This window comes from Magnolia sinica, chromosome 5 (genome assembly GCF_029962835.1).
Source record: "Magnolia sinica isolate HGM2019 chromosome 5, MsV1, whole genome shotgun sequence".
Taxonomy (NCBI): domain Eukaryota; kingdom Viridiplantae; phylum Streptophyta; class Magnoliopsida; order Magnoliales; family Magnoliaceae; genus Magnolia; species Magnolia sinica.
The window spans coordinates 113,997,488-114,069,576 of record NC_080577.1 but is presented as its reverse complement, the minus strand read 5'-3'; the positions used below and the strand labels follow the sequence as shown (position 1 = coordinate 114,069,576).

Sequence of the window (72,089 nt, the reverse complement as noted above, 5' to 3'; positions counted from 1 at the left end):
ATTTAGTTTTAGGTTTAGATTATGAAGTTTGAAGTCTATTTTGTGTGGCCATCAATGGTATTGTTAATGGGAGTAATGAACGAGTAAAATTAATAAATACTTTAATTATGAGTTTTGAGAATATTACAACGACTAATATTATATTAAATTATCTAACAACATCTGAATGATGATACTAATAGTGACTCATGATAGTAATAACAACGGTAAAAGGAACTTATAGTGATATCTTAGAGAACAACTTATCAATTTATACGATTAGGATCATAACTTATGGTTTAGGGTTATTTAAACTCAGGGTTTCAATCACTAATCTAACTTTAGACCTTGGCTTAAGAGTTTAGAAATCAAATTCATACATTTCATTCACATTAATTTTAGAATGAAGTAAAAGTAGATAAAAATTGCCTATTAACGCCATCAATGTTAATCTTATTGTTAATAACCTACAATGACAAAAAAGGTATAACATGATAAATGTTAATACCTAATGCTCATAATAACTAACACTAGCAGAATTAACTTACTAATGGTTAGCCGTATTTAATAATCGCAATAATTATAGCCACACTAATGATAATAATAATTACTAAGATTTGACAATTACACCTTTTTGATTTTAATAGCTAGTTATAGTATAAATAACCTACCAATATGCTAATTAAAATTTCAATACAATGTTTTTAGAGAAAACTCACCTACAGATAATTCGACTTGAATCAACACAGCTCGACGTCCGAGTTGGCTCGGCTCAACCCTCACGGCCTCACCTTCTCTTTCTTTCTTCCTATCTTTTCTTCCTTTCCTTTCTTTCTAACTCAGTTAAGGCTCAACTCAACCCATCAGCGAGTTGAGACAGAGTAGCGCAACACCTTCGCAAGTCAGCTGAGTCGACTCGGTTCGACTCGACGTGTGGTGCAACGCCACCACCACTCTCTTCCATCATTCCTTCTCCTTTTCTTTTCTCACTTTCTTCCTCATTTCTTTCCTACCATTTCCGCTGAAGGTGTCCACCAATGGACCCAGCCGAACTGAGCCTGACTCGGAACCCAGCAGTGAGTTGACTCAGCTACCAACTCTCTCTCTCTCTTCCTCTCTCTGATTCTTCCTTCTTCTTCATCTCTTTTTCTTTCTTTTCTTCCTCTTCTTCCTGCAATCCCTATTGCTGAAGCTTCCAGCAATTCCTCAAGCTCAACAACAGCAGCCATGGACCAGCTGGACAGCAACCCGACCCGTCCAGAATGGCCCCTCAACTTGGCCCGAACTCGATCAGCAACGCCCTCTCTCTCTCTCTCTCTGACTTTCTTCTTCCTTTCTTCATGTTCTCTTTCTCTCATTCATTTCCCCTTCTTCTTCCATTTTCCTTCTTTACTTTTCTGCTACACCCAACGCCGCCAGCAGCAGATCCGTGATCATGGATTGCCGAGGAAGATGATCGCCATTAATGGCAGATCTGGACCCGACTGATATTTCTCCAAAACGGAGCTTCTGGAGGGTCATGACCAGTCCTAGGAAGCTTCTAGGATGAAGAAAATGGAGCTTGAAGAAGGTTTGTTTGGTGGTTTTGAAGGAATGAAGAAAACAGCAGATTTTCGGGTGTGGCTACAAGGAACGGATGAGGAGGTGTTTGCTCGGTTCCCTCCCATTCTTATGGTTTACCCAAATGCTTCTGGACCGTTGGATGGTAAGTAAAGGGCTCGGATGAGGTCTGGTAGAAACCATGTGCTGTTATGGCTGGTTTTTGCAAAACCGGGTCTCGTTTTGTTTTGCTGAGGTGGAAATTGGGTTTGGACGGTTGAGATTTTCCCGTTTTGAACGGTGGAGATGCGAGGATAAGGGCGGACGCGGATCGCCGAGCTGGAACGAAAACAGCACTTTCTATTTTCGGAAAGATGGCAGCGCAAACAGCCTTCTCGCGGAGGTATTTGTGAGCACGTGTGCGCACCTCACTGAGTGGAACACCCATCTTTTTGGTCAGACGTAGGTGATCTATCATATGGACGGTTTAGATCTTTGAGATGGGGGCCACATGGTGGACCACGACTCGATCAAAGAAGGGAGGAAAACACACATTTCAAACAGCTGCAGCGGGAAAAATTCCCATTTTTGGACGAGCACGGGTCAGCGCTCGTCTGACTGCATTGGAGGTTAGGTGATTAGCGGGTGCACTCCTTCCACGTGCACACACGCACCAATGTGGGGCCCATCAGGATGGGTTTTCCCAAATCTACTCCGTTCAAACAATTCTACGGGTCACATTAGGACACTTGGCTAAATATGAGGTGGATCCAAAGCTTAGGTGGGCCATGCCAATGCACTATCGTCTATAAACACTGGTTTCTACCGCTCTGACGGTCAGATCACCATACCATCAAAACCAACGGTACCAAAGGGTCTATAGGATTACTTAAGTATAATTTGGTGGCTGGATTATGGATCAAATGGCCTAATACATTAACAACCATGTTACCATACTTCTAATGATAATATTTATTATTGTAATTATTTATTTCATTACTATTATTTTTACTCCATATGTGCACGTTTTCTTTAATCGTGTTGTGGGTCCCGCTATGTAAGATCTCCTAGTTTTATGTCATTAAATACTTAATTATTATTATTATTATTACTATTGTTATCTTTATTATTATTATTATTATTATTATTATTATTATCATTTTTGGTTGTTTATCATGGTATGCACCTTGACCAACGCCATTTATTTACTATAGGGTTCGATAAGAAAGATTAGATCATTTTAGATTTGTAAGTGGGTCATACTTTCTAGATGCGTAGGTTATCTTGTGATTTATGAAGATCCAACAATTAGATCATTACAAAATATGATCGGTGGTGATCCCTAGGGTTCTCGGCCTAGTTTAGGTGAAAATCATCGGAGAGTTTAGTACTCAAGTTGCCTAATCAAAATGATGAAGTGGTGCACATTCGTAGGAGTTCCTAAAGTTAAGTGAATGATGGATTTGTCGATTCAGACCTTAGGGCATAGGATAGATGGCTTGATGTATGGATTGGGACCGTTTCCAACGGTTGGATTTTGACTAGAATGAATGTGAACGCTTGTCTAACCTAGGTTTGTATTTATACCAAGTTAGGTTACACGGTAACACCCGAGTATCGAAAAGTACGGGGTGTTACACATTTAACCAACACTATACTTCCAATGTGGACGTCAAACCACCATTGCTCCCAAGGCATAGCCCGACGTAAACATTATTACATAAATCATGTTGGGATTGCACATTGCAATGGACCTTAGGTATATCCCATTGGGCCTTCAATACATCAAATGAGCCATATCATATGGGCCTCACATTCATCAAATGGGCCACATCAATGGGCCGCACCAATGGGCCTTATGTGCATTGCAATGGGCCGTAACCCGTGGGCTTTAGAATACATTAAATGGGCCTAATCTTATGGGCCTTATATGTATCAAATGGGCCTCGCCAATTGGGCCCCCCCTATGTACATCAAATGGGCCTCAACCCATAGGCCCCAATACATTTTTAATGGCCTTAACCCATAGGCCCCAATACATTTTTAATGGCCTTAACCCATGGGCCCCTAATACATTAAATGGGCCTCGGCCCATGGGCCTTACATATATATCAAACTGGGCCTCAACTATGGGCCACAAGCGAACTAGAAGTGGACTGTGACTTGCAAGCATATGATTCACCGAAATATATATATATATATATATATATATATATATATATATATATATAGTATATAATATATATATACATAATACATACAATATTATATATAATATAATATTATATATATATATAAAAGGATATATACACACACGTACACATCACACACACGCACGCACACCGCACGCCCACCGTCCCTGGACGGTGGGTATATAACACAAACATCACAGATGGCTCCACCGTCCGCCTGGACGGTGGCCATCAAACACATACATCACTGTGGGCTCCAGGTGGGGCCCACCATAATGTTTATATTCCATCCAACCCATTGGAAAGGCCACGTGGGCCTAGATGAAGGGTGAAAATAATTTTCACCCTGATCCAAAACTTCTGTGGACCCCAAAAGGATTTCAAAGGTAGAAATCCAATCCCACTGTTTCCTACGGTGCGGGCCACCTGAGTCTTGGATCAGGCTGATTTTTGGGGTGGGCCCACGTCAGGTACTGGCCTACCCTATGAATGGATTAGATGGTGTGTAAACATCAAGGTGGGGCCCACGGCTACAGCCGTGGCCACTGCTAGTCCGTCCGCCGACCGCCCGGACGTGCGCAGGCAGCGCCTGCTGCAACGCTGACAACAGCAGCAGCTGCTGCATACATGAGTTTTATATATTTTTTTTGATTTCTATAATATTCTGAGGATTTTACAGGTGGGGTCCACCACTTGAAGATCCACTCCGTCCAATGGCCCTCCATGCCTTCAGACAAGCAAAACAAGCCCAATATTGGGCATATTCCAGTGTATAACCAATAAGGGAAGTTTTCAATGGTGAAGACCACCATTTGCTATGGTATGGCCCGCCCGAAGGTCTGATTGATCCCATCTTTCGGGTCAACGCCTAAAAAAGGCTTGAGACAGGAATGGATGGTGTGGATTTAATACATACATCAAGGTGGGGCCTACACAAGTGGACCACCCCCATTGGCAAGCTAATATTTGCAATTTCCCAAAAACGTCCAGCGTCCCTGGACGCTGGACCCTTGTAAATACATTCAAGGTGGGCCCTGCTTAGGTGAGCCACTTCATGGAGGATGGTGTGGATACTACACACAAAGTGGGCCCACGTGTGGGTGATTTGGATGGAATACCTACCCTGTGGTGGGGTCCATTCAAGTGGGCCATACAATCTCATTATCATCACAAAAATCAAATGAAATAAAAGAGGGAGAGATAGAGAGTGAGACCGTGTGATGGAGGGACCCCGGCACTATGGGCCCTCCCTTGCATTAAATCATACATCAAGTGGGTCTCATTACATGTGGGTCCATTAAAATTAAATCCAACGGTGGAGATCCCTTCTCCACTAAATTAGACGGTCTAGATGACCCTAAATATGCAAGAAAATAAACATCATGATGGGGTCCATGGAGAATGGCCCCATCATGGAATGATCATGATGATCCAAGTGGGCCATCGGCCACATCTTAGGGTCCAAAGTGAGATCCAAACCATTGATCGGTTGGCCTCACTTGGCCCATCTTAAAAATATCAAAATCTACCCTATCAAGGCACCCACCGCTTGATCTACTTGTTCCCTTGGCTTTCTTAGCTCCCTGTGCTTCTTTTTGATGAAGGAAGATGAGAAATGGATGGTTGAGATGAGAGATCTAAGGATGGAAAGGTGGGCCACACATGTAGCTTGGGAGGAAATGGGAGAGGCTCATACGTATGAATTTTTGTTGCTTAAGGGAGAGTTGAAAATGAGAGAGACTTGTAAGGGAGAGAGAGAGAGGGAGTGATGGGTGATGGAGTGATGGATGGGAGAGAGGGATGGGAGTGTAAGAGATTTTTGACTTTTGTGGCTAAAGGTGTAAGAAAAGCATGGGTTGTGTAAGAGCTTTTTTTGACTTTGGGGGTTGCTTGGAAAAGGGTGAAAGTTGATGTGTACTTGACATGATGGGAATGATGGGATTGATTGATTGATGTGACACCTTGTAGAGATTCCTTCGGAATTCGCACCCGCGGCGTTTCCTCTCACCGAACGCTGGCCCACAACTCTCGACCAGAGCATCGCATCAGCGCGCGAGTCGCGGCATCGGAACTGCGGCGACGATGCGGTCGCTAAGGTATAAGTCCTGAGTTGAGTCGACTCGGGTTGACGGCATGAGAATCCAGGTCGCGCGCAAATACCGGTTAAGGGTCGAAGGTTGCCGAAATTCGACCGGGAAGACCGCGGAAGCCTATGGAATGGTACAGTCTAGGATACGGGGCTTACACTTATCACAATGATGTGTGATGGGCATCCACACGGTGCATTTGGTAGGTACTTCTAGATTATGCGATGTGTCAAAAATCGGTGGTATTCGGAACTCAGGTGGTGTAACCCCTCATTCAAGTGGGACACACATAATGGATGGGCTAGCTCTCTAAGCCACATCTCACTGCCCTGTAGACACCTGGAGAGATACGAGTGTCTATTTTTTAAAAGAAATCATGTCCATATAAGTTTTATAAATGCTGAACATTATAGTCCAAAAGGCACAAATATATGTTCCCAGATCAAGCCATCCTAACCCTCGACTCTTTTTTTTGCCCTTATCTTCTTGAGATCATTCTTATGTAGCACATTAGTGTTGATCTTTGGAGATCTGCTTACCACTTAAAAGTGCAATTTTTCATGTTAAATTTGTGGATTTAAGAGTGTACTGTATTATAAACACAAATGATGCCACCACGTGCTAGTGAAATTTCAAACCAAACAGTGTCATATTTACTCCATTCACCTATTACACATGATTTTATAACACAAGCTCAAATCAAAGATAATTCAAAGATTGAGTGAACCACTAGATCAGGAATATGTGTGACATAAATACCCACCACTAAGGCCGTCTAAGTGGCCAGGAATATATTGGTATTTGTATTCTACTTTCAACCAAGTTATAATCAGCTTGTGAATTAGGGGTGCACATGGAATAGGTAGAACTGGTAAACCGGACCGAAACCCATCTGAAGTGCACCAGTTCTGATCCCAATTCCGAAAATCAAAGATCCAGTTAGTTCCGTTCGATTCTCAATTTGGGCTTCTCTAGAACTGAACCAGACCATAGAATCCGAACCGGACCCCTTGGTCAATAAATATTTAAAATTTTTAACATAAAAAATTAGATCATTCATTAAATAGATTACAACAAGAATAGACATTGGCGGCAAATGATAAAATCATTTTGAGAACACAGAAAGGTCATAAAAACAAACCATGTGAAAATTTTCAGTAGAGGAGCTTAGGCTGGATTTAAAATAATAAATAAATAAAATAAAATAAAATAAATTAACCACACAATTGGGCTTGATTATAAAAAATTCAAAACCGTAGAACTAAAATAAAATTGACCCGGTTTTTTATGTTCGGATTCCAATTCAATTCTAGGGTGCAAACCGTCCGGTTCAGGCTCTAGTTTTCCTGAAACTGTTAGGGACAGTTGAATTCCAATTTCACCCCAAAATCAAACCGAACTGTACACCCATATTGTGAATGTATTAGATGGCCTGTGAACATCGGGGTGGGCCCTAAAAAAGTTTCCAATGTTGGTGTTTTCACATCACCTTTTCTTGTCACGTAATTCACTTTATGGCGGCCCAATCCATGTTCACAAAGGACGTAGGTTATAGGCTGATGTCAGTAGAGACAATCAAGAACCTAATTAATATGCCAAAAGATCCAACCAATATCCATGATGACCCACTCAATGGCGATCTTTACTCTCTTGCCTTTTTTTCAGATATCCATCTCCGTGTCATGGCAGCTTTCACTTGTGTGTCAGAGTTGAGGAGTTTCAACACCCGTTCAAGGGTTCGAGTATCCATATGTGGTGAAATTCCACTAGCGTGGGTGTGCAGGAGTTGTGTGCGTGTGTGAAAAAAAAAAAAAAAAACTTGTCATTTATATATATATATATATATATATATATATATATATATATATATAGTTTTTTCTTTTTTAATAATTTGAAACTAAGAAAGGTTAGTATCATATTAAAAGATTAATGGGACCCACTTTGATATTCATGCGTTTCCTATACTATTAATCCATTTTGACATATCCTTCTAAGGTATGATTCAAATCTGAGAGAGACCTAAAGTTCAAGTGCAGGTCGACCACAAGGTGGGCATTAAACACCCACCGTTAAAAGCTTATTGAGAGTTGCAGCAGTTTAGATCAGTTGATGTTTGTGTTTTTTCATGTTTAAGTTCTATATGACCTTATCAATAAGTTGGATTGTAAATAAACATCATGGTGGGCCCCAAGAAGATTTCAACCATGTGTCATTATCACCGCTGCTTGGACAGTCTCTTTAATTTTTAAATAATCACATGATTAATAAATTTCAATTTTAAGAGCTTTTTTTCTTGGGTATCCCAATCCACTATGAGATCCATCGTATGAACGGTTTACATTATTTTAAAGAACCTTGATCTGACCACTGATGCCAAGATGTATCTTGTTTCAATGCATCCGAATGTATTCTAAGAGCAAGGAATGACAGCAGAAATGCAATTGATGCTCGCGAGAGTGACCACCTGAATACTAATCTTCACAGACGTGGAGCAGAGCAGATTAGGTGTCAGCCAGAAGCGGATTGTGTACTAACTCAGTACAGAGTAAAATCTGTGAGGTTTACCATGATTTATGTATTTTATCCACTCCGTCCATCTATTTTAATAGATAATTTAAAGGGTTAAAATAAAAAATTAATCATATTTAATTATCAAATGGACCACACCACAGTAAACAGCATGAATTGAATGTATGCCGTTGAAAATTTTTTGAGGGTCACAGAAGTTTTGTATGAAGCTTATATTTTTCTTTTATTTATGATCTTATGAACAGTTTCGATGACAAATAAACATCACTGTGGAGCCTAGAAAGGTTTCAACGGTGGAAATCATTATTCCCACCGTATCCTGTGGTATGATCCACTTAATCTTTGGATATGCTTCTATTTGTAGGTCAACCCCTTAAATTAGCGGGAAAAAACAGATGGACTGCACGGATAAACCACATATATTAAAGGTGGGCCCAGCGGAGTTTACTCAGTACGATTAGAACGTACCGAGTAGGCAATCCGATTTCGTATTACCCGGGTAACGCCACAGTGGGGGTTACTCTCACCGTGAGGCCCACATTGACGATTTGTTGTTTATCCACGCTGTTCATCCGTTTTTACAGGCCGTTTTATGTTTTGAAATCAAAATTATGCAGATCCAAATCTCAGGTGGACCACACCATAGAAAACAGTGGTGATAGAATGTCTACTGTTAAAAACTTTCCAATGCCTTACTGTAAGTAGATCCGTAATGTTTATTTTCCATCCATCCAGTTGACAAGGTCAACCATAGCGGGATGAAGGGAAAATACAAATATAGCTTGATCGGAAACTTTTGTGGCCTAAAATAAGCTTTAAACGGTCATTTTCCTGTAGTGTAGTCCACTGGAGAGTTGGATCTGATTAAAGTTTCGGATGAGCTGAAAAAAGGGAAGCGGATTGGCTGGTGTACCTCACATCAGCCGTCTACATTAAAGCTAGCAAGTTTTGTGAGTCTGATCATGAGCTATGTGTTATATCTAAACTGTCCATCCATTTGGTGAGCTCATCTTAAGTCTTTAGACTAAAAATAAGACAGATCTAACTATCAGGTGGACCACACTGTGAAAAAGCAGTGGGGGAATGAACATCTACCATTGAAATCCTTTCTGGGGTCACGGAAGTTTTGGATCAATATGAAATTTGTTTTTACTCTTAATTCAGGTCTTTGTGATCTTATGAACAGATTGGATGGAAAATAAACGTTAAGGTTGGCACTATGAATTTTTTGACGGTGAAAATCATAATCTCCGCTGCTTTTGTGGTGTGGTCCAAATAATCTTTTGATATGATTCATTTTTTGTATAATGCTCTAAAATGATCTCTAAAAATAGATGAAAGGTGTAGATATAATAAATACATCACTGTGGTCCCATGTAACTTTGATCTCCTTTGAGCCGTTCATACAACTCGGAGCCCGAGGACCGTCAGTGCTCGTCTTTGCACGACACGTACCTACAGCAGCTATATAACTGGTGTGGTACACCAGCCAATCCGCTTCCGAGAAAAAGGATGGGCGTAGTCGATATGCAAAAGGTTCATCGAGGTGGGCCCCACACGGTAGCCGGGTAACACTTCCAAGACGTGGCAATGTAACATGTCTTTAGAGATCCCTGCCGTTCATTCCTGTAGTCCCGTAAGGGCCATCGCTTTGTATGGACAGCTTGAATAATGGTACGACTCAACCCCCCCAAAAAAAGAAAAAGAAAAGATGATTCCTTCATAAGATGAACGTTGGAAATGGACGGTTTATAATGGTTGATTGCCGTTTCACATCAACATACGGGTTACAAGAAACCGTGGCAATGAAAACGCCCGCCATCGAAACCAACGTGCGCCCACCACTCACAAGATGATTTCAGTCCTACGCGTTTGTATGCATCCGAGCGCTGGGGTTCTCACTCTAGTTTCTTAGCTAAATCCAAAGTTCCAGTCCCCTTAAATTTAAAATTTCAATGATATTCTCGCACTTTTCTATGACGTGGTGTGTATGAGCTTAAATGTCTCTCATGTGTAAGCTCGTGTGAAAACAAATGCAAGTGTCATGGTGGGTCCCACATGCCTTGGTTTCTAGGCAAGGATGGGCAAGAGATGCATCTAACTCTGGTTAGCCACTGTGACGTTTGTGCTTGTTTACATTTGATTTAGCGTGTCAAATCTAATAAGTCAAATGATTTTGCATGGTAATAAAATTTTAAATCAAATAATATTATATTTATTTAATTCATTTATTTTTTGAGCTCATTTTCAAACATTAATTCAAATTTCAAAAATCAAGTGAACCATATAGTCAAAAAGATTCGAGATATAAACACCCACCATTGTGGCTTTCATAGGGCTAGGAATATATTGATATTTGTATTTTCCTTTCAATTTAGGTATGGTATTTCATATTCCCTCTTTCTTTTTATGTCACTCACATTCACCTTAAAGTGGCTTAATCTATATTATGCAGAGGACCTGGTTACAGAATTGTGTAGGTATAGGATGTCAAAAACTTGACCCATGCACCAAGTCTCAAGGATTGATAAGAACTGTAGCCTATCATTGTCCTCAGTAACTAACATATATGGTAGTACTCGTATTCTAACATCTTTTTTAGGTAGCCCTCTTCTTCACGTCATGGATACTTTTGCTCTCATTCAGGTTGTCTTTCTCAGAAGTTATTATTTTCATTATTCAAAAAGAGAGTGGGTGTTGAATTTGGTACTATGTTAAAGTTGTTGAATTGATGGAATACGTCAAGCTAAGCTCTTTAAATCATTATAATTGTAATAGTGGTTTTGTACGATCCATTATGTATTTTTTTTTTCCCACATTATCTATTTATTTTTATAACTAATTTTAAGGTATGATTGAAAAAATAAGATAGATCTAAAGTTCAAGTGGGGTTTGACCACATGGTGGGGATTTAATGCCTACCATTAAAATTTACCGAGCTACGGAAGTTTAGACCAGTTGATGGTAAACAAACATCAAGGTGGGCCCAAAGAAGATTTGGGCCTTATGTGTTATTACCTCTGACATGCTTGTGTCTTTGTCGAACTCAGGCTTAAAATGATCAATCGAAAAGAATGTACGGCGGATAAAACATATATCACAATGGGTCTCACCTAGTCCCTCCCTAAGGCCAGTCCATCCACACTAAGGGGGACGCGGATTGCATCCTACCCCTACTTGACTGAGCTTGGAACGGTCAACATCTTTGAGTGGCCACCATGATGTATATGTCATATCTACACTGTCTATCTATTTTTATTTTTTTATCATTTAAAGGTATAAACACAAAAAATGAGGTAGAAACAAAGTTCAAGTGAACTAAATAATGGAAACTATGTTGTTACAGTTGTAGGGGCGGCTCAACTTTTTTGGGAGCCTTAGGCAAGTTATAAAATTGAGGCTTTTTAGTTTAAAAAATAAAATAAATTAAATTAATAAATTTAAAATTAAACCATAAATTTGCTTCTTGTCTTTTTAGATGCAAAATTAATAATTAAACTTTTATATTCAAGTTTACCCAATAAATCAGTATCGATACATAAAATTGCTAAACCATTTAATATACTTTGACACATAATCGTTCGTAAATAATTTTGTATAATCTTTAGTTTTGAAAAACTTCTTTCTTCTAAAAAAAGCAGTTGTGTTGTGCGATTGTTTTGTTGTTTAGTAAAAAGAACAATCCACTACTAATAATTTAATTAGACATTAGTGTGCTACTGTACTGTTAGAAAAATAAAGTTAAAAATTAATTTTAAAAAATGACATTAGAATTTAATTTTTTGAAAACTTAATTGGTAATAAAGTAGGTAGTTGTGGTCCTAGGTTTTAGGAGAATAATCTATTGGGAGTGATGATATTATTTTGAAAAGATGATAGTGCTAGTTTTAGGATTTGTTTTTTATTTTTAATTTCAATTTTTTTTTAGATGTTTCTATTTTATAAGCCTTTCAATAAATTTTATTTCAAAAAATTTAGAATTTTTTTTCTTCTTAATTTTAATTTTGTTATAATATAAAATTTCTATAATTAAGAAATTTTAATTTTGCTATAATATAGCCCCTTCATAATGAGGAAGTCTCGGGTGATTGCCTCACTTGCCTACCCCTTAGGGCCATGCCTGTACGGTTGAAAACTTCCTGCGGGCACATAAATTTTGGATGGAGCTTATATTTATGCTTTCTACCCATCTATGTTTGCATAATTTTATCAATAAAATGAATGACAACTAAATATCATGGTAGGCCATATAAAAGTTTAAGAGAATCATTGTCATTGCTGCTTCCTATGGCGTGGTACATTTGAGTTTTGAATGTGTCTCATTGCGTTTCATTTACCAGGTCTCTTTTAGTTTCATACCCTAAAATAGTACCCAAAAAAATTAATAATAGAAGAAAAAAGAAAGCAAAAAAAGGAAAGAGGATGGACATCGTGATAGTCACATGCATCACAGTCGTCGCTCAAAGCTGTTACACGTTCATAGCCGGAGATAGGCTAGATAGGACGCAATTGAGATCCCTTGGCAGGATGCAAACCGTATGGGAGCGGATTGGTTGTTGTACCACACACCAGCCATATAGCTGGTGTAGTACAAACGGTTCAATGCAGATCAAAGTTATATGGCCTCACATTTATTATATCCACACCGTTTATACATTTTTCGAGATTATTTTAGAGTATCATCCAAAACATAATCATATCCAAAGATCAACTGGACCACACCACAAATAGCAGCCGAGATTATGATTTTCACCGCTAAAAAATTCATACGGCCCACCATAACGTTTATTTTCCATCCAATCTGTTCACGAGGTTACAGAGACATGGATAAAGAGAAAAAACAAGTTTTATATTGATCTAAAACTTCTGTAAACCCCAAAAGGTTTCCAATGGTAGAAGTTCAATCCCCCGCTGCTTTTTTCAGTGTGGTCCACTTGATCGTTAGATACATCTTATTTTAGTCTCAAGCCTTACAACAAGCTTAAAAAATGGATGGACGGTCTGGATATAACACATACCTCACGAGAGACCCACAAAACTTGCTGACGTCAATACACCAGCTATATAGCTGGTTTGTGGTACATCAGCCAATCCGATTCCAATCCGTATCCTTTGTCGTAACAAAAAGGGTAGCGGATTAGGTGTTACGCTGGTAACAGTTTAGTGGGTGTTACCCTTACCATGGGGCCACCTTGATTATATGTTCTATATCCAATCTGTCCATCCGTTTCTTCATCACATTTTAATTTATGGACCCAAAAATTAACTAGATCCAAATATCAGGTGGGTCACACCATGGGAAAAGGTAGTAAATGAGTGACTCACCATTAACAATTCCAAAGAGCCCATCTTGAGGTTTTTCTTAATGTTTATTAGCTATCAAACCTCTTGATAATGTAAAGAAGGCCGGATAAAGAGAAAATACAAAGATCAGCTTTATCCAAAACTTGTGTGGCCCATAGAAAGTTTTTAATGGTCATTCATCACTGTTTCTAGTAGTACGGTCCACCCGAAATTCGTATCTTCTTAGGGTTTGGGATTGCCATCTAAAATGAGATGGAAAAGTTGATCTACGGCGTGGATATACAACAAATACATCAAGGTGGGCCCCACGCGGTTATCGTAAAACCCACTAGGGTGTTACCCGGAAAACTGCTAATCCGCTCACAACAAAAACCTCATGAACGCACACGTGTAATATCTCGCTCGTTTATGAGAGTACCATGGCCCGAGTAGCCGTAGATTAGTACCATGGCCCAAGTAGCCGTAGATCAGTTGATAAATGCAAACACGGAGATACCGGATACAGAGAAAGTGAGAGAGAGAGAGAGAGAGAGAGATGAGCAGTTGCAGAGTTATCTCAGGAAACCACAGCAGCCTCTTCCCAAAACCTCAAATCTCTGCCAGAAAATCCATGGAAACCCTCTCTTTTCCAAATTTCTCAAAAACCCATTTGCCCAAATCGCAATCCAAACAGATTGCAATCTTCTCCACCGAGAAAAACCCAAACAGGGCCGGCCGGCCGGCCTCTCTCAGGACCAGAGCTTTGAGTACAGAGGCTAGCTTCTACGAATTGCTGGGAATTCCAGAGAGTGTCGGCTTCTCAGAAATCAAGCAGGCCTACAAGCAGATGGCCCGGAAATACCACCCGGACGTATCGCCGCCCAATCAGACGGAGGAGTATACGAGGAGATTTATTCAGGTGCAGGAGGCTTACGAGACGCTTTCCGATCCGAGGCTTCGGGCGATGTACGATAGAGATCTGGCCCGGGGGTTCCATCTCGCGTTCTCCGCGAGGAAGCGGTTCGATGAGGTATCGGTTTGGCTGAATTCCGTTGATTTTGGAGTTTTTTTTCTATCGGTTGATTTGGGATTTGATTTGGACGATGATCGAGGTTGCATTGGTTGCACCAGATTGGACTGATTAATCATGAAATTTCATGATATTTAGTGCAACCAAACGCACCCTTAGATATTATCAGATGTTTATTGGTTCGGGTTCTGTTGAATTTGGGAATTTATTGAGTAGTAATCTGGTTTTCTTCTCGATTATCGACCTAATTTAGGTTATCTGAAATTTGGGTACTTCTATTTTTTGGATAATTTTTGGAATTTAATCAGTTTTGAGTTTTCTGGAACCCATCCTTCTTTGTCAACCCGGTGGTGATTTGGGTTTTCCGGATTCTGTGAATTTTCACCATTTTCTAAATCAACTTAAAATTCATTTTTTTCTTGGATGGCGATCGATTCAAAATTGCATTTGTTCATTATCGTGAATCCATGTTTTTCTTCTGCTCTTCTTGCATTGGGCTAGTTTTTCTAATTTTGGAGTTTGGTTTCTGATTTCATGGATTCAGGTTATCTCGAATCCTGTTTTCTTCGCCGCCATCCTATTGATGTTGATTTTCTACATGTTGGGGTGTTTTCCCTTCTAATTTTAGATGGATTTAAAGTTTCAACAGTTCAGATTATTGATTTATTGGTATTGATTGGGTTTTGCAATGTCTGGCTGTTCTTTCTTTTCTATTTTTGGATTGGTTTTGATTTTATAAATGTGTTTTATCTAAAATCCTGTTGTTGCAGCATCATTGCAATGGTATTGATTTTAATTTTTTTCTACAATTTGGGTTTTTTTCTATTTCTGGATTGGCTTGAATGCTATCTATTCTGGGCATCTAGAATCATTTTTACCCAGCCTCGCGGACCTCGTGGCAGTGTCATTGATTTTAAATTTCTAGAAGTTGGATCTTTTCTATTTTTGGATTGGTTTGTATTTTTGTGTGTGTGTGTGTGTGTGTGTGTGTGTGTGTGTGTGAAAATACTCGTTTCTCTTCATCATTGTATATGGATACTGATACCAATTTTCTAGAATTTGGGTTTCTCTATATTTTACTGCTTTGGAATTTTATCAATTTATGCTGTCTAACCCTTTTGTGTTGATTCAGGACCTGTTTGGGTGTTACTTAAAAATGGGTTAATTTCATCTAAGTTAATAGTAGTTGGAGCCATGGATTGGCATGCTTTTTGGAGCCATTGCTAGACATGGGAGGCCATGCATGGTGATCGGAGTGGATGTTATGAACACATCATGGTGGGGACCACACAACTCGTTTGCACTTGATCATTTTCCAACAGTAATTATGTATCAGAGATTATAGTTTATATAATTTGTTGATAATTGGCTTTTTTAATCCCTAAGGGCGCGTTAAGTTGCACCAATCCTATTTGTTAAATATAATGATATCTGGTGCAACCAAACACTCGCGAAAAGGTTTTCTCCTATTTCATTATGGGTAGTCATAATGAAATTTCATGATATCTGGTGCAACCAAACGCTCTGTAAAAGGTTTTCTACTAGTTGTTATTCTTTCCGACTATTCTTTTCTTCTACTATTTGTTAAATATCATGATTACTGGTGCAACCAAAAGCTCCCTAAAAGCTTTTCTACTATTTGCTATTCTTTTCTACTATTTGTTATTCTATTATTTCATTATGACTAGTCATAACAAAATTTCATGATATCTGGTGCAACCATACGCTCCCTAAAAGGTTTTCCACTATTTGTTATTCTCTTCTACTATGCTTTTCTAAAGGGTTTTAAGTGTTAGCCAATAAGTTTTTTTGCTTTTTGTTATTCTTTTCCTGCTTATCTGAAATCCTGTAATTTTGGCTACGTTGGTATTGTTACCGATATGACTGCTCTACAATCACTGTTTGGCCTTTCTTTGAACACATTTTGTATTGCTTCTGTTCAAGTTATATCTAGAATACAGATTTTTCTCCGCCACCGTATTTTTGTTGATTTGAGTTTACTAGAATTGGGGATTTCTTTGTGATTTCATCATCGTGTCATCTCGAATACGCCCATCCCTTGTACCTTGTTTACACAATATCGCAGCTTGGTGAATAGAATGAATGAGTGTATTCATTAGTCATAGCGTGTGCCAATAACTACTCCTATTCTATTAGTTTGGGTTGAGCCAGGTTTTCTTTTTCTTCCCTTTTTTTGGTTTTCGAACTGTATTGTATTGCTTTGGTGATTGGGCGTCATCTCTTTTGGTTTAGGAATTGGAGGTGAAAAGTGAATGGAGGAATAGGTGGCAGGATCAAGTGGCGGGTTTGAAGCGGAGGAGCATGAATAAGGATTCGGGGGATAACATGTCATGGGGAGCTCGGATGCGCAAGCAAAGGAATGGATCGTCTGCACAATAAGTTATTGTTTCTTTGATCTATGTATATGCACCTTCTTCTTCTGTTTTCTTTTTCTTTTTTCCTTTTTCCATTTTCTGCTGCCTGGATTAGCTATACCTATACGATGGAAATGCATAATGTACAAAACAAATGTAATAAATTTTCTTTTTTGACCGTAAATTTCCTGAAATCTGTGTTTCTTGTTGCCTTTTTACACACCTGTGAGATTTTAAGGCATTCTGTTCCTGGTATGTGAGTTGGGTCATGATGGATCTTTTGGATATGCAAATCATCAATTGCACGGATAGAGAGCATTAGCATTGTTCAACTCTTTCGAATTTTGGATTATGTGCATTCATTCATTAATTGTGTCTTGCAAGAAACTTCACAGTATCTCATCATCATCTAAGCCTTATCCCAACTACTTGTCTTCCCCCCTACCCGTACCGAATTATTTTTGGCCAAGTGAGATGGAGTTTGGGACCGATGTTGTTTTTACCGTGCATCTTTTGTTTGCTATCAACTATCTATTCAACTCTTTATCGGCGATGCACTACTGCTGATGTTGAATACTGGGTATTCAATTTCCAACATCCGTCTATCTTTTGTGTTGTTTTGCTTGCATTTCAGAGTTGTTGGCAGTTATCGTGTCAGATTTCTGTATAAATTATGGTCCTGATGCCCTGATCTGCCATTCACTTGGAAGGGGATCTGTGTTTTGTTGGTATGGACCGTTGATCCTGATGACCGATGCTGGATAGGGATGCCCTAGAAATCTCTAGGTTGAAAATTAGATGGTTAAAAGAAAGAAGAAAAAGAAAAAAGAAAAAAAGAGTAGCACTATGGAATGGAGGCCAACTTTTGAATGGCTAGGATCCTCAAATCTGGAAGATTTTTGGGGCCTCACACGAGTCACCCGTCTCGCACGGGCCCCAAATCTATGGGTCGAGTGTGCCCTTACATCCCACAGGCAACTTAACTCGAGCCCGATGTGAAAATGCCCCCGCATTAATCACCCCTAGTGAGGAGTCTCGAACAGGAGACCTCCCGATCTGATATCAATTTGATGCAGGACAACTAACCAGTTGCTCTAAAAGCTCGAACTGATGGAGCATGTCGAATTAATCCCTTTATCTCATAGCCTAAGCCCCAAATCCATGGGTTAGGTCCTCAGCCAAACCCTCCTCGTAAGCTCCAAATCCATGGGTTTCGCCCCCTCGTAGGTCCCAAATCCATAGGCTCCGCCTTACACGAGTCACCCGTCTCACACGAGCCCCAAATCCATGGGTTATGCGGACCACCCACCCCGAGTGTGCCGCTGCATCCCACAGGCCACCCCACTTGAGCCCAGTGTGAAAATGCCCCTACATTAATTAGGCACTATCCGCATCAATCATCCAGACCTTTTAATTCTCAAACTTCTGATATATGCATCAGTTGAAATTTTTTTACCACTTATCCACTCTCTACCTCATCAGTTAGGAAGTTTCAGGCAGGCATTCAAACAGCTTGTTGTTTGCTCCAATGATGTGTGCCAAGTATAACATATCCTCATCCATTCAATTGCTTCCATCTATGTGATTTTACTGTCGTAAAATTTCTCCTTCTGGTTCTTCAGAGTCCGATGCCGTGGAGCTGTGTCATGGGACATGCGACCTTCACAACGGCGGAAATTAGTAAGTGGCCCACCCAACTCTTGTTTGACATGCTAAATTCCACTTCTAGATGGATCCTATTCTATAATTTAATGGGTACCCACTTCCTCTGATGATGAGCTTATCTCTGTTCTTATGCCTATCCAGAACCGTTGAAATTGTGGGTCCTATTGTCGATGGAGCATATCTCTAAAATTGCACTGATCAAATAATCCTAACCATCCATTGGCTATCAAATGGATGGTTAAAAGTAAAATATTGAGTATCCAAATTCAAATGGGAAAAATCAGATGGTTCGTACGATCTTCTCACTGCAATCTTTTGCTCATGCTCCATCCACAGTGGGTTCAGCAGTTTGGAGAGTCTGGATGGACAACATGGTTAAAAGATTTGGTGACTCAACCTGACTCATTTGGCCATCAGTCAAGTCGACTCAGCGTGTGTTGGTGTGCGTGCTGTGCTGTGTTTAGGAAAAAAAAAAGTCACTTCACGAGACTGGGCTGTAAAAAAACAAGATATTAGGCGTATCAATGAACTCCATCCCAGCCCATGTTCTCATTGGTGTATTTTTGCACAATGGCGGCTCTTAGCTGTATCAATGAATGAATGGTTCAGATCTACAATAGGTCACCCCATGTGCCATTTAAAAGCTTGGGGGACGTTGGACATTAGGAGAAGCAAGCAAATGTAGCTTGAGTTGGTAGTTGCTGGTTAGAGATGTCAGTCCCTCCACTGCAGCTCTCAGGTTGAACCCGCTTATAGCTTTTTGTAAAGACTTGCTTTTCAAGTGAGTCAACTCAACAAGTCATGTACAGTCTAGAGCGAGTCATCCTGATGCTCGAGTTTCATAGCGACTCCCCTTGAAATCTTGCCAAGTTTCAAGCTGACTCACCGAGTTTTAGAACTATCGAGTCACCCTACTGACATTATCAAGAGTTGATTCAGGGTCACCTTCAACAGCCACATCTAGAATTTGGCATATTCACGTTTGGAGTTATGATCCAAGAACCAAATGCTTCCCTTCTTGTGTGCAATAAAAACCCCTTGTGGAATCTCAGAGTCATTTCTCTACTTAAACGCCAAGGGCATGAGGCAAGTCAAACTGGTTTTAGCTTGTTGCCTGTTGGGAGGATAGTCTCCTACATTTACTGAGCGGTGCCATTATGTATGGACACATCAGACTGGCTCTATCTTCGAACAGAAACGTAACGATGGATTGGGTCACATCAATGAGCCCAATGTGGCCAAAAGTACTAGTGTACCAACCTGGCACATGTCAATGACTCGTGTGTATCATCTCCTTGGCCGCCAAATTGGCTTTTACATGGCCCTTCATTCATGTATCATGTTAGTACTAACTGCCCAAGATGATGTATTTTTGTGATTGAAGGACTAGATCTCTTGCATCGATGATGATCAATGTATAGTTTAAATGTAAAGAGCATTAAATGATAAATTTTCAGATTTTATTGTTTGTGCTTATAGATTTTGGTATTGCGATTGCATCTTATTGTTATTAGTGGGATCTGCATTCTGTGGTGATGCCATGTGACCTACTTTATTTTGCATTTCATCAGTAGACGTTTGTGTGTATAATTCTCTTTATCACATTAATAATTGATGGGGGTGATAGGACCCCTGATCAATGCTTATGATTGATAGTGATGATCGGATCCTTGATCAACATTGATGATCGATGGCCATGGCTAGATCCCCGATAAATGATGATAATCTGACAGTGATGGTTGGATCCTTAATCAATGTTGATGATCGACAATGATGATTTGCGGTGATGTTCACACATGCTCTCTATTGTGAAGAATAGAGGATGAGGATTGAGGATACACAATGCGAGATATCATATTTACCTTTAGTATTAAATTTTCACAAATGAGACACAACAAAGATGATGACATAATTATATTCCATTGCACTCCTACATGATGAACGCTGTGGCTCAATATTAAAGCCGGGTCATTAGGGAATGAGATGAGTTATACATTACACGGATGACCTACGTATTGTAGACTCAACATATGTGTAGCATTGTCTATTTTTGTCATGGATTGTAACAATATGTGGGGATCTATTATCTATAAATTACTTTGATTTGATCTAATCATTGCATTGTGTGAGTGATTAGTCCCATAGGTAACACTTTGTGTCCTTAGCTATCCTCATGTTGTGTATATGAGGATGTGACTGAGTGTCACTATTTAACGACTGTCTTGATATTGACCACACTTGGTTATTGTTAGGAATTCGGCTTCGTCGATTCTAAATTACACATTTGCGTGAGGAATATTCAGTGGCAATAACATCCAGTTTTTAGAATTATTAATCTACACTTGAAAACTTTTCTACATGATAGTATCAAGTTTTGATAGTTATTTATAAATAATATTCTTTTGAAAAAGTATATGTATTATTTTATTTTATTTTTATTTTTTTTAAAAGGTTTAGATTGATGTTTGTGAGAAGCTGAGTTTTTAAAATGAACTTGATGAGTTGGATAAACATGCATAAGTTGGTAGAATACTTTACACCAGGAAGGTGTGGTTATGTAGACTAAGATAGGCATTAATAAAGTTTAGGTTGTTGTATATTAGTTAGGTAGTCACTTAATACCCAAACACTTATGAAAAGATGATAGAGTTGGTTGCACACGTCTTGTGCTTTTAGCCATGATTTATTTATTTATTATTATTATGAGTCAAATTGACGATCTGCATTGTGCCCATCACACAATGTAATTATGTGGGGGATATTGGATATGGGCCCACTTATGGCAATTACTAGTAGATATCTCTCACAAGGTTTCTTGGGGCGTCTTTTTTTTTTTTTTTTTTGGTTCTTCCACCTTATTTTAAAGTTTTAATTCAAATTCAAATTCAATTCAAGCAAGAGAGGATTGGGATAATCTCTTGGTTCCTTTATGAAAGGAGATGCATCTCTTTGGTAATATCTTCTCATCAGTCGTTGCTTTCAACATGCATAGTATTTGTCTTTGTTTAGCAATGAGATTGCTTGATATACTTACATACCGGTACATTGATATGTTTTACTTCATGAGTTGGTACGCTGGTATGCTTTACTTTATGAGCTGGTGCCAGCATACCATGTCCGTCTTTTTCCCCTCATGGATAAGTCCTAAAGTGTACTCCTGGTGAGTAACTGTGACCTACGGTATTAATTAGCCCCTTCTACTTTTTGTAAAATGTCAATATCACATTTTGGGTGGTGATTGGATCTTATACTCCCAGTTGCAATGTATCATGTCTCCACCAAGAAACCACCAGGCGGGCTTGAAATGTCTCATGTTGGTACGCTAAGAAAATATCAGGTGGATTAGGAATTTATCACGTCGGTCGCAAGAAACTACCCCTATAGCTCTCCAGATATTTGATAGGCAATGTAGATTTTATATGTTGTGGAAAAAAAAAATGATACTCTCGCAGTGTGGCAGATGATACACAGGCACTTTAAAACTTACAAATTGCATACCTGGCATACAAATAAATGAAATCATCCTAATTCTCGGCGCCAATTTATGAAGCTGATTATCAGATTGGTGGAAATTTATTGGACGGGTAAAAATGAAAATTTTCCAATGGCCTTATTTCAATGAAAAAGTGACTATGAATCAAAAGGTTAGGATTGTTCAACGTATATGATTATGGAAGGTAACCAAGCCACAGTGGGTTCTATAGTTCAGTGTGTTTAATTGTAGTTAATAAGTGCCACCTGTACCATTTGAAAGTGCCTGTTTATCAAGCATTAGAAGTGGCCAGAGTATCAAATAGCTTCTCCTTGTCTGTTGCCAAAGAGAGGTCCGAGTAGCAGAATATGGTAGACTTACTCTTTGCATGAGAGGGGTCGGCAGTCGGGGGCTTTGGTGGGCCCTGCTATGGATGTGCTATGTTTCAAAAATCAGATATTAGCCTGTCGTCTGGTGGGTCCTGCCAATTATGTGCTTTGAAAATCGAGACCCTACCATTGATGGGCTGTGTCTCGAAAAGAAGAGGGAGGGAGACTTGATACTCCGTCAGACTGTGATGGTTGATACACAGGCGTTTACAAATTGCATGTGCAGCGTACAGATACATCCAAATACACAGTCCAAATTAAGAATCCCTGTTTAGATGTATCATGAGCAGAAAAACATGCTTATTTGATTATCTAGCTATCAGATTTTTGGATATATATTGGACGGTTAAAAAGGAAAAATGTATCCACGAGTTAGAATTTTGGACCGTTAAAAAAGTTTGATTTTGGAATTTTAATTCTACGACAGGAGGTTGCCCAGTAATGTGAGTTAATGAATGAAATATATACAATTTCTGAGTGCCTGCATATCAAGCGTTGTACACTGCCCGAGTATCATATAACTCCCTAAAATCAGACCATAGCCATCCGTCACCCTATCTAGGGGCGGCTTACATGGATGGGTTGTGTTTCAAAAACGAAAGGTCCGACCTTAGCTGTCCATCACTCCATCAAGTGGGCCCTACGATGGATGGATTGTCTTTTAAGAAAAAATAATAATCAAACATTGGCTGTCCATCACTCCACCTAGTCGACCCGATTGATTGGTTGTGAAAAAATCAGGCATTAGCTGTCCATCACTCCACCTAGTGGGCCCCCCTTCCATGGATGGACCGAGTTTGAAAAGTCTAGGCCGTTAAACAGAAAAATCTGTGAGTGTTTTATTGCTCCTGTTGAATGTTTGGCTGTAAGCCGCTTTCGTTTTCCACGTTGCGTTGAAAGCGTTTTATCCGATGGCTGCTATTGTCCGATTTGTGTGACCATTAAGAGGTCGAATCCAGACATCACTACAAAAAAGTATGGGCAGAACCGTACCTTCGCTTGAAGATATTTTTTGATGGGATGCTTTCATCATTAATGCACTGGCATACAGTTGTATGCATGCCTTCCAAGGAATGGAGGCATTAAGGTGCAATCAGGCAACGTGCATGTAAAAGATACCATTATAGATCCGAATGATATACAGTAAGGTATCTCTAACAATCCTTCTAAAATAATAAAATTTTCTAAAAAGGTTGAAGATATTTTTGTGACCATTAAGAGGTTGTATCCAGACATCACTACAAAAAACGTATGGGCAGAACCATACCTTCGCTTGAAGATATTTTTTGATGGGATGCTTACATCATTAATGCACTGGCATACAGTTGTATGCATGCCTTCCAAGGAATGGAGGCATTAAGGTGCAGTCAGGCAACGTGCATGTAAAAGATACCATTATAGATCCAAATGATATACAATAAGGTATTTCTAACAATTCTTCTAAAATAATAAAATTTTCTAAAAAGGTTAGGAGCTCATAAAGTAATTATGAAAATTCCAAACATTCAAAGATTAGACAAATATTTACGTGAATTGGTACTTACTAAACCAGGGCAATATCGAAGTAGAATAGAAAGATCAAAATTTAGCCGATATGATCAAATCAAATTCATAAATATCCAAGGGCATGATAGGTGAAAAGGGTGGAGATGGCCCTGATCAGGTCATGTATATATATATATATATATATATATTTGATATGATACTTAAGGTCTCTAATAGGGGAGTAGAGCTGGGCACAAACCAAGCTAGCTCGGTTACCTCACTTGGCTCAGCTTGAAAGGTAGGTTCAAGCCAAGCTAAGTTGTTTAATTGAGCTCGAAAAAATTTCAAATTGAGTTCAACTCGACTCAGCTCAAAGATCAGCCCTTCATCCCTCTCTTCCCTAAATGCCCCTGCAAGAGCATGATGTATGTATGCATGGTGGGCTTACACCCTCTCTCAGGCATTTCTCTAAACACTCTTGATCAGCCCATGGTAGACACCCACATCAGGCTCTCTTATCCCCTCCATAGTCTTATAATCCTCCTTTTACACAAAAGGCCATAAAGCAAAATAATTAATGTTGCATTATCAGCACTTATCCCTCTCTTAAGCATTTCATCGAATACCATGTATGCTTCATCTAACTTTCCCTTTCCATACAACCAAATTATAAAAAACCTATATGAAGAGACCCACATCATGAAATCTCTCCATATTTATATATATGAACATCTGCATCGCATCAAACATCCCATCACATTTGAATATCGTGTTTATGATCTTCTCACGGGAAGCAACATAAGGCTCAAGTCCCTCCTCCATCTGATTCCAAACCTTGTAGGCCTCCACCAAATCACCAATCTCACAAAATCCATCAATAAAAATCCCATAAGTAATCTCATCCGGCTGGATTCGATCTCTCAGCTTCGGAACCAGATATCTCGCTTCCGAAACAAGCTTCCAACTATAGAGGCTCTCCACCACGAAATTCAATATCTCTGTACAAACTTCCGAAGCTCGAGCTCAAACTCGTCCTGAGCTATTGACCAAACCGAGCCGAGCTGGTCTATACAGCTCAAGGATCGAGCTGAGTCGAATTTGAGCCGAGGTAAGCTGTTGGCCAAACCGAGTTGAGCTTGACACAGCTTGGCTCAAATTGGTTTGGTGTCTAACTCTATACGAGAGCATCTTACTTAAAAGTGGAGATTTAATCAATGATTTCAAATTTACAGGGACTCCTTACGGAAAGATTAAAAGACGTAACTGCAAAGGATCTTAAACCATGAAGAAAACCTAAAGAGGGTTTTAGCATAAATTACTCCTATTAAATGACACCGCTACAATATCACAGGATTAGATTAAATATCCGCAAATTTATGTTGCTGGATCCTAATCAACTAAATTCTTACTTGGAAGTTCAAATATTTAGGTCAAATCTTACCTTCAATTCACCTAAATCATCTGTTTTTATGGGTTTACCAGGTATTTATCCTTCGTTTTTTTTTTTCCTTCTTTAAATTATTTGACATTCTATCCATTATAATAAACATCATTCATAAAGTAATAAAATCAATATTGTCTTAACTTCTTTCTATTTTATTTGAACATAAGGTAAAACGAATTCATTAGAAATGGTTAGCTCCTACATTTCTAGGAATTATTTTATTGCTATTACAACCGATGGTTATGGTTGAGGCTTGAGAGGGTTAATTTTTTTCCATATATAGTCTTAATGGGTCCATCTCATCTCATGCTCACACTTACTTAATTGCATACAAAAATCAAATATAGGCCCTTGATTACACGTGTGGCCAAGTGTGTTCGATTGAATTGTGCACACAAAGTGTGATGTGCGGAGAGTATATCTTACATCTCTATGAGCCAACGGTTGAAATAAAATGGAAGCGTATAAAGCACGGACCAGATGTAATTTAGACTCCGGCGTGCAAAATTTACTATAGGAACTGATGAGTCCGCAGGCAATGGGGGCATACAGCTGGGCCCACCTGATGGACGGCCTCGATCTTGCACGTGTGAATGGAATAGGACGGGAAGGCTTGTTAGCGAGCACCATATACATTTATCCACGCAGCCACGGCTTGCATCGCATGGGGTCCACCGTATTGAACGCGTGGAGGGTGGACCACGTGGACACATGTCGAAAACATGAGACGCAAGGAGACTAGCAGTTTTGGCTGGATGATTTGGTCCATCCATGGTGGGAGTGCACAAAAATACCAATGGTCTAGATTAGAGAGCAATTTCGGCTCCTTACATGCAAGATGTACACGTGGCATCCATCAAAGGGCGTGGGCCCCGCCTTGGATCGTTCATTTACCCAAAACTGATAACGAATCCGAATTGATGAACCTAATGGGTAGATGGACGGATATCTAATGGATGGTCAGGATGAAGAGTAAAGGGCTGTCAATCAATAGGACTTTGAGCATGACTTGAATACAGTGGGACCCACAGCACCAATGGTCTCGTTTACATTTAAAAGAAAAAGTTAAGCGTTGTACAATTAATACGGCTTGGGCTTGACTTGAATACAGTGGGACCCACGGGATCAATAAAGGAGGCAGATTGCGTACTGAGTTACACTAAGCTTACTCAGTAAATTCTGTAGGGTCCACTGTGATTTATGTATCTCATCCACTCCGTCCATCAATTTTAACAGATGATTTTAGAACTTGAGCCCAAAAATAAAACAAATATAAAGCTCAAGTGGTCCACACTACGGGAAACATTGTAAATTGAACATATTACCATTGAAAAATTTTTGGAGGCCATAGGAGTTTTGGATCAAGATGATATTTGTGTTTTCCCTTCATCCATGTCTGTGTGATCTATTGATTGGATCTCATCCGACTGGGCTCATGGAGTGGGGCCCACCCACATCTGGATATCCGTCCATCTGCTTATTAGGATCATCAATTGGATCTCAAGATCATAACAGTTTGGATGATAAATAAACATCACTGTGGGCCCAGAAAGGTTTCAACTGTAAACAGCAGTATTCCCACTGTTTCCTACGGTGTGGTCCATTCGAGCTTTTGAAATACGTCAGTTTTGATCTCCACCTCTAAAATGAACTGGAAAAACAGATGAACGGCGTGGATAAACCACATACATTAAAGATGGGCACAAATGAGTAAACTATAAAAGCTTACTGATTAGCCCATTACGCAATCCGATTCCTACCTCCTCCGGATCTCTAGCCAGGAAGGGACGGATCTGTGTGGGATGTATTTGTTTATCCACACCCTTCATTCTTTTTCTTTGATTATTTTAAGGTATGAGTTTAAAAATGAGGCAGATCCAACCCTCAAATAGACCACTTGAGCGTTGGATCTGCGATGAACCGCGTGGATAAACAGATACATCACGGTGGCCCCTCATCTAGCCCGTTCCTAGCTTGAGACCGACGGAGTAGCATGTGATCCGCTATGTCAATTACAGTTAATTGATGAGTAAGGTGAGGTTTGATTGGTTTATGCCCTCACAATGCTGGTCAAATACCAAACAACTTTCATATATGCTTTCCTCGGAGATTTGTAGTCACTTAACTTTGTTGATAACTTTATGTGACATGTGATTGATCTAGCCCTATGTGATACATGTCCTACTCGTCTGTAGCTATTTTAAAACATACTTTATTATTTATTTAGAATAGCAGCACGTGGATCAATCAAATCAAGTATTATTGCAGTAGAGTCGAGACCTTGTGGAGTCATAAAGCACGTGGATCAATCAAATCAAGTATTGTTGCAGTAGAATCAGGACCTTGTGGAGTTTATGACTGACATAATTAAACCTTTTTTACGTCACCTAATCTACTCCTTGCTTTATATGCTCCATCTCTAACAGTGGCACATAGTTAAATCTCAACAAATATTGCTTAGGACTTAACTAGCATGGGGCTACTGTGGTGTTTGTGAAAAATCTACCGTGTCAATCCATTTTTCGAGCTCATGTTAGGGCATCACACTCAAAATCAGGTAAATTGAAAACTCAAGTGGGACACACAATAGGAAATAGTAGGGATTGAATGCCCACTATTGATATATTCATAATATTTACACTTAATTTGACGCGTCAGATCAAGTGACTCAAATGATGCCATGTGATGGCGATATATCAATTTTTTTAAAAAAAAATGGAGGATTTTTTTTTACTATTGGATTTGAATAGAATCTGAAAAGTCATGGATAGTCCACAAATGGTAAGTTCAACTAGCTATTGTTATGAGATGTGCGTCATGTATCTCACTCATGTGGCAAAATCAACTATTCACCATATTGACCTCATGATTGATAATGGATATCAATCGAAATACAATCATGGTTAGTAATAAATTTGTCTGATGCGCCATGGCATCACACAGATAAAACATTTATGCCCGAATCATTTAAGGAGTTATGAAGTGATGTAACAACAACACCAAATTGGTCGATTTTAACACACATTTGAACAGAGAAATGGATAACAATATGTCATAAGTGGCATTGTGAGAAGAACTCTCATCTGCGTAGTATGTGCAAGACGTGCACACAACCAATGATCAGTCTACGATAAACGATTAGCACACATGACATTATATAATAAACCACAACTATCTACAAGTCCAAACGGTTATTTAAATATTAGCAAATTTGAGGAGAGTCTACAAAGATCTCTCTCCAGTTACCATTTAAGATTTCTATAAATAGGAGAAAGATAAAAGAAGAAGAAGAAGCTTCACGCCCTTGCCAATATAATACAACATAACAGTACAACACAACGCTACTTGTCTTATTTTGGCTTAGCTTAGTCTAATTTAGTCTTTCTACACTTCTACATCGAACTATTTTAATTTAGGAGTAGTGTAATCCAATATGCCTACACTGTTATGTTGGACCAGCTTAGATTATGAGTACTGTAATTCCCTTTGTCTATTCCCATGTCGCTGGATAAGGAAGACCTTTTTTTTTTCTTCTTCTTTTTTAGTGCAATTCCTTTTGTCGATGCCTAAGTTGCTAGACTAAGGAAATTCTTAACTCTAAGACCTTGCCATCTATGTCATAGTCATTGTATCACCGAAGACTTTCCTTTTGTCTATGCCTAAGTTGCTAGACTAAGCAAATTCTTAACTCTAAGACCTCGCCATCTATGTCCATCTATGTCGTAGTCGCTGTATCACGGAAGACTTTCTCTTATTTATAGGTTTTTATCTTTTTTAAATGTAATTCCATTTCTTTTATCTAATGTTATTCTTATTGATTAATCTCTACCACCACAGTGAGAAAGAGTACGTTCGACTGAAAGGCAAAAAGAAGTCATTAGAAAGACGAATCATCTCCTTCACAAATGGTCATTCTAATCAATTAATTTTTACTATCATAATGAGAACGAGTACTTTCGAAGTAAAGACAAAAAGAACTCATTGGAAAGATGAACCCTTCCCTTCAAAAATGGCCTAATCTCTTTTACATGTGGCTAAATAACCAACTGAACTACTAAGTTCTCAATCCTAAACGACTACATACCATCTTTTTATCTATTTCAGCACTAGGGTAAAAGGTTTTCGGTTCGGATTGAGCCACATTAAGCTTTGGCACACTGGACATCACATACGCATACCAAAGACTGAATTTCAAGCCAAACACATGGGGTCACATAAATTTTATATCATGCTAATATTTTTATGTTTTTGGTTCATCTAATGGGAATGGCCCTATGAATGGTTTGGATGGTATATGAACATTAAGGTGGACCTCGGAAGGTTTCAACGGTAGTCATTTCCCTCCCCACTTTTTTTATATCATGTGGCCCACTTGAGTTTTGGATCTACCTCATTTTTTACCTATATTTTAACATGAGCTGGCAAAATTTATGCACAAGGTGGATTTCTCATAAATAACATGAGCAGGCAAAATTTATGCACAAGGTGGATTTCTCATAAATAACATGAGCTGGCAAAACGTATGGACAAGGTGCAGTTGAAGCTGGCAATCAATCGGCATCCAAAACCAAGGACAAGTTCTAATTGATGGTCCCAATGCGCGAGTAATAGATATTTAATGGATGATCAAGATAAAGAGTAAATGGCTCTACAATCAATAGGACCTTGAGCATGACTTAAATACAATGGGCCCCACAACACCAATGGTCTAGTTTACAATTGATGGATGTTCAATGTGAAAAGGGTTGTTCAATCAATACGGCTTTGGGCATGACTTGAATTCAGTGGGACCCAACCAATAAAGTCAGTTACAGTTAAGGGTTGTTGGATTTACAGAACTTGACGAGACAATTTGGTGACGATGGGCATCACCAAACTCAATAAATCCCTCACATTACAACATTGATTGGTATACATTCCACGATGACCGAACCACTTTCAAACACGCTTTGCGGGGAGCAGATTCAGGCTCACTCAACTCTCGTGAGGCCCTAACCTGACATTTGATTCATTCAACCCTATATAACGAACCCACTTACTCCAATCACCCAGGCCTTGCCGAACTCAGTGAGGCCTTGACATTACATCATCGGTTGGTACATATCCCACATGTATCAAATCACATGTATCAAACCACTTTCAAACATGCTTTGCAGGGAGCAAATTCAGGCTCACTCAGCTCTGGTAAGGCCCTAACCTCACCGACCCACTTCACTGCAACCACTTCCATATCTTTCACAGCAGCATATGTCCCAATTAAACATCATCACATTAGGGTTCCACAGATACACTTTCACTGTAGAAAATATTTGACAACCATTAAAAAATCTCAAAATTCACGTAATAACCCACATGATGGTTATGTCAACCATGTTAGATAGGTTAAATGCCACAGCCACACACTAAGGTGTTCTCCTACAAGGACTTGTAAATGAGCTGGGCTCTTGCCAATCAGATGATTAAGACCTTTCATTTTCTTTTCTTTTTTTATAATCATGTGGGAGTGCTCATGGCCCAAAATCTGCTATATGATCTTAAAACTCCTACCATCTGATTAATATATGTCCAATGAATTCAGCGTTTCCTTAATGAGAAAAGCATAATCTACCTGGTGCCATGCTATTATAGCATGTCCACACCACAGTATTAAAGTGTGCTTGTAGTTGGATCAGGTGGGCCCCACAATGATGGATCGAACGGCTGGTAAGATGAGGCAAGAGGGGACTTGGGTTCCCCATGCAAGAGGTATTCCTATTTGAAAAAACCGCTTGACTTTGTTTTAGCCTACTTGTTTCTGAGGCGTGTTTGGATGCACCGATCGAATTGAATTGCAATCACTGATCCACGGCTAGCGTTGATGCCTAGCCATTGTGGGCCCCACATGGTGTGCAACCCCACATGTTGTAGACCCAGCACAAAATCAGGCCTACCAACAAATAGGTGGGCCACAACAAAGAAAACAAGTACAACCCGAAAGCCCGCTAATTCAAGTGGTGGGGCCCGCATCTACATGACATCTACCCATCCAAAAGATGGGTGCCACCATTGATGGGACGTCCAAAAAATCAAGCCAATCCAATCATCAGGTGGGCCTGAAACCTGAATTTTGAAGGTTTTTTCAGTGAATTTACATTATTATCTGATGGTGTGGCCCACTTCAAGGTTAGATTGGCATGATATCTGGGGAGTCTGGCCATCATGAACGGAGGCCACTTATTCTACAGGTTGGATGTCATATGCATACCACAGGGCCGAAAATAGGTGGGTACCAGTACCATGTTTCCGAACCCCAGGGGGAAACATCATCAGAAATTATTCTACCATTGGGTCCACCACCAATCGAACAATCCTAACCATAGGATCCATGGCCTTCAATATGAGATGTATAATCAGCTTTCTTACATTAAATACTCAAAAAACCCACACCCAGAAAAGATTTTAAAAAATAATAATGATAAGAACCGCTAAAACCATCCTTGAAAATCTCTCAACCATGAAGCAGTAGGTATTGAAATCCATTCCTTTGGAGAGAGAGAGAGAGAGAGAGAGGCAGTTCCACTTCATTTGTTGCCCTTCTGCTTCCTTTTCTGCTTCTCTGAGCATTCAATGGAGTTAGTTAGCAATCAGTACCAGATCAAAAATCAAAACTCATGTACACTGAGAAACTACGACAACAACCACCACCACCACCACCACCCCCAACAACAACAACAACAACAGCGTGGCAAGTGCACCCAGGGGATGCAGTCGGTTGGGTTCGGGTAAGGTCGTGGTAAGCCTAAGCCCGACCCATTTAATAAAAGGGTCATGAATTCTGGCCCAAAGTGAAATGCCACCTATCACCTTGTGGCCCGACCCAACCCACTTAAAATTCATCAAGCCCGAGCCTGAACCAAACCAACCTACTTAAATGTAATCCGCAGGTCAGTCCAATCTAGTATGACCCAACTCAAGTTTAAGAATGAAATATGCGGCTAAAGGCCTAACCTGGTCTAATCACGGTTTTTAGACTCAGGGATTCGGCCTTGGTTTTGGCTGACTAGCCCGAGTTGGGGGTGACTCGGTGGGGCTAACTCATTGTATCAAAAACTGGGTCAAGTAGTAGCAAATCCGAGAATGGCACCTACTATGCACATGGAGAGAGAGGAAGAGGGAGAGATTAGGATGGTATAGGTGAGGGCTACATACAAAGAAAATGAGAAGGGACGGGCTTCATGGAGAGAATGCATGGAGAGGAAGAGATGGGGTCAAGGTGTTCTACAATGGTAATGGTGGCCATAACGGCCACCACTGTTACCGTTATGATACGGGCCATAACGGCTCCTGTATGGGCCATTACAGCGCTTTTTATTTTTTGAAAAAACTGTAACAGGACTGTTATGGTCCGTTATGGGCCGCTACGGGACCATTACGGCCATTACGTAACCGATTCTGAAGACCTTAGATGGGGTGGGCTGTGTAGAGAGAGGGAGGCGTCGGCGCAGACCAGGTTTGAGTGGGTAAAATCTAAGCTATTGCGGAACAGTACATTACCAACCAACTACACACCTCCAAACGGACCTAATTATCCTCAACTATATTTTAAATCCCTTCCCATGTCCTTCTAGAATCCAAATTAAAGTCTCCTCATAAACTAATTACAGGGGTAAAATCGTCCACGGCTGCTAATGTTATATACAGTTGCATTATCTATATTTCTGTAGTCACGCTATTTTTGGGCTTTGGATCTGGTGGGGTCATCCAGTGCAGCACATTGATAATCATGTGGTGGGGTTTGGTTGGATAAATTCCAACCTGATCCCAACCCATTTACTTAAATGGGCACATTTTCTAGAGCAAGCCCAACCAGCTATCCATTTAGCTTGGCCCAAACCTGTGAGCCAACTCACCCATTGACACTAATAGGTCCACCTCAAGAGCACTTGCAATTAGGGTCGCAACTAGGCTGGGCTGTACTGGGGTGGACTGCAGCATGCTCGAGTCTCGCACATGAGCTAACGACCTAAGTCCAGTACCAAACCTGAAAAAGTAATTGGGCTCAGCCCACTAGTGACGCAGGGATGAACGTGATGAGGGTAACTACTCCGAATCCGCGGAGCTTTTGTGGACTCCTCACAGAGACTTCTCGAATCCACGAGGAAAGAAAGTAGAAAAATAGAAACAAATTCTAAGAAATTCAAAATTGATTAGTTGATTACTAAAAACGAGTTCACAACCCTTTAAATAGGGGTACCAAGCAATGGGTAAGAAATCAGAATCAAACTACAACTAAAACTCTAGAATCCGTGACTTACTATAAATAGTAAACTTACTATTTATAGACGGTCGTGATGTCTACTAGTGCGCAAGGTTTTCAGCCAAAAATAGTAAGTGTCCTATCTGGCTTCACCAAACCGTGCCCCTAATTATTCTAAGCTCTTTTCACGTTGGACGCAGCTCCTAAAGCCCGACGGATGAAGAGTTATAATCAAACTAAAACTTACTATTTATAGTAAAAACGAAATTAAAGCACGAAAATGACCGTCGATCCAGGGGTTTTTCGCAATTCCGGGCTGCACAACCTAGCGTAGCTGGGTTGGTTGGCTAAAGTAGCTCGTTCTACCCCAAAATCATATATTTTACGTCAGGTAACTCATTCCGGATTGCGAGATATGCCCGATCTAAGGTCCAACGGTCCGGATCACTTCTGTCGTCGACCGGGCCTTTTCTGATCCATCTTGGCCATGAAATTGTCTGTGACCCGCTCTACATCAACTAGCAACATACAAAGCTCACCAATGTCCTGCAAAGATAGAACAAAGGTTCAACCGATTCAGCTATCGAGCCTAGAACCGAGGCACAGGCCAGACCCACAGCCATTAAGGTGAAGCCCAAACACAGAATGGAATGGACTCGGAAAAGGCCAGTCAGCACAGTTTCCACCCAATTCGCAATTGTGTTAAATGGGATCTCAGCCATAAATAAACACCATTCAAATGATCATAGCCATCAATCCACAGAATCTTGCTCACGAACTGTGAATTGTTGGTTATTTTTCGTTTTCAACTCTTCGTTCTTCAGATGGTTAGGCTAGTCTGATGGGGTATTTTTAATGCTTGGGCCATCACTTGTGGGGATTACTGGTGATAATCTTAATCAAGATATATTTTGTGGAGAAAAACTTCAAGTACCCCACAGTATCTCAGATGATCATAACCATTCAATCAATAGAATCTTGCTTCTTAGCTGTGGTGAAACTGTTTTTTTTTTAAAAAAAAAAATCAACGGAATCTTGCTTCTTAACTGTGCTGAACTGTTGTTGACTCTTTTTTTTTTTGTTTTGTTTTCAACAGTCAGTTTCTTCGGATGGTTAGGATTGTCTAATGGCATATTTTCAATGAATGGGCCATCCATTGTGGGGATTACCCTTGATCAGCTTGATCAAGATATATTCCGGAAGCAAAACTTGGAGTGCTTCACGGGTGTATCTCGGATGATCATAACCATTCAATCAATGGAATCTTGCTTCCTAACTGTGGTGAGTTGTTGGATATTTTTGCTTTTAACTCCCAGTTCTTTGCATGGTTAGGATCGTTTAGTGGGGTATTTTATATGAAAGGGTCAGCCATTGTTAGGATTACTCTTGATCGGCTAGATCAAGATATATCCCATGGAGCAAAATTTTGAAAGGCTTAGCCCTTTTTCATTGTGTGGAAGCTCGAGGCCGTCCCCTCTCACTTTCAAAATCTCCGCGTAATCACCGATCCAGATCATGCAATAGCAATGATTTCCAGAGAATGGTGTTGCTCCCTGATCGTCCGGCCAGGGGAAAGGGAATTCGGGGAAGCCCTGTTCCCCAATGACCATTATATCATGGAATGTGAGAGGCATGGTGTCCAAGCAAAAGACACGCCTCATAAAGGACTCCTGTGACCGTCATCACCCTCAAATCATCTGCCTCCAGGAAACCAAGGTGGCTCAGTTCGATGGCAAGCTAATGGGTACTCTCTGGGGGGCTTCGGATAATGGATCGCTCTCAACGCTCAAGGTAGTGCTGGTGGCATCCTTCTCGCCTGGCGGTCATCACAATGGACGCTGCAGAATAGTTGGGTGAGATCTTTTTCCGTCTTTGCCTCTCTGATTCAGATTTCTTCCGGAGTTCGGGTTCTTATTTCTTCTATCTACGGGCCCACTGAGGATGCCAAAAAACAAGATTTTTGGGACAAGCTCAGCACCATTAGACGCAGCTTTGATGGCCCCGCCTGCTTTGCTGGGGATTTCAATGTCATCAAATCTCCCTTTGATTGGATGGATCTCTTCTCTTTCTCTTCCCAAATAGCTCTTCCGAGAACCACCTCAGATCATAGACCGATAAAGCTTTCTTTCGAAGGCTCTAACTTGGGGCCCAAACCATTCAAATTCAACCTTTCTTGGCTCAAGATTGTTAGATTCCGTCAGAAAGTGACTGCCTGGTGGGAAGAATTGCAACCTAATGGTTTCGCTGGCTTCAGATTTTATGAAAAGTTAAAGCATCTCAAAAGCAGGTTGAGAGTTTGGTATCAGCAGGAATTTCAGCTCAGAGAACAGGAATTGGAAAGGCTCCTAGAAGAATTGCAGAGAATCGACGCTGAAGCTGAAATCCAGCCGATGGGCATGGACGTAATGGCCCGAAGAATTTCCCTTATCCAAGCTCTTTCTTCCAGGGCCCTAGAAAAAGAAATCTCTTAGAAGCAGAAGTCTCGGGTCAGATGGATCAAGGAAGGGGATAAAAACACAGCCTACTTTCACAGTATTGCCAATCTGAGGGCCAGATGCAATCAGATCAGCAGCATTATTGTCAATGGCAAGAGAACGGAAGACAAAGACACTATTGTGATGGAAGCAGTGTCCCATTTAAGAGATTGGCTGCAAGGTGAAAATTGGATCAGGCCTCATTTGGATGGGCTATCCATGAGCAATCTTTCTAGTGATGAGGCTGCGTCGCCCGAACTTCCTTTTTGCGTGGAAGAAGTGAAGCTCGCCATCGACTCCATGGATGGTGACAAAGCGCCGGGCCCTGATGGCTTCCCGATTAAATTCTACCAGGCTTTTTGGAATCTCCTCCAGAAGGATCTCATGGATTTTTTCTCTGAATTTTACAGCCGTGGCAGATTATCTAAGAGTCTTGGGGCCACCTTCATAGCCCTAATTCCGAAGTTTTCAGGGGCTGTTGCGATCCAAGATTTCAGGCCTATCAGTCTGGTGGGGAGCCTCTATAAAATTCTCGCAAAGGTCCTTTCTTCCAGACTTAGAAAGATCATGGGTAGCATCATCTCTGCTAACCAACACGCCTTCATAGTTGGAAGACAAATTATCGACTGCTCGTTGATAGCTAACGAATGCCTCCACTCGATCCATAGATCGAGCCAGAAGTCTGTGATGTGTAAGTTGGACATCGAGAAAGCCTACGACCATGTCGATTGGAATTTCTTACAATACATGATGAGGAGACTAGGTTTTGGAAGCAAATGGTGTGCATGGATTTCCAATTGTCTGAATTAGGCTCATTATTCGATCCTGCTGAATAGATCCCCTAAAGTTTTCTTCAAAGGATCCCGCGGTTTGTGGCAGGGAGACCCCCTCTCGCCTTTCCTCTTTCTCATCATTGGGGAGGCCCTATCTCAAATGCTCTTTAAAGGTCAGCAGGAAGGTACTCTAAGTGGCATTTCTATGAAGGGTATCCATCTGCCCCTCACACACCTCCAGTTCGCCGATGATACCCACATCTTCTCTAACGCCAATGTAGAAAAAATCTTCAACCTTCGCACCACTCTCCGATGTTTCAAGGCCGTTTCAGGTATGCGGGTTAATCTGTCTAAATCTAAGTTTTTTGGTATCAATCTGGATATCGATGATTCGTCTGCTCTGGCTAAGATCCTGGATTGTTCAGTGGGCTCTCTCCCTTCTACTTTTGTGGGCCTTTCGTTATGCATTGGCCCCCCTCCTCAGTCCCAGTGGAATAAGATTGTGTCCAGGTTTCAGTCTTATTTAGATAGATGGAGGTGCAGGTACTTGTCTTTCGCTGGCCATCTCACCCTCATCAAGGCAGCCCTCTCCAACCTGCCTATATATTTCATGTCTATTTTTAGATGCCCGGCGGCTGTTTTATCCTCGTTAGACAAGATCAGAAGGGACTTCCTATGGCATGACAAGGAGGACAAGAAAAAATTCCATCTTGTAAACTGGAAGGAGGTTTGCTGCCAGAATCGTATGGGAGGGGCCGGAGTAAAAGATCTTAAAATCATGAACCAAGCTCTGTTAGGTAAATGGATTTGGAGGCTAGGAACGGAAAGTGGGACCCTTTGGAATCTTATCATTAAAGGTAAATATGGCAGTTCTTAGAATGGGTGGTGGACCAAAGATGGGGCTGTTAGAAACGTTTCCAACATTTGGAAAGGTATATCCAATTTGAAAAAGGATGTTATCAGCAATATCGGTTTTGCTGTGGGCAATGGGGAGAGAATCCGCCTCTGGTTGGACCCATGGAGAGGCAATCAGCCATTGAAAGAGCTCTTCCCCAACATTTTCAGGCTTGCGCCAGTAAAAGACATCTCGGTGGCCAACTGCCTGCCACTGAAGGAAATGCTGCGTGGAGCATCACTTGCAGATGCAATCTAAATGATTGGGAAGTCAGCGAGTTCTCGGAGCTGCTTCTTTTCATCGACGGCTTCAGCCCTTCCCGTTCTCAAGCCGACTCCATTTTTTGGAATTTGGAAAAATCCAGCTATTTCTCAGTCCGCTCCTTGTACAATTACCTCCTCATCAGCAAGACTGAATCAGCCAACCGTATCCCCCATTTTGGCTGGAAGTATTCTGTGCCCCCTAAGTTATCGGCCTTTGGATGGCTCGTTAGCAAAAGAAAAATCCTAACCGTTGACAACCTCAGGAAAAGAGGCATGGTTATTCCAAACATATGCTGGTGCTGCATGCGGGATGAGGAAACTGTCAACCACCTACTGCTTCACTGCCCTTTCATTTCAGATATTTGGTCAGATTTCCTCTCCCGATTCAACATTAGCTGGTGTTTTCCTAATTCGGTCGACCTCCTGCTTCTCGCTTGGCGCGGGGTTGCTTTTGGCAAGTCCACTACTAGACTTTGGAGGATGGTTGTCCTAACAATCTAGTGGTCCGTTAGGGAAGAAAGGAATGGAAGATGCTTTAGAGATTCTTCCAACTCTGCTCGGGTGGTTTCGTCCAGGGCCAAGCGCAGTTTGAATAAATGGGCCTCCTATGATGACAAGCTTAAAGATTGCGACATGATGTTCTTGGGGCTCTAACCTTTCTCCTTTCTCTCCTTGTTTTCCTTTTCTTATTCTTTCCCTTTTTCTGTTTTGCTGCTGTCTGCTCTCTCGGCAGGCTTGTTAGTTTTCTCTCTGTTTTCTCTTTTAGCTTTTAATGAAATCGCGTTATCTTTCAAAAAAAAAAAAAATTTGAATACTACATGAGGTATATGTTGGGTGATCATAACCATTCAATTAATGGAATATTGAAAATTGCATGTAATGTGAACAGTTGGTCATTTTTGTTCTATAACTATCAGTTCTTCTGATGGTTAGGATTGCATAATGGGGTACTTTCAATGCATGGGCCATCCATTGTGGAGATTAATTTACTCTTGATCAGCTTGATCAAGATACATTGCATGAGAGCATAACTTCGGGTGTTCCAGTGTATGTAGAAAAATGGAGAGAGAGAAAAGAAAGCTACCTAATCTTCTTTTAGCTTCTGATTTAGCAAAAAACTCCATCCATTCATCTGTCATAACAAAAACTGGTTCTTCTTCTTCGACTACTGCTCCATGGAGTTCTACTGTCAGATCCTCCTGCAACCTATATCCAACAAAACCAGTCTGCCAATCAAGAAAAGATTGAAATTTTGATCACAACTGATTTGGATTGCAAGCTTTCAATGAACAATCATGGAATTGCAAAGAAAATTCACCAAATCCTCTTCGAATCTGCATTACAATCTTTTCAGATCCAGCTTGAAACTTGAAAGTAATGTAATTGCAAGGTAATTGGATAATATTATGCTTAAAAATGTATTTCTTTTTTTGTTTCCAAATAGTAATGGTACTTGTGAGCCCACCTTTGGGTGACCTAAGCCATTCATCTAGTTGTGAGTTTCATTGATTGTTTGGATCATGAAAAGGTTGTTGGAGTATTTCAAATAACAATGATACAAAAAATAGCTAAAGTGTGTGTGTGTTTTCAAGTGCAAAAGTTTATCCCACATTGGAAAGGGAGTGGAGAGTGCTTGTCATGATGTGCCATAACGGCCATTACGAGGTCATAAGCGTTGTTACGTAAAGGTAATGCTACAACTGTTACACGTTGTAGGATTGTAATGGCTGTTATGGAAAAAATAATCCGTAACATTGTTACAGCCCCCGAAACGGCCATAATGGTCTGTTACAAGGCAGATACAGGTTTTTTAGTCTCTCTTTTTTCTTTTTTCTTTTCAATTTAAAAAAAAAAAAAAAACACACACACACACTATAATGGCCATTGCGGCCCGTATCATAAAGGTAACAGTGATGAGTTATGACTGTTACGGCCACCGTTACCGATATAGGATATGTTGGTGTTTATAAAGCATTCCACTCCATAATCTTTTGAAAAATGCTCACATTACACTCTCGCTTGTTCGCACTCACAAGGGCAGTCCGAGAGGCAAGCTGGCCAGAAGACCAGTTAAACAGGCGCATCTCAATGAATGTGATAGTCTACTAACGAGCATATTAGTTAGAACTCTCTCTCTCTCTCTCTCTCTCTCTCTCTCTCTCTCTCTCTCTCTCTCTCTATATATATATATATATATATATATATATATATATATAATGTAGTTAATTGCATCCTAGGGATAGCGTGCTGGGAGCCTACTACACCAATTGATCTCACCAAGGAGTGCGAACTATCTCAAAGAGAGTGACATAGTCCATGCCTCAACTCAGCAAAAAATCTGAATCACCATCATTTGCATTACTGCCTTCGCCGATCTTCAAATCAGGCATGCCGTTCCATTTCATCACCAATTTATTTTATCCGTGTTCTTCCCCATGGCATTAATTTCAACAACAACAAAGGTGACCTCTGAACCGAACAATCTCTCGATCAAGCATTGTTATTCATTCAATCACAATTTGGTTGTCCACACTATCCAACTAATTATTGCAATTCAATTCAATAGTGCATCCTGTTGGAGCACAAAAAGTGTGAAAAGGAGTAAAAGTAAAGAAGATGAAAATTTTTATTTGTTTCTTGCGCAGTGCACAACAGGAGTTTAGAAAGGTCATTGCGCAGCGCACAATGGAAGGCTACTCGCAATGAGATTATGAGAGTATCCACACAATGGTTCTGATATTTGTTGCTTGCTGCGCGGATGGGGGAGTTCGCACGTGCGGGGGGGGGGGGGGGGGTCTATAAATACCCCACCATCTCCTTCATTTGGACATTAGAAGATTCACGAAGTAAAGTGGAAGAGAAAAGATTCTCCAATATTTGCTAAGGTACATGGAGTACCTGTTGCGCGCTCGCGCAACAGGTGGTTCGCGTAACCAGATGCCCATGCAACCAGATGAGGGTGCTCACCTGCTGTCTGCACAACAAGCCCATTGCGCGGACAGTAAATTTCTAATGATATATTGTCATCTTGAAGATATCAGAGAAGGCTCGAGTCATGCCACGGGGCTAAAGTTCTTCAAGTCTACGAAATCAATTGGGATAATATCATTTCCGCACAACGACTTATGCGATCAGAAAATGATATTACGATCTGAGATGTTGCTGAAATTGATATTCGAATTTACTTGATTCTTGTATTTTTGTTATGCATACTTTATTTTAGAATCAAGGGATAAAGAGGATGTAAACGAATTCAGGATAAATAAAATACATTGTGATGATTATTCTCCTTATTCCTTCATTGCTATTATTGAATAAGATAATCCCCAAACCAAATACTTTTCGTTTTTTGTCGAAACACATCCAAAGGTAGCCTAACTTGGGCAAGCTGGCAAGAAATTAAGAGAGGGAAAAAAAAAAACCATAAGAGAAAAGATTGAAACTTGGGAGTACCCGAAACGGCGGTAGTTCTCGGGGCATCCACCCTACGCGATGCCGAACCTCTGCAATCGGAACCATTCACTCAATGGGTCTGAATGCAGATAGCCTGCATTGCAAAAAAAAATCCCACTGACTGAGGATCCACTAACCCTCATTAGCCTACGAACAGATAGCTAAAACAAAGATGCCAGTGATTACTGTCCAGCAAGCCAAAGCTGATTAATCGGAAAGTTAAAATCAGTGGTAGTTTTGAACAATGTCCATCCACAGTAGACCCATCAGATGATCGGATGGATGACTACAGTTTGTTAACGCAAATTACAGAATTTACAATTTCTGTAAAAATAATTAAACCGAAAATATAAGGACAAGCTGAAGCACGTGTGATCACGCTGTTCATAAAGTGTTATTCACCCCTTCTCAAAAAGATTGAGAATGTTGATAGGTTTCAGGCAAGCAGCTTCTAGGATATGACGAGCCTAGGTGTGGATCTGCGTACAGCAAATACGAAGAAACATGAATGGAACTCTGTACACAATTTTTTTGGTAGATAAATAAAAGAAAAAATCCCAAATTAAGAAAGAGAAATAGAAAATTTTAGACCACTGCATTGGTCTGTTTCTTGTGGTCTTCTAGCTAAGGTTTGTATGAACCTTGCTGACTGATCAAAGTACACAGTTGCACTTTTTGCTAGTTCGTAAGTGAGTATGGTTCGAGTGTTGGTGATGGTCTGTTGAACCATCCAGGCACTGTTTATATAGGCTAGGGTGGCTGCCCGTTTTGGTCCAGGGTCATAAACCAATATGACTATTTTATGGCTGTTGGTAAGAAACTAGCCGTTATTGGCAGTTTCTGACCATTGTGCATGTAGGATAATTGCTGCTGCTTGCTAGCCGTTTAGACTCGCTGGCTAGCCGTTTTATGGCTGTTAGGCTAGCCACATGCAGCCGTTTCTGCATGGTCCACATGCAAAGTGCAAAGTACGCCTCCACAACCTCACATGCATCACATGCCCATGCCCTCACACCGAGCCTGAGCGAGGGTGTTCCAGTGCGGAACACGACAACTCCTGATACTCCACGGATCAACCAAAGAAATATAAAGGTACTTCACACCTCATATGGGACTATTCCAAAAACACCAAAACTTGAGTTGTTTCAAACTATATATATATATATATATATATATATATATATATATATATATATATATATATAAACAATATTTTTTCACAACACAGTTTTGGGTTCTCCCGCGGACTACCAAACCAGTAAACCATGGACGACCTAAAACCAAAGGAAAGAAGAAAGAAGAAGAGGAGAACAGGAATAGACCGGCTTACTCGCATCCCGAACCGGCAGACCTGCCATGAAAAGAAACCGCCTGTTCGCCATCACCTACGGTTGGAGGAAGAGAACCGGGTTCAGGGCCGTTGGAAATCGGAGGCGGGAAAGCAAACGGTGGAGGGCGTAAATGGTGTTGAAAGGGGCAAAAGGAGGGAGGAGGGAAGTGGTGGTGGTGGTGGTGGTGATGGTGATGGTGGAAGAAGCAAGGTGGGCCATGGAGGGATCTTCTGAAGAGAGGACAGGAGATTGAATGGTGGTGATGATGGTGGGCCAGCTGTGGTGGGGCCAAGGAGTGTTTGCACCCACTCTCCATCTCGAGTTGGGAAAGTCCTGCTTCTCTCTGGGCTTGCTTTGAAAGGGTTTTAGCTCCGGTGAGATGGACAGATGTGGGGCCCAGTGCCGTGTGCACTGAATCCAACCCGTCTATAAGATGGGCCACCTTAGAAAAGCTCTAGAGCCCAAAATTCAGATGGGCCCACATCACAGGGAACATATGAAATTGAATGCTTGTCGTTTATTGGATTGGGGGTCCACCGTGTTGTGTATATTGATGGAGGACGTTTGGACCCTTCATCCAGTTCAGATGAAGGGACTGGACAAAATTCAGGCGGTCTTGATACTCATGCGGACCTTTTTGAAATTCAAGGGTGGGCGTCTCAAGTCATTTTAGTCTACCTGATCTTATATGTATGTATTTCTCTTGTATGTGTGTATTAAATCCTAAAATATGCCATTCTCATCCTTAGGTATGCAAAGCATGCATTTGAACATAGGCCATTGGTTTTGGTCCATCCAAACCTATACTTAGCCATGCAAATGTGGCTTACTTTACTGAGCTTGATATATTCGCCCAGTGTGGTCCGGTTCAGGCCAGGCCAGAGCCATTGATGAATGCCCCAGCCAACCTGTGTTCAATATCCAAACTATCATGCAAATGGAAATGATGATTTAGATACACTGGCAAGTAGAGCTGTACACGAATCAAATCGCTTTGAGGTTGGCACGGATCGACTTGGCTCGGCCACTAGGTGGCCCCAGCCTCGAACTCGGTTTGGCTCGGTCTTCAAGCCTGGCTAGTCAGCTCGGCTCAGTTTGGTTTATAGCTTAGCCAGTTTGAGCTGAGTTCAAGCTAGTGCGGCATTTTCTCGAACACTTGGAGCACACCTTCAATTTCTTACTGTATGCAAAATAGCAACAACAATTTACCAGTATTCCATCAAACACTCAGCAAACAACATCAAAATCAATATTTTATCATGTAATATTTTTCTTTTGGTAGCGATTTGTTTAATATCCATACCTTCCTCACCACTAACCAATTCCACAGTGAATGTATGCACCTGAAAACAGCACTTCATTGAGTCATTTTATCAAACACTTGATGAGTAACATCAATATCAAAATAATCGAGTCACCGAATTGGTTTGATCCGAGTTCGATTCGAGTTAAGGTTCTATCCGACTCTATTCAAGCTCAACCAAGTTTGAACTCAGATTGAAATTTTTTCAAGCTCCAAAAATCGGCTTGAACTCAATTTCGATCCAAGTCGAATCGGGCCTCTTCGTGCCGAGTTGAGCGAGTTAAACGAGCTAACTTGGTTTGTGTACCGCTCTACCGACAAGTAACCTTATCACCTAACATATGTGTAGTTTAAAAGCACTTTTGAATATTGAATGTATTTATGCAACAAAAGACATTTATATGCTACTTCTTTTGCATGTACCCGGCCTATAAGACCAGGGCCATGATTAGACCCAAGCCTCTCTTAGCATATGGCTAGGGCTAGGGACAAGCAAGGGTTTGATGGGCAAGGTTAGCACGGTCCATTGCTACCCCAGAGAAGTGAGTGGATGTACATTGCACAGTAGTCGTACTTTGGACTGAGATTTGGAACATAACATCAACACTACTTGCGCTAGGGCTTGTTTGTTTTATCAGTTAGTATAGCAATACAATGAAAATATATAATGATTATAAATTATCTTATTTATCTTATTTTCATATTGATGACATTTGCATTTGATTGTCCATTCTAAGGACGCGGATTAGCTATTGACTGGTTGAGTGGCAAGACTCCACTAAAGTGATGTCACCAAGTTTGATGGGCCTCACTATGATGTATGTGTTGTATCCACGCCATCCATCCATTTGCATAGATCATATTAAGGTATGATCCAAAAAATGAGTCAATCCAAAATTCGAGTGGACCCCATCACATAAAACAATGGGGAGAGACCCGCCATTAAAAACTTCCAAGGGCCACAAAAGGTTTCAATCAAGCTGATATATATGTTTTCCCTTCCTTCATGTTTGCATTAACAAGTGAACAAGTTGGATCTCAAATAAACATCATGATTGACCTTAGTAGGGTTTTAATGGTGGGTGTCACTCTACTATTAGTTTTTTGTGGTGGGATCTACTCCAGGTTTGGAACCATCTCATTCTTTGAATCATGCCCTAAAATAATCTCTCCAAATGGATGGATGGTGTGGATACAACACGTAAATCATAGCAGGGCTCACGAACCTGGTGACATCACTTCAGCAATGACTCTAGCTGCTCAACCTATCAGTAGCTATTCCATGTCCCAATCATAGTGTTTGGTTCATTAGTAATAAAATTATAATAATGATATTTTCATATTAAATTTTTATTAAAACATATTAATGTTATTGTTTGGATTGAAATTTTTCATAACAATATTGTAAAAAAGTATAATAAAAGTAAATTCATTTTCTTTGCATTTTTAATGTAATTAGTGAAACAAATAAACTCTAAGAAATTAGGCAAGGTTAAAGGCCAATCCAAGCCTAATATTTCTTGAGAGGACCATACGTGTAACCCAGTCTATATAGAATTTTAACCTAAGCCAGCCAACCCAATCTTAACCTAAACTCCTCCATGCCTGATCCTAGGTAACTTAACCCAATTCAAAATATACATGACTATTCCTGCTACTATGAAATCACATATCCTCTACAAATAGGAGATGCATAATGACGAAAGGTACACACATATCCTCACCCCTAAACCTCTATCGAACTATTAGACCCAGATTTCAGGCCATCTGAGGATCCCCTATATTAGCCAGGGTTTTTATTGTCCTCCTTCCATACAGGTGTCGAAGCAGCGAAGGAGGTGAGCCAGAAACCACATCAACACCACTCAACCTGAAAATGGCTCAAACCGAACCCAACTGGATTGACTATTCACAACTCAACCTGAAATAGCTCAACCCAAACCCAACTTCCACCAAACTGAGGACATGGACAACCTGACCCCACCCGACCCTGGCAGGGTCATTGCAGCCTAGCCCACGAGGAAAGTTCAGATCCCGTACAGGCGTTTCACGCGCGCACGTTTCCCACACGCGTGCAAAATCATTAAACCCCGCCATGAACCCGGGCGCCCACTGTACTCTGGCAGAGTGTGATGGATTATACGCAGGCACGTATAGAAATTACCAAAAATTCTATACATGGGATACATGCAATAGAAATTAAACTGTCCAAATCATAGGTCCCAGTCTATATATATCATGAAAAAAAAAAAAGGAACCAGTTATCTGATGGTCTGACCATCGGATTGGTAGACATTTATCGGACCGTTCAAAAAGCAAAATATCCAACGGTCCTGTTTCAACAAACAAGTGTCCATGAATCATGGATTATAAATCTTCAAACAATATGATTTTCGAAATATGGCCTATCGACCGTAGTTTCCACAATCCAGTCAGTTTAATTTGAGTTAAGATTCGTCACGTATACGATATCAGAGTTCCTGCGTATCAAGCGTAGTACTCTGTCAGAGTATCACATTGCTCCCCATAAATTCTCACTCCCTTTGCAGCTTCTATCCGAGACATATTCCAGAAAGAAGATGTCGGGAACGTTTCTCTTCTTCCCCTCCACCACTCCATCTTCTTCTCCTCTCTTTTCTAAGAAGAAGCCAATCTCAGCCGTCCATTCTACCACTACCTTCCTTCCCTTTCATCACCACCATCATCATCAGCTGAAGCAGCATCGACTTGTAGCGAAGAAGGAGAAGGAGGAGGAGCAGAGGTCCGTTGCATTCTGCAGTTCGAGCTATGAAGTCGGTGGAGGTTTCACGGACGGTGAGGATTTCGCCACGGCAGCATCAGCTCTAGGTCGTTTCTATGAAGAAGAAGAAGGAGAGGAGAAATGGGAATCTTCCAGATACGAAGCGCTTCTCAAAGGCGGCGAGCAGGTTGCTTCTCTCCTCCAGGAGATGGTCGATTTGGTAAATAAAATCTCCCTCTTATACCCATACATACATACATACATACGGTGGCATGTTCGTATATTCAATTGTCATTATCCTTAAGAACTTGAGAAGTTCCTCATGAATCCAGCTGGTTGGGTCACAAGTTACAGTCCGCCTATTAGATAACTTCCAAAATTTCATGTGTGTGACATCCAACCCGTCCAATAGGTTGGCCCCACCATGAGAATTACCATATGCAAAAATCAGCCACGTCCACTCATTGAGTGGGCCACATGTTATTTTGGGAGATGGCTAAGAACAGAAAATGAATTCAGAGTAGGCTAACTGTCTCCTTGGAGATGAGTGTACTTCACTAGAAAACATGTGGCTTGTAGAGATGTAGACAGACCATTGGAAAACTGTAGAGCTGAGCACGACCATGTCACTATCTATAGGACTAGTTCTGCCCCACACAAGTGCAGCAAGACAACAGAGTCCCTAGGATCAATCGGCCCATCTCAAAACTTTAACTCCAATTCTGGCTGCACTAACAGATTGGAGCTAGAAATCTACGGTGGAGACTTGTTGCATAAGAACTAAGGTTTTGTAGAGAAAGGGAGAGAGCAGAGAAAGGGGGGAGAGAGAGAGATGCAGCGATTTTTCTATATCTTTAGTTATTCTCTGCTTAGGATTTTGTAGGGAGCAAGGACTCTCTGTCTCTGTAAAGGCTAGAAGCATCTAAAACTGTTATGAATTAAAATGTTTTCTTGTTAAGAAACTTATTAAAACATTTTTCTGTATCTTAGGGGCTGTTTGGATGCCTGTAACTTCTGTAAAATGTAAGAAAGTGTAGTTACATGTAACTTTCATACAGTTGGTGTTTGGGGGAGAAATCTTACAAGGGGGAGAAATCCCTTTGGATTTGGACAATTTGGACCAGTCACTGTTTTGCTTTTAACCATCCAGTTGATGGGCATTAATTGGAATAGTTAGGATTGTTTGGTCAGTGTGATTTTAGAGATATGCTCATCTGCAACGGAGCCCACAGTTTGGATGGCCTAGATGGCTAGACATCATTGCCACATGTGAGGATGAGTCACCACCATTTTTTAAATGGTACAAAACTGAGATTGGAGTCTAGCCCCGGACCTACAGACATACATAAATAGGTACATATATAAAAACATACATACATACAATGACACATTTTTTTTTGAAAGACAACAAGGACTTTATTGAAGCAAAAGAAAAACAGAAACAAAGGGGAGAGCTCGACTGCTGAGATAGCCGACCAACTACTCTCCTAAAAAGAGTACATTACAACCGTTAAGCTTTTCGACAGAAGAGGCCCACTCAACTATTAAGTGAATCACCCTATGAACAGAAAACTCCACCGAGTTAGTAATACCATCAAAACATCTCCCATTCCTTTCTTCCCACACGGCCCACCAAACAGCCAAGAGAGACATTCTCCATAGCTTAGTCTTTTGCTTACCACACCTCATACCATGCCAGGCCTGAAGAAGGCCTTGAGCCGAATCTAGGAAGGTCCAGGGAACCTCAAAACGAGATAGAATTTCTGTCCAAATCTGATATATGAACGCGCAGTGAACAAAGAGGTGGTCCACTGATTCTTCATCTGCCATTTGTATTTTCAATTGTCATTATCTTCAAGAAATTGGCCTTCTTTTTTTCTTTTTTCGAAGTTCTGTCAATGTTTCTCTAGTGACCAACATGTCCATTTTAATATTGAATTCTTGAGCATGACCTCAGCATGCACCGCATGGCAGAGATATCAGAATTGTTCCAAATCGTCTGAATTTTCGAATGCCTATTCTGCAATACATGTTGAGATTCCTGCCCACTGTTATTGGATGGTGGGAGAAACGTGCTGGTGTGAACTGTGGCCACACAATCGTTTCCCTGAATTAGTACTTGCCATTTTCATAGTCACCCTGTTTGCTCATTTTTCCAATTGATGTGTGATCCATGTATTGAATCGTGTATGCTGCAAAAAAAATTGCATTTCTCCCAGTTCTTTTGAATTGCCCAATGCCCCACCCAATGTTCCTTCTTTGTTCTTTATTGTGTAATCCCATATGTATGCATTAGGCAATGCATGAACTTACAGCCATATGTGCTGAATTCGCAAGTGTTTCTAACACCCAAGATGCCCTCATCTGGGCCCAACCATGCAGTTATCTCACTCAAAATTTACGTGTGTCCTCACATTGGGTGGGATACTGTTTGAAACCAAATGCGTGGATAAGAAAAGGCTTGTCCAAGGTTTTGTAGGCTGTCCATTTCTTTCAGACATTGTGGCCCAACTGATGAGTGGACCAATGGAATTTTTTTTTTTTTTTGGGGGTGGACTCACCAGCTGGACAGCTTCTATCTCACACATACATGATGGAGGTTGTGGAATACACATGGGGATTACAAACCTCCATGTAGATGCACGTATGAAAAAAATATCATCATGAATATGAGGAAACTCAAGAGCTTTGCATATTTTTTCCCAGTCTCCTTGACATGGCCTTCTGAGGATTCATCATGCCCATTTTCATTCTTTTCATCAGCATCTAAGCCTTGTCCCAACTAAGTAGGGTCATCTGCATCAAATCTTGTTATGCCGTTCTACTCTATCAAGGACCATATGCTCAGTTTCATTCTTTTCATATGTTGACATATATGGACAAGTACATACTTAGGCAGGGGTGCGCGTGTGTGCACCTGTGTGCAGTTGGAGGATATGAACATGGATGAAACATCAGAGGCAGCGGCAGTGGAGTTAGTTGCCCAAGGAGTGATTGGGAAGAGAGTTGATCAGATGGAGTCTGGATTTATGATGGCTCTTGATTACATGATCCAGCTTGCCGAAAAGGACAATGATGACCAGGTATGTCCTTGCCATGCCAAAGATTTTGTTTTCCACAATTCCAATTTTGTTAAACACGATTGTGCAATTTTTGAGAAATTGTAATGGAGATTAAAAAGAAAAGAAAATGGCTGAGAGAAACAACCACCAGTCATGTTTTGGGTTCTCAATTATATAGGGCCTTTTAAAGAGATTTGGTATTGACTAGAATACCTCTGTCAACAAATGTTGCTACAAAAATTGTAGAATATGTTGAATGCCAAATACAGTGTTAGTCTTGACTAATTGCTTTAGATGCTTTGAAGCATGGTTTTAAGACTCGTCCGAGTTGGGTGTGACTCAGACAAGTCCACTTTGCATTTGGCGCTTCCTGATTTAGTTTGATGCCACAAATTGGCCTGACTCGGACAAGTCCACTCTGCATTCAGCACTTCATGATTCAGTTCGATACCACGAATTCCCCCCACTCCCAATTTTAGCGAGTTGTGATTCGGGCGAGCCAATACTCCTCCCCAATTTGAGCGAGTTGTGACTTGACTCAACACCGAACAACTCAATTTGAGTCTCCAAGTCTAAAAACCATGCTTCATAGTTGTCACTTGGAACTGGTAAAGCTTTTTTTTTTGGACATCTGAAATCCAATCTGAAATTTGAGCCACTGCCATCTTGACATACATTGCTTGAAACTATTCCTTCGCGTTGCCACAGACTGAGGGAGAAACTATTTAATACATTTGGTGAATTAGCATATGTCGGATGCCTTCTGTATAAGTGAAGAGTGAGAATAGGCCAGGTGTTCTACCGTGGGAGATCCTCATATGTTAACATCCAACCATGTATGGGATGGGAGTTAACCTGAAGCAGAAGCAGTTAAGGATTCAAAATTCAGCCAAGACTCCGTTTCGGTGGTCACTGTTCTGTGTCAGCCCCACCAAATATATATTTTCAGACTGAGTTGGAGTGAGTCTTTCTAGTTTCTGTTCCTGGTTGCAGTCCTAGACTGAGTTTTGATTCCTTCAATAAGCTGAGACAATACATAGATGAACAAGCTCCATGTGAAAGGCCAGATGAGTAAGTGCCCACACATGTGGGTCATATTCATTTAACTCTCATCCTTGGAGATGCGGAATTCAGATGGAGGGAACAATATTGCCGCATGCTTTAATTGGATTTGTGAGCGATTCAAGACCCGAAATAAAAATGAGAACACATAAGAAAGGGAAATTAGACATTTTATGGTCTATTCAACTCTGTAGATGAGATTTTTTTCCCCTGGCAGTAGAGATGGTGGAATAGTATAATATGAAGAGACAAGGTGAAAATCTTTACCAAACGGTTCTGTTCAAACTTCAAACAGAACAGGTATTTCCGTTCTACCCTACACAAAACAGCCTCTTTCAGAAAACTTTAGGGCCTGTTTGGTAGACTCCTGAAAATGGGTTCTTCTCATTTTAGTTAATCATAATTATTTATTAGAGATCATGATATCTAATACATAGTTATGATTAACTAAATGAAATTATGTACTAAAGATCATGATCTCAAGTACACAAGTATGATTAACTAAAATGAGATGAACCCATTTTCAGGCATCTTCCACAGAGGCCCTTAGCCAATATATGGTGTGCAAGGTGCAACACTCTACTAGCAAGTGACTTGTTGAGGTAGCCTACACAATAATGCCAGTGAGATATATGACATTTTCCTCTTTTGGTAATTCTGTCAGGTAACCTACATTTTCCTCTTTACGTATGTGCAGTAGGTCTTCTACCTTATTATTGACTGGGGAAATCTAATAGCCCATGTGAAGCATATATAGTCCCTTGTTGGGCATGTGGCTCTCAAGTCATCCATGCAGAAATTCATTGGGCGAGTCCCAGTATGGATGAACCTTGTTAAACAAACCATATGAATTGGACAACACTGCACAAGTGGACATCTGTTTAATGGCCCTTTCTCATTCAAAGCGGATGGTTTCCAAATATTTACCTCACGTCCATTTTCATCCGTCAATTGGACTGATGAGATTGTCCAATTGATGAGATGTTCCTGTCATTTCCTGTCCACAGCGCGACTCACCCTAAGGAACTGTTGTGCTACATGTTAGCGAAGAGCACCAGAAGGAAATTGATGCTCTCCGTTTGGATCGGCTTCACCAAATGAGCATTTAAGTTAGGGCGGAGCTATTGTCTGATTTAAGTTTCTGTGCTTGTACGGTGTCCTGTTATTTGGTTTACATTGACAATTTGACGTCTTGCTTTTGGGTGTCCAGCGCAAGTCACTGTTGGAGGTGATCAAGGAGACTGTATTGTCCCATCTTACCAAAAAGTGCCCCCCACATGTGAGCCTGTCCTTTTGGCATATGTTGTGATATTTCTTCACTCTAAGAAGTTCCAAATTCAACCATGTCCAAACATTATCCTTAAAAGGTTCTGTTCTGGTTTGGCAACAGGTTCAAGTGATTGGTCTGCTTTGTCGAACTCCTGAAAAAGAAAGCAGACATGAATTGTTGCGCCGAGTAGCTGCAGGTGGTGGTGTATTTACTGGTGAGAAGGGTGCAAAGGTTCAACTTCCAGGGGCAAATCTGAATGATATTGCTAACCAGGCAGATGATCTACTGGAGGCATGTAGCCAATATTTTGCATGAAAATGTTTGCATGCATTCTGTTTCATAATTTGGATTTGGCATCAAAGCATGCAAGATTTTCTTTTCCCTACTTTTATAATGTATGGTTTGATTTGGAAGTTCATGCATATCATGATGAATGAAGCTGTCACTTTTTCCATAGAGGAATTACATGATAGTTGACAGGATATGAACATCATACTTGGCTTTCAGTTTGTTTAGGTGGGGCCCATGTTTGGGGTTTTCAGTTTGGGCCTGTCATGGATAGACCATGCCCTAAATATCTTCTTTATTGGACATGGTGGCCACCAATCTTGGGTCTTTGTTCAACTGAATAGGGACTTTGCAGTCTTCTCAATATCTATTTGCAGGTCACAAATTGAAAGGTTGGGATGGTCCAATCTGGCAGAGTTTTGGGTCTTAGTTCATCAATGATGTGCTGCTTCAGGCCAATCGTCTGAAATCTGAATCAAGGAAAACATGAAATCCACTTGTACAAACTGAAAGTATACTGTGCCAATCCTCTGCTTGAAGATCATATGATTCCTCTTTTCTATAATTCTGCTCTCTACCTCTCTCATTTTGGTATACCTTCTGTCTTTGGACTTCTGATCCGAAACCCTTGGCTCTATTTTTGATCCTGAACATTTCAAAAATCGGATGGTATTGTTGGTCTGTATATGAATAGGAGTCCTGCTCAACATCTTATTCAAAGTTTTCTTAAAACCCTCTCATGGGCAAAAGATAGGGTATGTATGGAGTTAGGAAAATGCCTTTTCTATTCTATTCTTTTTCTTTTTTTCCTACTGAGAGAAATTGTTTTGGGATCCATGATCTATGTTTCTTGTTCCTAAGCAGTTATGGATTCTCATCATCTTCATAAACTTTAGAATTTTTAATCTTACAGTTAAGTGAGTTCTTCAAAATCCTGCAAACTAATATGAAATGCATACCTTTACTTGTTTTCAGTAAAATGTGAGAAACCATAATGGTAAGTTGGGGAATGCGAACAAGACATGTGAGTGGGGTCCTCACTGCACACATGTGAGAAATTCAGGCATCAATCAAGTGGGTCCTACTTTGAACATAGCAACGTCATCATCTAAGCCTTAATCCCAACTAATTGGGGTCGGCTACATGAATATGTTTCTGCCATTCCACTCTGCAAAGGGCCACAACTTCAGTTAGCCCATTGGTCATCGTCTTTTCTTACTACCTCCACCTTCATTCTTTTGGGCTTTCCCTTTGCCCTTTTAGAGCTCCTAAATAGCATGATTCTTAGTCTCCATTGCATATGACCAAACCATCCAGTCTACTTTCCCTCATTTTATTTCCTATTGGTGTTACTCTTAAGTTCTCTCATCTTTCTACTTTGAACATATCCTGACCGAAAAATTAGGGTGGTATGCTTCTCAAGCAAGTGTATATTCAACCTGAACCACTGGTTATTTTTATCTCTTTCCATATTTCTTGTACAAATGTTGCCACTTGAGGAGCGGACAAATCTGATTTTTCGACTAGGTTATACTTCCGGTGGTCTCTCACAATGAATGGCCCGGATCTCGCACGAATGTGCCATGTTGCCAGTATCTATTTATCGCTTGTGCAGAAGTGGTAGAGTACTTTTGACGGTAAACGGAAACATATGTTGAAATACAGCAGCAAAATTTAACATGATTTACCAGATGTGGTTGCAGAAAAGCTCAGTCATTATTGCGATTGAATTTATCAGATAGAGAAGGATGCATTTCTGCATTTGCACTTCCATGACATGAACCTGAAGCTGAACATGCAAATTCATAAAATGGCATATCATAACTTTCATCACCTGTATATGGCTCGTGATTTTTTCAAGATTCTTCTAAAATGCAGTTAATTGCTAATTATTTGCACAGACAATGGAAGCTAGGCCATCAATTCCAGATCGGAAGCTGCTCGCGAGGCTTGTTTTAATCAGGGAGGAAGCCCGGAACATGATGGGTGGTGGAATATTGGACGAAAGAAATGACCGGGGTCTGAGTACGCTCCCAGAAGCAGAGGTCTGAATTCATCTGAGGTTCCGGTTTTTGCTGATCAAATATAACATTTCTGATGAATTTCATTAGCTTTTATTATGTTATCTAATGTAGGTAAAATTGTTAAAATAGTTAGTGACGCAGCATAGTTCTAATCATGAGCTTTGATAAGCTCTTCATGTACACAGAACCCGTGCCAGCATGGCACATTAGTGTGAGATCCAATCCATCCATGAAGGTTCTCTGACCTTCAACATGTTTTCCCAAAAATAAATCTGGTACATAGCATGTGGGCCCCAATATTGGAAACAGGTGGATGGGTTGGAAAACTTCTGCATGTTTTTCAGAGGTGTGCATTTGTTTTGCCAACTGTGATCTTACCTGACCTGTGGATCGACCTGATTCTTGGGTTTGGGCATCAATATAGTGGCTCTTTTGTGATGGATGGATTGGATCTCAGACCTATCATGCCATGCTGGCAGCCTGACACATGTTTGGTGTGTACGTGAGTTTTATTGTGCATGTATGTTCGCGTAGTAAAGCTCATTAATCATTTTTTAATATGGTTGGTAGAAATGGTGGTCTCAATTCTCAACTTGTAAGAGCTGTTGAAAAAAAAAAAAAACCTCAGCTTGCAGAGCTATGATGAACTGAAATGGTACACATTTACATCTGCTGTTTGAAGGGGAGTTCGTACTTTAAAAATCCATTCTTTTCAAATTGCATACACATTTTGAACTGGAATAGTACAAAAGTGTACTATTTCAATTCCTGAAAGACATAATGGCTGCATGCAACACAATCTGGATTGGTCTAGATATCATTTCATTTTTGGCACACTCCACCCAAATTAGGTGGTACTGGGAAGATGCTGGCCTACGTAATGCATGGATAAAATCAACCCATCCATCATATGCGTCAGCCATGTTACCTCCAGGTCCCTAAAATCATGATGATCTGTGAATTAGGTGCGGCACATCACAGTGAAAAAGTTGGGAAGGAACATCCCCCGTTGATTAACTTGGAGGGACCATCATGTTGTATATATGGAATCCATGTCATTCAGACCCTTCATCTTGTCTGGATGAAGGGTCTGGCTGAAAATCATGCTGTTTCAAAATTCAGTTGGGCCCTTGTGTAAATCAAGTCTGGCTGTCCATTCTCACATTGTTCCCCGTGTTGTGGCCCCCTTGAGTGTTGGATCAAGCTGATTTTTGGCACCAGGGAGTTATACGAGGTGACACATCTGATGGGCGGGTTGGACTACTGTCATACATCACATGGGCACAGTACCACAGTAAGCTTATAATGCAAGGGCATTTTCACACTGGGCTCGAGTGAGGTCGCTTGTGGGCACACTCGGGGTGAGTGCGGCCCATGGAGGAGGTCTCATGTTCGAGACTCCTCACCGGGGGTGATTAATGCGCATTTCACACCAGACTCAAGTGGGGTAGCCTGTGGGATGCGGGGACACACTCGGGGTGGGCGGCCCATGTGATTTGGGGACCACGAAAGGGGTTCAGTCGAGGTCCTAACCCATGTGATGTGGAGCCTGGGCTATGAGATAAAGGGATTAATTCGCCATACTCTAACAATTCGAGCTTCTAGAGCAAATGGTTAATTGTCCTGTATCAAATTGGTATCAGAGTAGGAAGTCTCGTGTTCGAGACTCCTCACTGGAAGTGATTAATGTAAGGGCATTTTCACACCAGGCTCAAGTGGGGTCGCTTATAGGATGCAGGGGCACACTCGGGGTGGATGCGGCCCACAGAGGAGGTCTCGTGTTCGAGACTCCTCACCGGGGGTAATTAATGCGCATTTCACATCAGGGTCAAGTAGGGTAGCCCGTGGGATGCGGGGACACACTCGAGGTGGGCGGCACATGTGATTTGGGGCCCACGAAGGGGGTTCAGTCGAGGTCCTAACCCATGCGATGTGGGGCCTGGGCTATGAGATAAAGGGATTAATTCGCCATACTCTAACAGTTCGAGCTTTTAGAGCAAGTGGTTAATTGTCCTGCATCAGCTTACAGTGGTACTGATACCACTCGAGCGTGCCCCACATAATTTTATTGTAGTTCTTTTTCGTAGTCTTCATCACGCACTTCTCTGCATATTAGATCTGTGTCAGGCCCGCTTTCAAAAATATTTGAGGATATCCTATCGTGCTTAGTTACTGCAAATGAATATAAAATCTGGAAAGAATTGGACATGCTCTTGGAGATCATTTCGGAGAAATGCTATCATTTCTATGCAGTTCCATCCTCACCATAACCTGGAGGCAAACATGTATATTTCTCAGTAGTGACAATGTGATGGGCCACCATTTGGATGGGCTATAGGTGAAAAATGCAGTGATCGGACAACTCCTAACCATCCAGTTCTTGTGGTGATTTTGCCTGTTAAAATGTAGAGCAAAGTTATGTTTTGAGTTACCTGCCCCATTCTCAGACTACCGATGATTTTAGGATATGGTCCATATGGCTCTTCCATCCGGTGGCCCACCAAAACAGGATTACCGATCACCAAAAATTTTCTGTAGGCTAACTTTCCCTACAACCCACACATTTTTACAAGTGTCTTCCCGTGAAAATGTATGATAGTTTCAAGGGCAAAAATGGAAACAATTTTTCAAAGGCACAAAAAATGGGTCGTCCCATACTTGTAGCTGTACGTGAATTCTCTCAAGACAATGGTCCCTACGGATCTAGCCAAGTGCCACTTGTACAATATGGAACATACAATTTATTTATTTATTTATTTGAAGGATATGGAACTACAATTTCATGAGTTGGCAGTGGCATTCCTCTTTATTTGAGTAGACTGCGACAAAAGATGAGCTAGGTTGTATTCGCTTGCATTTCTTCTCTTTATGGTAGGGCATGAACACATCTACTCTTAAGTGCAGGTGAACTTTCTAACCAAGCTGGTTGCTTTGAAACCTGGAAGAACTGTCCAAGAGATGATAAGCAATGTAATGCAAGGAAAAGATGAAGGTGCGGACAGCTCTGGCAAGGATGAGGAAGATATTGCTGCCAGGCGACGGACATCAAGTGGAATTGCAGGCAGGGTTAGTTCCATTTCACTTGGTACTAGAAGCAAGCAGTACTGCTAGAGAAATTCTCAAGTTATTCATCCATGGATAGACTTAAGAAGTGATTTGTGGAACTTGTGCCAGCCTGGCAGACATGTTCGAGATATGGATCATTGATCAGCCATGGCCCACTGTTAACATTCCCTGGATCCTAAATCAGGCTAGCCAACTCACAGGTGGCAGACACATGTTAGGCCTTTGGGCCAACTCTCCTTTTCCCCCCATTTTCTAACCAACATTTTTTGGTAAACACGTCACTCTGATATCTGTTTCAGAGTTGTTCAAGAGTGAATGGCTCTGATCTCTCACATGTGCTGGGTTGGCATTTTTGCCAGCACTGCCTCTTCAATCTATCCTTGCACTAAACACATTAGCATTCCTTGTTCTATATTTTCAATTTGGTGGATTGGATGACACACTTGCTCTTGCCTTATTGATTATTATTATTATTGGGTTTTCCAGGCCAGTGTCACGGACCGTAAACCACGTCCTGTACGCCCCGGGATGTTCCTTGAGACAGTTTCCAAGGTAGAAATTTCATTTCCTTATTTCTTGTGGAATTTTATTCTTCAGTTGTATGGACCGATGCAAAACAAAAATGATAGAATGAAACATCCAACAGTATCAGCCGATTGGGTTATGGCTCCTTATTTAGAGACATTATACAATTGTCAACCCAAGAATGCCTGCAGTTGGGTTTTCAGTTTGTGCAAGAGGGAACCATGATTCATTTGTCCATACGATTGATATTATGGCCTGCACTTTGGATGGCCATGCACCAAAAATCTCCCAAGGCGGTAAAATCCTAACCCTTCAATAAATTGTGGGTGGCAGATAGATTTATGAAATAAAATGCAGGAAGGGTACATAAACTGAAAAGGGCCAAAGATTCAATGGAATCTTTTGGTTTTTGGGTTGGGAACATATCTATGGTTTGGATCACTGAAGCATGTTTGTTTCAATACAATAGATATTCTCACATTGAGTAATACTACCTCTATCACTTAACAAGCACCTAGCTCTAAAACTCTCTCACTTGACTCAAAACTAGGTCAGGTCAACCTGACTCAGCAAGATTTTGAGCCGAGTCATTAGGGAACTCGGCCCAGAGAGTGGCTCGGCCCTGACTCGGAACGACTTGTTGAGCTGACTCACTAACTCAGTTGCCTCTACTCATCTCGCAATGACTTGGCACAATTCGCTCGCTCTGTCAAAGAGATTTTTAATAAAAGCAGGATGGAGTAGAGAGGTAAATCGAATCCTCTACCTCTGAGGGGATGCCTAATGCACTCAACGAACAGGCCAAGCAACAACAGTTCCTTTTCTGTCTCATTTTATATTCCTTATATGGAAATAATTATATCAAATACTCTTTATTATTACTTACAATTTTTTTATAATTATTACTATCAGTTGGGGTAAGGCTCAGATTATGATGATGATAATTATTAACTATCAATTCGAGTTGGTTCGAGTCTAATTGACCTATGTGAACACGAGTCTAGTCGAATTTTCGAGTTTTTTGAACTATGAATGAGCATGTATATAAGGACCTGTTTTTATATAATATTTCCTCTCCTTTTATGCATGTTAGGTATTGGGTGGCATCTATGCTGGAAATGTATCTGGCATTACAGCACAGCATCTAGAATGGGTAACTGAAAATCTTCTACTTTAGAATTCTTATCTACTTTAATACTTCAGTGAATGTGGACGGGACCATGCAAATGGAGAAGGGACTTCACCTCATGTGTGAAAGATCCAAGCCACTGATCAGGTGGGGACTGTTCAACCAAGAAATGCTTATGCCAGACCTTACCCGTTGATTAGTATGGATCTGACACTGGCAGGGCTTGTTTTGTGGGTTATATGACCTTAAGAGGGGTTTATCTAACGGGAAGATATCTTGTCTGTTTGGCCACAATCCAGCCAACGGATCACATGTTGAGATCCTATCTTGGGTGGCCATCTGGCTGGGATGGATCATGGATCATCACAAGACCTATTGAAAACACCTCTATAAAGAGAGATTTTAACCAGGATTATCTCCTTAACCACGGTTATGACTTTTAATGCCATGTGTCTAACAGTTAGCACTTGTGCGGTAAAGCCTCTTCTCCATCTCGCTCATGTGGACCTTATTGGCAGCTGGCAGCTCTCATCCTTCTCTTGATGAATTGACTTGTGTATTGTTCTTGCTTACAGGTTCATCAGAAGACTCTCCAAGTTCTGCAAGAAATAGCTTTTTAACCATGCTTGAAGACATTCTCTTGCCGTGTCCCATTAAGACTGTCTTCTTGCCAACTCCTCCACACATGAACAAACCAAAAACAGGCGTCGTTTTTTCTCACCGTATGAAGAGGTTAGTGGTTGGCCACAAGATTTGTAAATTTGTGTATTACAACTGTTCAAAATCTCAACTTTCAAACATTTAGAACGGTCTTATATAATTAAATCTATATATGCACATGAAAGAAAAAGAGAGAAAAGAGGAGTATTTCCATTGGAGTCGAGTTTTTTTTTTTGTTTTTTTCCCCTTCATATTCATTGCTAGAGAACTAGTCATGTGCCAAAGGTTTTATTTATTTATTTTTTACACCCACCCACTTGCACACACTCCACATGGGCACTCAAACCCATGACAACAGTGTTGAAATGCAGTGCATCTACCACTGGGCCATGCATCAAGACCTGTGTGCCAAAGGTTAGGATCATCTTTCATCTCTTGCTGTCCAGACCTATAAGAAAATATTCGGATCATTCTGTGTGTGTGGGTGTGGGGTTTGCTAGCCCCCCTCTCGCTTTCTCCAGTCACACATTTACATGCGGCTCACATCCGATCTTTCAGGTTTTTGGGTCGTCTGAAGCACTGCATGATGCGGCCTCCACCATGAATGAAGATGGGGAAAATGAGGCCAGTCCACTCATCAGGTCTCTCTCTCTCTCTCTCTCTCTCTCTCTCTCTCTCACACACACACACACACACAAGCACACTAGTGTTTGAATGTCTTGAACTTGTGATGTGGGCGAGATTGATCATCATCATGAGGGAAGGCAAAGTTCTGTACCGGACAGTCTGTTCAGGGTGGACAGCCTATCCCTGATTTGTCTCCCCATTTTATGCAGGGGAACGAAGACAAATGAGGATTCCTTATCCCCAATACTATACTTCTTTAAGGATAGCATGTTGGAGGGAAGAAGTTTAAAAGTTTTTTAAGTGTTCCCATTTTGGTATTTGTTGGAACATGATATTCTGTACACATCGCTACATTTTCTTCTAAGTTAATAGTTTCAATGCCCCACATGTGCCACCATCAATTTTCAAGTACTCACATGTGTCATTATTCAAAATAGTAATTTTCACGACTTCTTTATAGAAGTTCTTAGATCAGGTGGTGTTAGAAGTTCTTAGATCAGGTGGTGTTAGTTGTGCAAGACTAATATGGAAAAGAGAAAAGGGATTGCCCATCTTTGGAACTATGAGCAACTGGGGCTATGGCACATGAGCTGCACATGAAATGAGGGGATGGGCGACTGTTATCACTGTTTCTCTTGCTGTGGCCCACTTAAATTCCTAATTTGCCTACTTTTTATGCTGGTATGCTAATGCGAATAAATGTAACAGATGTAAAGAGTGAATGTTACACAATTATCAAGTTGGTTCATAGCCTCTCCTTAATTAGATGCTTGGTGCAGGCTACACATAGAGAAAAGAGGTTGGTGTAGAGTACATTCATTTTCATTAAAAGAAGTTGATAAGATTAACTGCAGGGTGAAAGAGATTTGTGGCAGTCTACAGATGTTTTAAGACGAGGATTGGATATTTCATCTCTCCCTTGATCTTGACTGTTCACTTTTCACGTTATTGATCAGATGGGTAGGATCACCTTACAAATAAGAGTTGATGAGGCCAACATGGGGTCCACCAATAATGGACATGCCCCAAAGTTCTAATCCTAGCTATCCATATTTTGACCTCATCAGCTTGAATGTGGATGGCGGTTTATTGGTTGCCAATCCAAAGGTTGTAGACCATTCAATTTGGGAGATTTGTGGATTATCATCCCTCCATATTCACGGATTGGATCGTGGAACCATGAGCTCACATCCATCAACTCCAGCCTCTAAACATGATCCACATCGGTGGGGTTGGACGGATCCTGTAATTCAAGAATCAAGAGTTGGGTCTAAATGGGCTGGGCTGGGTTGATGAAATCAAATATGAATGAGGCCAGTCGGGTCCAAAACCTACCTAGGCCCGGCACGTTTAGATCCGACCCGTCCAAATTGAGGGTTGCATTGCCGATGTGGGACGACCATGTGAAATTTGGCCCGTTCAGGTGGGTCCCACTGAGAACATGGCCTAGCCCAATAAAACAGGCCGGTCCATCATCATGTGTGTATGTATCTGTCGCCTACCTGGCGACTGCATGGACCTGATCTTTGTGACAGGCCCCACCTAGTGAATGGTGAAGATCTGACATAGGTATCTTGTTGGCTGTTGGCACGAGTGGAATTGCTAAGCGCGCCCAAGTGAGTCTAACACGCGTGCGAGGTCAGACTCAGAACCGGTCAAGCCGTTGTATGGATACGCCTCGTCTTGTAAATTACGCTGGTCTGGTCATCACGTTGGCCACACGTCTACATGGAATTGGACGGTAGCAATTCACCCCGTGCACTTCTCGCACTCAGATTCGGTCGTGACCCCTCCAGTGCCCATTTCTGTCCTGCAAAAGCTCTGTGGGCCTCGCCTTGATGTATTCGTTTTATCCACGCCGTCCATCCAGATCGCGAGCTCATTTGAAGGCATAAGCCCGAAAACGAGGCAGATCGAAATCTCAGGTGGACCACACCACAGGAAATAGTGGCGATTGAACGCCCACTACTAAAAACTTCATTGGACCACTGTAATGTTTATTTGCCATCGAACCTATTGATTATGTCAGACAGACCTAGATGAAGGAACAACACTGTAAGCTTGATCCAAAACTTTTGTGCCCCTGATAAAATTTTAATGGTCGGCGTTCAATCAGATCCATTGCAGCATAAACAAATGGACGGCTTTTTTGTATGCACTGTGGCCCACCTCAGGAGAAGAACTTCCCAATTTTTGAGATATGAGATCTAAGGATTATTTCCAACCTGATGGAAAGATCTGATCACTCACACGTGTTTATATTGGCAAAAGAGAAATTTACCACTGTACGACCCATTTATGGCCCATTTACCCGCTTAGGCCCACTCCTTTTTACCTGACCAGAATATGCCCCACTTGTACGGACGGCTTGCTAAAGGTCGAAAATGCCCCTGTTTTTTTTAAAAGCGGATCGTTTGGTTCTGGCACGTTGTTTCCTATAGCTACGGATTATAACCGTAGCCATATCCGCAGCCATTGACAAGTTTTATCTGAGCGGTAATACCGCCGATCCGGTGGTAATGCCACCGACCTCTGGGCGTCTCTGTGGTAGTGCAGCTCGAGTGCAGTAGTGCTGCCCCATTTTTTTTTTTTAATTGGGTGGGTCCCATCGTGGGCTCCACATAAATTTGAATGGGCCCCACACTCAATGTTCATGATTTTGGTGGGCCCCACATCCACTTGTGCACTTTTTTTTTTTTTTTTTTTTTTTACATGGATAACTTTATTCTACCTACATTTTTCTCTAATACATATTTATACAAATATGTATATATAGGCATATAAATTTTTTTCGCTATTTTTTTCAGTTATTTCTTTATTCATTTAACAAGAATATCTTCTAAACCACAATTAGTTACTTGATGTACCCTATATGATTTTGGGGTAAGAGAAGCAACTTTAGCCAACCAACCTGTTTTTTTCCAAGATTCCATTAGGTCGATGGTCGAAAATCCATTTCATTCACTTCACAGTCAATTTCAATTAGTTCGCGGTCAATTTCATTCATTTCATTTACTTCACGATCAATTTCATGCATTTCATGGTCAATCCCGGCGATTCCGCTTCACTCCACGGTCAATTCCCTTCATTTCATAGTCAATTCCCATCACTTCACGGTCAATTCCCTAAACTTCACAGTCATTTTCGTGCATTTCACAGTCAATTCCAGCGATTCCGTTTCACTTCACGGTCATTTTCATGCATTTCACGGTCAATTCCCTTCACTTCACGGTCATTTCCATGCATTTCACGGTCAATTCACTTCACTTCACGGTCATTTCCATGCATTTCACAGTTATTTCCGGCGATTCCATTTCATTTCACAGTCATTTCCATGCATTTTACGGTCAATTCCCTTCACTTCATGGTCATTTCCATGCATTTCACTATCAATTTGCTTCACTTCAAGGTCATTTCCATGCATTTCACGGATATTTTCGGCGATTCCGTTTCATTTCACGGTCATTTCCATGCATTTCATGGTCAATTCCCTTAACTTCACGGTCATTTTCATGCATTTTACGGTCATTTCTGGCGATTCCGTTTCATTTCATGGTCATTTCCATGCATTTCATGGTCAATTCCCTTCACTTCAAGGTCATTTCCATGCATTTTACGATCATTTCTGGCGATTCCGTTTCATTTCATGGTCATTTCCATGCATTTCATGGTCAATTCCCTTCACTTCACGGTCATTTTCATGCATTTCATGGTCAATTCGCTTCCCTTCATGGTCATTTCCATGCATTTCAAAGTCATTTTCGGCAATTCCGTTTCATTTCACAGTCATTTCCATACATTTCACGGTCAATTCCCTTCACTTCACGGTCATTTCCATGCATTTCACGGTCAATTGTTTCGCTTCACGATCATTTCCATGTATTTCACAGTCATTTCCGATGATTCCATTTCATTTCACAATCATTTCCATGCATTTTACGGTCAATTCCCTTCACTTCACGGTCATTTCTGGCTATTCTGTTTCATTTCATGGTCATTTCCATGCATTTTGCGGTCAATTCCCTTCACTTCACGGTCATTTCTATGCATTTCACGGTCAATTCGCTTCCCTTCATGGCCATTTCCATGCATTTTACGGTCATTTCCGGCAATTCCGTTTCATTTCATGGTCATTTCCATGCATTTCACGGTCAATTCCGACGATTCCATTTCATTTCATGGTCATTTCCATGCATTTCACGGTCAATTCCCTTCACTTTACGGTCATTTCCATGCATTTCACAGTCAATTACCTTCACTTTACGGTCATTTCCATGAATTTCACGGTCAATTCACTTCACTTCACGGTCATTTCCATGCATTTCATGGTCATTTTCGGCGATTCCGTTTCATTTCACGATCATTTCCATGCATTTCACGGTCAATTCGCTTCACTTCACAGTCATTTCTATGCATTTCATGATCATTTCCGACGATTCTGTTTCATTTCACGGTCATTCCATGCATTTCACCGTCAATTCCCTTCACTTCACGGTCATTTCCATGCATTTCACAGTCAATTCACTTCACTTCACGGTCATTTCCATGCATTTCACGGTCATTTCCGACAATTCCATTTCATTTTACGGTCAATTCAATGCATTTCACGGTCAATTCCCTTCACTTCATGGTCAATTCAATGCATTTCACAGTCAATTCGCTTCACTTCATGGTTAATTCCCTTTACTTTACGGTCAATTCAATGCATTACATGGTCGATTCCCTTTACTTCACGGTCAATTCAATGCATTTCATGGTCAATTCCCTTTACTTCATGGTCATTTGCATGCATTCTACGGTTAATTCCGGCGATTCCCCTTCACTTCACGGTCAATTCCCTTTACTTTACGGTTAATTCAATGCATTTCACGGTTAATTCCCTTCATTTCACAGTCAATTCCCTTTACTTCATGATCAATTTAATGTATTCCATGGTCAATTCCCTTTACTTCACGTGAAATTGAGCGAGCCTAACATGAAATTTATCGAGCCGAACATGAAATTGAGCGAGCCTAATGTGAATTGACCGTGAAATGCATTGAAATGACCGTGAAGTAAAGGGAATTGACTGTGAAGTGCATTGAATTGACCATGAAGTAAAAGGAATTGACTGTGAAATGCATGGAAATGACCGTGGAGTGAAGGGAATTGACTGTGAAATGCATTGAATTGACTGTGAAGTAAAGGGAATTGACTGTGAAATGCATGAAATTGACCGTGAAATGAAGGGAATTGTCTAGGAAATGCATGGAATTGACCGTGAAGTGAAAGGAATTGACCGTGGAATGCATGGAATTGATGGGGAAGTGAAGTAGAATTGCCGGAATTGATCGTGAAATGCATGGAAATGACCATGAAATGCATTGAAATGACCGTGAAGTAAAGAGAATTGACCGTGAAATGCATTAAATTGACCGTGAAGTAAAGGAAATTGAACATGAAATGCATGGAATTGACCGTTAAGTGAAGGGAAATCGTGGGAATTGATTGTGAAATGCATGGATTTGATCGTGAAATGAAGGGAATTGACCGTAAAATGCATGGAATTGACTGTGAAGTGAAGTAAATTGACCATGAAGTGAAGGGAATTGACCGTGAAATGCATTGAATTGACTGTGAAGTAAATGGAATTGACTGTGAAATGCATGGAATTAACCGTGAAATGAAGGGAATTGACCGGAAAATGCATGAAATTGACCGTGAAGTGAAGGGAATTGACCGGGAAATGCATGGAATTAACCGTGAAGTGAAGGGAATTGACCATGAAATGCATGGAATTGACCGTGAAGTGAAGTGGAATTGCCGGAATTGACCGTGAAATGCATGGAAATGACCGTGAAATGAAGGGAATTGACTGTGAAATACATTGAAATGACCGTGAAGTAAAGGGAATTGACCGTAAAATGCATTGAATTGATCGTGAAGTAAAAGGAATTGACCGTGAAGTGAAAGGGAATCGCCAGAATTGACCGTGAAATGCATGGAATTGATGATGAAATGAAGGGAATTGACCGTGAAATGCATTGAATTGACCATGAAGTGAATGGAATTGACCATGAAGTGAAGGGCAATTGCTAGAATTGACTGCGAAATGCATGGAATTGACCGTGAAGAAGGAAATTGACCGTGAAATGCATTAAATTGACCGTGAGTAAAGGGAATTAATGGTGAAATGCATGGAATTGACTGTGAAGTGAAGGGAATTGCCGGAATTGACCATGAAATGCATAGAAATGACCGTGAAGTGAAGGGAATTGATAGTGAAATGCACTGAATTGACCGTAAAGCAAATGGAATTGACTGTGAAGTGAAGGAGAATTGCCAAAATTGATCATGAAGTGCATGGAACTGGCTGTGAAATGAAGGGAATTGACCGTGAAATGCACGGAATTGACCGTTAAGTGAAGGGAATTGACTGTGAAATGCATGGAATTGACCGTGAAGTGAAGGGGGATCGTCGGGATTGACCGTGAAATGCATGGAATTGATCGCGAAGTAAATGAAATGAATAAAATTGACTACGAAGTGATTGAAATGGATTTTCGACCATTGACCAGATGGAATCTTGGAAAATAACCAAGTTGGTTGGCTAAAATAGCTTCACCTATGTCACGCCCCGAAATTCGAGTACCCGAATAAGGTCTTCGGGACCCGAATCTCAAGGTGTGAGTTAAATATAATACATTAATTACAATCCAATTGATTTAATTAAATTCAATCAACACTCAACATCATCTAAAAGGAAATACAACTGAAATGTTTATTTAATTCAACCCTTTCTATATCGAAATTTGAACATAAACTAAACCTAATAACAAAATGCTTTGAATTAAAACTAAACCTGATAAAAAAAATAAAATAAAATAAAAATAAAGCTAATAGTAGAGACCCGCCTGCTCGTAATATTCCAGCTCTGCACCTGTGCATTTGTTTTAGTAGGATGAGCATAACAGCCCAGTAGGGTCGTTTCTTACCCAAAATTTAACATGTTCAGATAATATCAATTTTTAAAAGAAGGAATCGAAAACAGATAATGGAATTTAACAACAGAATTATGAAATGCAATACATGTAATATTTTCATGAATACGCCTAACATTTGTATTATTTCTTACAACACCGTATCCAAGTGGATGGTCACGTTGCATTAACGCCCATGCACTGGTACCTCATGGTGAAGGACCCTTTTATACGTTAGCTGGTCAAACTACTGCTCCAGTTGTACTCCTGACGTATGTCCACGCACACAATTGTACTCATACGCCGTACACAAAGGAGACTCCAAAGGATCCAATGGGTTCTAGGGTCTTTCACCCAAGGGACACGATTGCCCTACTTGCTGACTTTAGGGTCTCTCACCCAAGGGACACGATCGCCCTACTTGCTAATACAACCATATATACATTTTTTTTTTTTTACAATTTAACTAATCAATAGATAAGCATGAATAACATGAACAATTCTAATATCAACAAAAATAATGATTAATAATTTAATAAATTCAATTTCTACACTATAATGCAAGTTCTATATGAGGTACATAAATTTGTTAAAATATCAAGTTCTATACGAGTTCCACCCTTGAGTAATAAATCTCACATTGAGTGGCTGGGCCTACTAAAATTCATGGTTACTTTCGCATTCTCAGCTCAAATATTTTTATTTATTTATTTTATTTTTTGTGGCCCACCATCAAAAGTTGGTTCGGCAATTTGGACGGTCTGATTACCATACCAACATTTCATGGTGGACGGTTGAGGAGTCACCACCATATTAAAAATGGCAGTAAACTATCATGATATTGTTATTTAATAAAGAGGTAGATTGTGGAAATAAATCCATACAACAAACCGAGTAACTGGTGTATCCCAAAGTAATAATTAATAATGCAGGTATATGATGAATGTATACACTACAGAGCCGGAGGGGTCATGACCACTTGCACAAATCCAAAGCCGTTGGTTGATTTCTAGAATACATGCAGCAACTCCAATGCCCCACCATTCAATTTTTCATGGAAAATGGGAAAGCTACTCGCGCGAGTAGGATTTGAATCCTACTCGTGGGTCATGTGCCACACAAGACACGTGTGTGATATCTATTCCATTCATTTGAGAGGTCATGTTTTCTATGTTCCCATTACTTGAAAATTTAGCAGTTAAACTAAATAGGTGGACCATACTTGCAAGTTGAATAAGGAACGTTGTTAGCTTTCATTCATTCATGGTGCCTAAGAAAATGGACAGACCTTGCTCTTTTATTTATTTATTTATTTATTATATTTATCTGGGCACGTTGAAGATGTGGATTGCATGGTACATTTCTCAGACTTACAGTTGTGTGCTATGTTCCGCATATGGAGAAGAGTAAGATTGTAGTCATACTCGCCTATCCCGCACTAGCAAAGTCCCATTATAATAAGAAGATCTCCAGTTCAACTGGTTGGAAACATTACGGTCCATCAAGTAAATAACTTCTAACCTTTAATTTACAAGTAAAATCTAACACATTCAATAGGTTTATTATACTATTAGGATCACTTACAAGAAAACACTTACATTCACTCATTAAATGGATAATACTATTTATCAACAGTTATAACTTATTTTCTATTTTTGGTGGATATCCTGACTAGTATATAGGATTGATTTTTCATATAAATGTTCTTCATGTTGTTTTAAACGAATTGAAAGGGTTGGATTTTTAATGAACTTAATATGTCATAAATCTATTGCTAGGTGGACCGAACTTGTGGTCTAGCTTGATGGACTTGAAACATTCTCCATTAAAGTAGTTTCTCATGGTACATCTCCTGACTTTTCATGAGGAGTTATTTGATACTCTGGTGGAGTACGACGATTGACATGCACACACTCTGAAATTGCAAATGAGGCATATGATAACACAAATATAAATCAAAATATAAATTTATTTTGCAAATTTATTTTTATATAGAATTTATAAATCAAAATATAAACTTAGATAATTGGTTTATTTTATTCGGTAAATTTATTTTATTATATATATATAATTATTATTTCAACATTAAATATCAGGAATATATATATAATAAAAATAAAAATAAAATATAAATTCATGAATAAGTAGGATTTCCTACATAAAAATCAACTGATAATAATATTCCAAAAAAATAAACATAATAATTAACTGAAAATATTAAATCTCAAGAGAGATCACCTACCTTAAAGTTTGACGATCCGCCTCCGCTCTAATCTCCCTCTCTCTTGATCTACAGAGCTTTCTCTTTCCCCCTCTCTCTTGATCTACCCGGTTTACTCTCCCTTTATGATACGATTGAAACTTTGTTTATATCTTTCCTTTCTTTTTAATGGATATGAGGAAAGAGGCGGAAGAGTGGGAGATGTGGGCAGTTTCATTTCGTGGGAGGGTTCGGCGGCCATTACCGTACAAAACGGAAGGAAAGTGGAGAAAGTGGTTTAGCCGTGCGGAAGATATAACTTTCATTTTTATTTTCTTTTAAATTTTTTTAAGATATAGTGGGTCCCACTAACAATAATTTAAATCCACTCCGTCCATTATCCCGGCTTGGCCAAGAGAATATATAAGGTAAAAAAAATGAGGTTAATCTGAAACTCAGGTGGGCCACACGCAAATGGACGGCGGGGTTAGTTCCCATAAAAAAAATTGGGTTGTTACATTCTACCCCCCTTAACAAAAATTTCGTCCCCGAAATTTAACATACCTATCATATGAAGAGATGAGGGTACTTCTCTCGGATTTCATCCTCTCGCTCCCACGAAGCTTCGTCCACGCCATGATGCCCCCATTGAACCTTCACGAGTGGTATCGATCTTGTTCGAAGTACTTGCTCCTTCCTGTCGAGGATGCGAATCGGTTGCTCTATGTATGAAACATCCTCACGGATTTTCAGCGGCTCCCAGTCAATGATATGCGATGTATCTCTTTCGTACTTCCGAAGCATAGATATATGAAATACGTCGTGGACGCCAAAAAGTTGAGGAGGTAAGGCTAGTCTGTAGGCTACGAGGCCTACTCTCTGCAAGATCTCGAATGGTCCAATGTAACGTGGTGCCAATTTTCCTTTCTTCCCAAATCGCATAACTCCTTTCATCGGGGATACCTTAAGGAACACATGGTCTCCAATAACGAACTCCAAGTTCTTTCGGCGATTGTCGGCGTAGCTCTTCTGGCGACTCTGAGCAGTACGTATACGTTCTTTGATGATGGAAATCTTCTCGGATGTCTCTTGCACTAGTTCCGGTCCCAACAATGTTCTTTCACCTACTTCGGTCCAACAACTTGGTGATCTGCAGGGTCTTCCGTATAAAGCTTCAAATGGTGCCATGCCAATACTGGATTGGAAACTATTGTTGTAGGCGAATTCTACTAAATAGAGGTGGTCATCCCAATTTCCCTTGAAGTCGAGAATGCAGCTGCGAAGCATGTCTTCGAGGATTTGATTTACCCGCTCCGTTTGTCCGTCAGTCTGCGGATGAAAAGCCGTGTTGTAATCTAGCGTCGTTCCCAAGGCCTTCTGAAGACTCTTCCAAAAGCGTGATGTAAACCTGGGGTCTCGATCAGATACAATGGACACAGGGATGCCGTGAAGCCTAACAATCTCCTTGATATACTGCTTAAGTCATCTAGGGACGAAGAAATACGTATAGGAAAAAAGTGTGCTGACTTTGTTAGTCGATCTATGATCACCCATATCGCATCATGATGACGGCTTGTTTTCGGTAGTCCGACAATAAAGTCCATCGATATGTGCTCCCACTTCCACTCTGTGACCTGTAATGGTTGCAAAAGTCCCGACGGCTTCTGATGTTCTGCTTTAACCTGCTGACAAGTAAGACACCTCGCAACATAGTTGGCTATCTCCCTCTTCATATTACTCCACCAATATTGACGTCGTACGTCACGGTACATCTTGGTTCCTCCTGGGTGGATGGTGAATTTTGTGCGGTGCGCCTCATCTAAGATTTCTTGCCTTAATTCAGATATATCTGGAACACATAACCTCTCTTGAAATCTAACTCCACCATCAGAGCCTACTCGCCACTCTAAGTTGTCCTTTCCCGCTTCTTCTATTATTTTCTCTTGTAGCCATACATCATTCTTCTGCGCTTCTATTATTCGTCGCACCTAGAAAAGAAAGTTCTGAATAACTATATCCTAATATAAGAATTAAAGGGTTAATATAAATGGATAATTTAGAAATTACTAACCAGAGTGGGTTGCACCACTAAATTACTGATATAAGCCCGAGGTTCATCGATACGTAGTCTGACTTCAAAATCTTTAACTATATCAAGCATCTCCCATTCTTTAATCATTAAACTTGCCACCAGCTTGCGCGCCTTCCTGCTTAACGCGTCAGCTACAACATTCGCCTTGCCTGGATGATAGCAAATATCGAAATGATAATCCTTCAAGA

At 40.6% G+C, this 72,089-nt stretch overlaps 3 protein-coding genes and 2 long non-coding RNA genes across 7 annotated transcripts; 3 read left to right on the top strand and 2 right to left on the bottom strand.

Moving 5' to 3' along the window:
- Positions 1 to 14,112: 14,112 nt before the first annotated feature.
- Positions 14,113 to 17,198, top strand: LOC131246813 (chaperone protein dnaJ 20, chloroplastic). The gene is made up of 2 exons (XM_058247229.1): positions 14,113 to 14,639; positions 16,893 to 17,198. Exons 1-2 carry the CDS (start codon positions 14,166 to 14,168, stop codon positions 17,037 to 17,039), a joined length of 621 nt encoding a protein of 206 aa, XP_058103212.1. The 5' UTR covers positions 14,113 to 14,165; the 3' UTR covers positions 17,040 to 17,198.
- Positions 17,199 to 17,973: 775 nt separating this feature from the next.
- On the top strand, positions 17,974 to 20,155 carry LOC131246812 (uncharacterized). The gene is made up of 2 exons (XR_009171511.1): positions 17,974 to 18,556; positions 18,637 to 20,155. It is a non-coding gene; the product is annotated as an uncharacterized LOC131246812 (long non-coding RNA).
- An 11,616-nt stretch (positions 20,156 to 31,771) lies between these two features.
- On the bottom strand, positions 31,772 to 43,296 carry LOC131246810 (uncharacterized). The gene is made up of 3 exons (XM_058247228.1): positions 42,894 to 43,296; positions 39,195 to 39,316; positions 31,772 to 32,064 (listed from the first exon to the last, which is right to left on the bottom strand). The coding sequence occupies exons 1-3, from the start codon at positions 43,208 to 43,210 to the stop codon at positions 32,030 to 32,032; spliced, it is 474 nt and encodes a 157-aa protein (XP_058103211.1). The 5' UTR covers positions 43,211 to 43,296; the 3' UTR covers positions 31,772 to 32,029.
- Positions 34,728 to 39,188, bottom strand: LOC131246811 (uncharacterized). The gene is made up of 2 exons (XR_009171510.1): positions 38,926 to 39,188; positions 34,728 to 35,139 (listed from the first exon to the last, which is right to left on the bottom strand). It is a non-coding gene; the product is annotated as an uncharacterized LOC131246811 (long non-coding RNA).
- Positions 43,297 to 46,748: 3,452 nt separating the features above from the next.
- Positions 46,749 to 61,058, top strand: LOC131246809 (protein PEP-RELATED DEVELOPMENT ARRESTED 1, chloroplastic). 3 transcript variants are annotated; one of them, XM_058247227.1, is made up of 11 exons: positions 46,749 to 47,157; positions 49,865 to 50,020; positions 52,272 to 52,340; positions 52,452 to 52,622; positions 54,521 to 54,664; positions 57,548 to 57,709; positions 58,196 to 58,261; positions 59,328 to 59,387; positions 59,939 to 60,095; positions 60,582 to 60,664; positions 60,860 to 61,058. In XM_058247227.1, exons 1-9 carry the CDS (start codon positions 46,777 to 46,779, stop codon positions 59,981 to 59,983), a joined length of 1,254 nt encoding a protein of 417 aa, XP_058103210.1. In that variant the 5' UTR covers positions 46,749 to 46,776; the 3' UTR covers positions 59,984 to 60,095; positions 60,582 to 60,664; positions 60,860 to 61,058. The 3 variants fall into 3 exon arrangements, with proteins under 3 accessions (XP_058103210.1, XP_058103208.1, XP_058103209.1); XM_058247225.1 differs by having other exon boundaries at positions 60,582 to 61,058; XM_058247226.1 differs by having other exon boundaries at positions 59,939 to 60,437; positions 60,582 to 61,058.
- The last annotated feature ends 11,031 nt before the right edge of the window (positions 61,059 to 72,089 follow it).

Excerpts from the sequence above, each read along its gene's own strand:
- LOC131246813 (XM_058247229.1), top strand. The coding sequence starts at position 14,166 with ATGAGCAGTTGCAGAGTTATCTCAGGAAACCACAGCAGCCTCTTCCCA. Across the intron at positions 14,640-16,892 it reads CGAGGAAGCGGTTCGATGAG|GAATTGGAGGTGAAAAGTGA; the intron begins GTATCGGTTTGG and ends CTTTTGGTTTAG.
- LOC131246810 (XM_058247228.1), bottom strand. The coding sequence starts at position 43,210 with ATGGAGAGTGGGTGCAAACACTCCTTGGCCCCACCACAGCTGGCCCAC. Across the intron at positions 39,317-42,893 it reads TCTGCCGGTTCGGGATGCGA|GTTGCAGGAGGATCTGACAG; the intron begins GTAAGCCGGTCT and ends TGTTGGATATAG. Across the intron at positions 32,065-39,194 it reads AGAAGCTAAAAGAAGATTAG|AGAAGCAGAAAAGGAAGCAG; the intron begins GTAGCTTTCTTT and ends TTGAATGCTCAG.
- LOC131246809 (XM_058247227.1), top strand. The coding sequence starts at position 46,777 with ATGTCGGGAACGTTTCTCTTCTTCCCCTCCACCACTCCATCTTCTTCT. Across the intron at positions 52,341-52,451 it reads CCAAAAAGTGCCCCCCACAT|GTTCAAGTGATTGGTCTGCT; the intron begins GTGAGCCTGTCC and ends GTTTGGCAACAG. Across the intron at positions 54,665-57,547 it reads GTACGCTCCCAGAAGCAGAG|GTGAACTTTCTAACCAAGCT; the intron begins GTCTGAATTCAT and ends TCTTAAGTGCAG.